Source organism: Dermacentor silvarum, chromosome 4 (assembly GCF_013339745.2).
Source record: "Dermacentor silvarum isolate Dsil-2018 chromosome 4, BIME_Dsil_1.4, whole genome shotgun sequence".
In the NCBI taxonomy this organism is placed as follows: Eukaryota; Metazoa; Arthropoda; class Arachnida; order Ixodida; family Ixodidae; genus Dermacentor; species Dermacentor silvarum.
In genome coordinates, this window is record NC_051157.2 from 158,330,619 (window position 1) to 158,402,707 (window position 72,089).

Below are 72,089 nucleotides of genomic sequence, written 5' to 3' on the forward strand. Positions count from 1 at the left end.
CGTTGAATACAGGAAGTCCGAACACATGTTTCCCGTCCCAGCTTTCAGAAGGCAAGCGTGCACCGCGTCACCGCAGGCCAGTGCGACGCGGACCAGCCAACGCGCACAAAGCATGTACACTGCAGTTGCCAATACTCTACAAGCTTCATTTCAACAGCACAGTCACTTACCCTTCCATTATCGGCTTGGTAAGCTCTTTCTAGGGATGACTATAAGTATTATAAGCTGGGATAGCGCACGAAAACTAAAGGTAAGTTGTATTGACGGGTGATATTGGCGAGCTATGATTTGTGGGAAATGCTTCATCTTCGAGTCATTTCGCGTCTCTACGTCGGACTCGTCGAAGAAGACGTACGAAAACATTTATGGCACAGACCTAGAAACGCTGTCAGCAGGAACCGTATGCTACATTTGTCACGAAAGAGAACGCCACGCAGAGGGTATGCTGCGGATTCGGCAGTAAGCCATGCAGGAATGCGAAGCCGCCAGTGCGAAATGGGCGAAACTTTATCCCTTCCGGACCACGGCCTGCCTGGCCGTGAGTTTACGCGCACGTAGCACCGAGCCCACGCCTAGAGAGCAGACCCCTGTTTACCTGCCGCGCCGAGCCTCAGCTACTTATCATCACTCACTACAGATGGCGGTAGTCGTCCTGATTGAGTGTGCTAGGAAGCGGCCGGTGAAGTCGGATACGTCTTGCCGGAGACGCTAAGACCGCTAAATGTTTACCCTGCGCTTTAAACGTTACCAGCAGAAGCACGGTGATCAGTTGTTGCCGCAGCGCAAGCGCAGGAGTGGGCAGCTAGCGGGAGCTTTGTTGTTTGTCGAAGGCGCAAACTCAATACACTCGCATCCAAGGAGGTTATATGCTAGCATCAGTGAACCCGAACTGCATATAGGCCAGCATGCTGCTGGTCAGCCAAGCTAGCGCGCGATGTACCATGTTTCAGCGGCTCCGGCGTCCGATAGGACATGTTCTATTCCCGTGCCAGCCACACTGGACCATAGAGCGGCCAATTTCCGCCCACGTAGCGTAAAGCTCTACCACGTGTGGATCGCTTCCGCGTTAAGCCGCACTATATCCCTGCCGTTAGCTTGGTCACCACAGTTCGCTCTTCTACGAGTGGAGACGGAACGCATCAAGGCTCTGCTTGTTAAGCGGAGACATCCAGATGGAGAAAACCGACTTGACTCTGAATACTTCGCATTAAAAGAACGTCGCGGGCGCGCAACAGCGTCGATACAGCGCACGAAGCAGCTAGCAAAGTATACTAACTCTGTGTCTAGCAGACGTGCGGGTCCTGTTCGCTGATGCACACCGGAACGGTATACACGCAAGTATTGTACACTACCAGGGTGCTGGTTCTCTACAGTCTCCAAAGTACGCCACTTCGGGCAACTGGTAATCGCGGAGTTTTTTTTTCTCAGTTTTCCAAAGAGAAACATCAATTTTTGCGAGCTTTTTGTGAAGCACCCACCCGCATTTTAAGCGTAAGATATTCCAGAGAGGCTGCTGTACGTCTAAATTATCTGAAACGGGGCTTATTACGTGGTCCAGAATTAATTGCAGTTGGCCTTGAAAGCGCTGCGTTACAAAAGTATAGTTACGGACAACAGCCCGTTAATTACGTTAACAAAAAGAAGTCTGAACCTTCCTTTGGCTGGTACATACGAAACACGTGAAGTAACAGCGCAAGAATGGCACGGATACAAGCGCAAGACAAAAGGGACCGGCGCTGAACTATTCTGGAGCATTTTTTTTTCATTCTTGTCCACGTCATTTTTGCTCTGTTAGTTATGATAAAGCTACAACAGTGTGCCCAAATGTGTGCTCTGAAAACCACGTCTGGCACTTATTCCTACAAATCGCTCAACACGTGTCTCACCACTTGGAGGCACGTGTATATCTCCGCAAATGAAAGGTAACTTTTTGGTGCATGCTTCGGAAGGTGCAACTTTACCGAACACATCAGTATAAGTATATACCCGCGTGGGATCCCAAATATGATCGTATGAAGGAATGAACTGTTTTATGCATGGAGCGATGCACGCCCACATGCATACGCCAGCATTAAACAAATGACCAGATGGTCACGCTTGTTTGCAGTAGAAGATATAAGTGCTGAACGAGCTTTACTAGAGCTTTTGTCTATGACACTACTCAGACAACCTAGTGCGTCCTTTGACCGATCTTTGAATATAATGCGGGCTGGAGGCTATAGTATAGGCATACAGGAAAACAATTACCACACGGCACTTAAAGTGATACTTTAGATCTGGGACTCCTATTTAAATACACAGCAATGGAGAAATCGTTTTTGATGGAGAAACCGAATTTGACGACGTTATTGCATTTAAATGAAAGAACCAAAATCTTGCGGCTCTATGAAGCAGACTTTTAAATTTGGCCAACAAGTGCTTTAAAACACGAGTGAAAGTGCCAAAAAGCTGATTTATGTTAATAACTCCGTAACTCAGTAATAAATAAGGATATTATAATCCTGTAAACTGCACCAGTCAATAGATTCTAAATATATTGCGAGCGCGCAAGATTCATATATTGTGCACCGCTTTCAAATGTACAACTAATTTATGAGTGGAGCTTCAGTGAAATCATCGGTGACATCATAAGGATATAACGGTATCTGTAGATTCACACGTCAAAATTCTCCATTTTAGAACCTGTAACACAGAAAGTTTACAAAATTACAATTTCAGTTTTGGTGTACACGTTATAAATATCTATGAATTGAGCTTTTATGCATTGAAACTTTCCGATTATAGCCATTTTGTTATAGAAAGTATGAGGTCCTAAATCTAAATTATATTTTCTACAAGCGTCAAATGCACTAAACCATATTGAAATCGGTCCGGTGATTGTCTCATGCAATCAATTTTGCGTTTTTCATTTATTTGGGCCGGGAAATCAGGTTTGGGCCCTGGACTAAAGCTTCCTCTTAAGGCGTCACCGCAGCCGTCTACACTAATAGCGTAAAAGGTAAATATATTGCGCCTACTCTTTCTGAAGCTGTAGAGTTCACTAGGAGCTAAGTGCCTTCTTTAGAATGGAGATTCCGTAGTCTGCACCAGGAGGCACACGGCATCAGCGTTGTTTGCTCAGCAAACATTGACTCGCGTGCAGTTCTCAAGCTTTGAAAAGACGAGAGCACGAATGCCCAGGGGCTTTTCGCGCCCACAAGCAAACTGTTCTACGCAGTAACTCTGCTACCATGCCTCGCGCCGCAGTCGAGGACGTGATGGAAGGATCTGTCCGTGCGTCCTGTGCTTCTATACCGGCGGGTGCACCTGGTAAGGTGCTGAGGTCGAGCCATGCTCTCGAGTGTTCACGAGAAGCTTTTTTTCCGCACTGTGCATTATTTAGGCCCCCAACGAACTCCACAACGCCGGCGGCGGGCGGATGCCATTCGTCAGACTGCAATTATTCTCCGGGGCTATTGTTAAACCAGTTGGGTGGCGCTTAACGGAGGCGTCAGAAGATTCACGAAACCCCGACTGCGCTGGGAGGTAGTTTCGTCTTGGCGCGGGAAGGCGTGCATCAATGCTATAGTGAACTAGAATGTCGTCTAGTGGCGCGACCGCCTCAGCCGGAGAGGCCTCGAGGGGAAGAAAGATACGGCGGCGCTGTAGTCGACCGCACTTGATAGCGTGTCTGTTTCCGGGCCGTCGCGCTGTTAGGACAACCACTTCGTCCGGCTTTTTGGCCGGGTGATGTTTACCGCCACGAAGTAATGCACGACTAGCAAGGTACAAATGTTTTTGCTTCTGGTTTTTATTCTTTGCAGCTTCGTTATGCATATGGAAAAATTCAAATACTGTGGCTTGCGCGTGTTGTAGTTGTGGAATCGTCTGGTATATAGAGACATAGCTGCAATACTTCACACTTTGCAGGGGTATTCGTTGCAGTTTGCCTGGCTTATTATCGACACTGATTTTTATACGAACGTGCAAAGCGCAAGATGAGTATTTGCGAACGCTTACCGCGAATTTCGAGAGTGGCAGAGCTGGATAGCCGACTGCAATATGCAGGGTGTCCGAACTGTCATGCACCAATATTTAAAAATATGGACATGCCACGTAGCGGAACAGAACCAATGTATTGTTGTATTGTTGTTTGCCGTAGCCTGGAGATACCCATATTATTTTTTTTTTGAATTCCGCCTTATTCCATAATTAGTCGTAATTAACTTTTCAAATATGAGATGAAAATTGTCAATGATGAAATTGAAGAGCATCATGAAAAACTCCGGAGACAGGTTACTGTCTATACGAGCTACATAAAAGTGTTTTTTCGAGCGTGATAGAAGCCCGCGAACACACGTAAAATTGCCGCGCGACTGGCCGCTCGAGGCACTTTGCGTGTATTTGCTGGTAGAGTTATGAACAATTAATAAACAACAAAGTTCTGATATAGCACACCAATGCGCTTTTATTTACACATTATGCTCGCGTTTAAGTCGACCACTGTCCGACGGTTTGGTATAATTACCCTCATAAGCGACTAACCTTCAAGTGTTGGTGCGACTTTCTCCGCGCTGCATCACGAGACTTGTTTAATAATAATAATAATAATAATAATAATAATAATAATAATAATAATAATAATATATGTGGTTATACGTGCAAAAACGACCATCTGATTATGACACACGCCGCAGTGGGGGACTCCGGATTAATTTGGACCACCTGGGGTTCTTTAACGTGCATGTAAATCCAAGTACCCGGGTGTATTCTGCATTTGACCCCATCAAATTGCGGCCGCCATGGCCGGGATTCGATCGCGCGACCTCGTGCTGGATCGCCTAACACCGTAACCACTGAGGAACCACGGCGGGTGAGAGTTGTTTACCCTTTAATATAAAAGTGGAACAAGCGTGCAAGCGTTGGGGTCCCCCTCCGAATTGCAACTTCAGTTTCATTGATAATGTGGACATAATGCCACAAGATGAAATGCGGCTTGAAGTGCAGCTCACAAACAGCTCATTCAGGGTCCAGCGGCTTGTCAAGCCTGTGGAGATTTCCCTGCCAAACAAGCCTTTGGTTCAACAAGGCTCATTCTTGGGCTAGTGGGACGGTTTCCTCATATTGGCAAAACCTTTAGCGCAATTAAAAAAAGACAGGGACGTGACAGAGACACGGGATAGCGCTGTCATGTGTCTCTGTCACGTCCCTGTCTTTTTTTAATTGCGCTAAAGGCTTTGCCAATATGAGGAAGCCTTTGGTGTTCATCTTTCGGAGTCTTAGAAAGCGATAAGTTGCGCTCCTGGGCTGTTCCTGCATAGCCATTTGCGCAGCCTGGCGCGTAACAGTGGTTTAACCGCCGCTTGGGCGACATTTTTAACACTGACGCAGAAAAAGGCGCGAAAGAAGCGACGTTCCGCGACGACGACATCGAAAAACAACGTGCAGACGCAGAAGCGGCGCACACTCGCTTCAAGTGCGGGCGACGACAGCGCCACCGCTACTTTCTTCCAAAGCGGGTACGCGACGCGCAATGGGATGCGCCTCCGCTCGACCCACTGTAAAACGTTCTATTATACTGTATTAGTGCAGGCAGGTCGGTTTGGCAGTTAACCGCCGGCAACTGCAGACATGAGGCTGCGTCCATGAGCTCAGTTTTCATGGATTAGCGTAGAGAACCACGACCATTCACAGGCTGAATAGAAACAAAGAAATCCTCAATGAGCAATTCTATAAACTGTGAAATTTCTCCAAATCACCATCTTTCACGACGTCTGCGCTTTGAATTAGTTACAGAGGCTGTGGCCACTCTGTCTACAGTTACTGTATAAGCTCCCTTTAGGGAGTCGAGTTGCGCTAAGGAACGCCGTGTCGGGTCCAAAGTTATGTAGAAAAGCCACTCCCCGTACGCGCAGGAGCCACGCTCGCGTGGCAGTGCCCACTGCACGTTTTGTTTTCGCATAATTTTTAATTTCTATTATTCTGCGAGTACACGTCGAACGCTCATCTCATCATTACGAGCCTGAATTTTACTCTTATGCGCCTGATTATCTAATGATTACTGAAAACGCCGCGTGTGACGATCGCAAGCACCAGCGTATGGTGGCAACGCCTGTGAGCCTTCTGATTTCGATGCAAAGCGTCAAATATAATGCTGAGCTTTCATAGATTGACTATAATTCTTACAAGGCACGGATGTGATGACTCGCGACAGCTAAAACACGTCAATGCGCATATTCACGAAACAGCACTGCCACGTCCAACCTTTGTTTGTGAAGTAAGGAGGCTAAATACGATTCAGGTGAATGCCGCCATGAATTATTTACACTCATATATTGTTTTCATGGATCCCTCGACCCCCCCCCCCCCCTTGTACTGCTTTGTTGTTTATTACAATCCTAATACATCCTTGTCGCGTTTTACGTCATGGACAAATTTAACAGTGTTATCGGTCTCATATATGAAGCAGAAACAAGCGCTGACTAAGGCTGCATGCTTTACGTGTTTATTGTACGACTAAAGTTCTGGCGGGTACAATAAATTGTCGAAGTTCTGCAGCGCCCTGCTGAGACAAGAGAAAAAGCGCATTTTTTTACACTCCTTCATACTGCAGAAGTTGTTCCTGCGGAGTGTTGGCGTCACCTGCAGAGTATTGGCTTCATTACAACGCAGTGCAGCCCATTTTGACCATGTGATGGCACTCGTCGAATAGGGTCGCTAGAATCGCTAGAAGGGGCACGAGCGGCGCCCGGAAAACTTGGCGCAGCTGTGGCTCCCTAAAGATTGTCTACACAGTAACTGTAACTGTGTCAACAAATAAGAATTGACTAGATGGCAAGTGGGACAATATGGTGGAATTTCAAAGATTACAAAACCACTATTGTTACAAACGCGGTCGAGTGTCCAATTTTGGCAAGTGATTAGACCTTAGTGAGTTAGCTTTATTTATTTGAAGAAATTTCTTGTGCAGGAACTATGTTCAACACTATAAGCAATGATAAGTTAAAGCTTCACCTGTACCTTCACTTGTGTCGTTTTCACGTGTGGTAAAAGCAGTCACTTCGTAAAATACATAAACTAATGGCATCAAAGTGTATAGGAAATGCATGATGTAGAAATTGAATACGAGGAAACGGTAGGCTAAATTTTCGACGCTGTGAGATGCAGATCATGCTGGTGCAAATGTAGGACAGGTTGTACGCGATGGACAGTTGCTAAACATGCTCACTGCGCATTTATTCTGAACAGGCCAAGATAGGCAGGCGTGACCTGGCATTCAGCAATAACTTATTGCATCATAATAAATTTGAGTAAGTGCCAGTCTGCACAGCTGATTTAGAAACTATCACCGACGTGCAAAATGTGTGCTTGGTTATTGGGAACATTCAAAGATAGAACAGTTAAGAGAGGTAATCCCGAGTAAGTCCGGAGTGTTTGAAAATAGACAGGTGAATGCACCCTATTATTACAAAATTAGAAGATGTAGGGAAGGCAGACGCGGCCTCAGTACCCTTGCAAGGTGCCAATGGCCTTGTAACGTGAAATGGAATATAGGTGAAATAACCGGAGATGTGCCATCTGTTCCATCTGTTATATTGAGGAGAAAGCCGATATGTGCATCCCATTTGTTTGAGAAGCTGAACGATATGACGAAGACTGCTGCATTTCGCCCGAACCTACCAAGTATTCTATTTAATTATCCTGTAGCAAAGGAAGCATCGCTAAAGATATTTATTTACTTGGTTATTTACAACCTCACAGGCTCCAGATGGAGTATTAGCTGAGGGAGTACACATAATCCCTATTTATAATCCCTATTGGGATTGACAGTATGTATAAATAAATATAGTTACAAGGACTAGACAGAAACTAAGAATGCTTGTTAAGACATAAGCAAGATTTTATGGCTTATATAATAAAACAATGCATACCTTATATTCAGCGTGGGCGAAAGCGCATCACACAACAAATGCTGACAAGCGCAAAAAGTGCATCTTGAAACACCGCGAAGTTGTAGAGTATAGTTAGCGAGAAGCGAGTACATGATTGCCAAGATAACAGGAAGTAACAATGACACCACATGCTCATGAGAAAATGGCCGTTAGCTCATGTTGGAACTTTACAGGGTCAAGAATGTTAACGACGTCATCAGGAAGACCATTTCAGATTCTATCTGCTAGTGGTTAGGCTGATTATTTAAAAGCGTTGGTGCCATAGCCGAACAACTGTGAAATTTCTGCAAAGAATTGTAGACTTGTAAGCCCTGAAACTCCTGGTGTGCACAGGTATTAGCTTGATAGATGGTAGATTGCGCTTTCTACTATGGAGGAGTGAGCTTACTTAAACGTGACCACTCCTGCTCGGATAGAAAAACGTACTGCCGCGGTACGCCTGACTGAACGCCGAGCAGGAGGCTAAATTTAGCTGCGATTGCACAATGCGTCGCCTGCGAAATGCAAAATGCATTTTGCAGGCACAGGTGCATTTGTGCTTATTTGGGAGCACGGCACATGCATGATGGAGTAATAACTACCTTTCTCTGCCCAACCATACCAAAGTATGGTATGTCGGTAATACAGTTGAAAATATATAACAAATAATATTATCACATGATTTCGTTACATTTCGTTAAATACACCATAAATGCGGTTTTGTACCCGACTCCCTATGCTGACCTAAATGAAATAAGCTGCACGCTAAGAGCACAAACTCACCAGCGGTAAAAATAAAGTAAACATGCTAGAACCATGAACCAATTCATACCAAACCCTCCCTTAAAATGTCCATGTGCAGTGTAACAATGCAGCTATGAATTTTTCTGAGATCGAAAAACTACAGTCAGGTACACGGCTTATTCTGTAGAGATAGGTCGATATGGAAGCCACACGTGATACACAGAAAAGGGAATGGCACACATGTAGTCTCAGCAGATTGTAGCCGATCGTCGCATCGGATCCAGTGTGCTAAGGGCTAAGAATAAATTGCAGCAACGCTTTAGCCATCCCGTGCTCTGAGCATCTAAGTTAACAAAAAATTAAGAAAAGCTTTTCCAACCATCAGGATGACTCCTTCCCACTATCCCGCAAGCACATGGAGGCAGAATAACAACAGCGCATTCACGCTATTCGTTCCTCTGACCGCCTTGGAAAGCAAGAAATGGCCTAGCGAAGGAGTAGTCAGTTTACTTTCCTATCACCTCTCAACAAGTCCGTATACGTTCTCCCTCATTTTAGTGATAATTAGAAGCATATAGCCTGCTTGTACATCTATGACGCTTTGCTTTCTTCCATGGTCAGCAGTTCTTGAACTTACGCGACCGCCACAGCAAATGAGATCTAGGAGAGACATGCTCAGCTTGTATAGTGACCATCTCTAGCTCTTAGTGCATGTGACGCAGAGCTGCTTGTTTAGTGACGTTGTTTGTGTGTAGCTTTTGCCGATTTCGCGGCCGCCCTGTAATTGGGTAATCATCGTCTCTGATTCATACAAGCTCGGCCTGCGACGTGCGGACTCCCCGAGGAGATTCGTCCGATACTCCGGTCCTCGTTTTCGCTCTCTAGATCTGATTATCGTCACGGAGTACGGCTTACACGATTTTCCTGATCGGGTGCTTCGCTACGTCTACTCGTAGGAAATGCGTCCAAGTGCGGCCCTGAAGGCGAGGAACCGGACTTCATGCACCGGTGTTAGTGAAGGTTTTTTGCAGAGCTTTGTTGCATTGAATCCGCACTAATTATTTAGCAAGCGCTCATACCTGACGGGTTGTCTTGAAACCTTCATGCTTAGTCCTTACTCTGATATTACAACACACGCAACACATGTAATATGAAACCATCGGCATAGGCGCTTACGTCTTGAGATTTAAGTCAATTTTCTGAGAGGAAGGGGTGGGGTACTGTTTATGACCTGTAATGTTAAATTGCGGCGTGTATGTTTACGGGCATCACCGCGTTAATTATGTTAACACAAACAAACAGCAGCGAAACAATACTGATTAAATATTTCTGTAAAACGTATGGTAGTATCCTTGGATTTTGACTGTTAGAAAATAAATGAAGGCCTGAAGTGGAAAGCCATAATGTCCTGCATATAAAGAAAAACGAGATAATGAATGAGTGACATTTTTTCCAACCCAATTCATCCAGTCATAGTAATGCCAAAAAGCCTAGCAGTATGCCACGTTTCCAATCCACTCTCGCTTTCTATTTCGCATTTTTGGAAAGCAAGTCATACATCAGCCATTCTTTCTTGGTAATCTTGTTGGTAGCCACGCCTTAAAGTTGTTGAGACGCTACTCTTGCAGCTTTGTTTAAGACAACTAGGGACGTTGTGCTGAAAATTGATGTTTTGTGCCTGATAGCTGTCCGTTTTGCACTAGTAAGTGTAGGCACTGCACCTAATCATATTGAAATAAATATTCTTGCTGTATATATATATATGTATATATATATATATGCGTCTTCGTTTGGCTATGTGATATTCAATCGATAGTGAAAACCTGCTATTCGTATTCAAATAAGATCAAGGCGAAGTATTATTTGTTTTTCATTTACACAGAAATCAATGAGGAGGGTTGCGAGAAAAAGCGCGATGAACGGCTTGACGAGTTGTTATCTTCCTAAAACAACTTTGGCAACAAGGCAGAGAACGAAAATACGAAATTTGTAGACAGACGCAAAATCATAGAAGATCGATATAACTGACAGAAACAACCATTACAGAACAATATTACGGAGGTTAACTACAACCAGGTATAGACGAGAATCTGTGTTCTCAAATGTCCACAAAAAATACTAAAGATTAAAAAAATGCTTCGTATTCGCAAAGTGTTATTTTTGATAAAGCTGATATACTTTACTTTTCATAATTTATTATTATGTCACCGCTGAAACAAAAGGTGTCTGATTCGCATTCGAAAAAAAAAAACATAATCGCCCACCTCTAGAAACTGGCAATGAATAGGCTAGAGTGGCCAGATATAGGCGTCCATCACTTACAGTAGTTCTCTCATACAATTACAGGTAGCACCGCAGCACTGGAGAAGCACCGGCCATCTTTCTGTTTACGGGTATTTTGACCCTGCGGACCCAAATGTGAGTTTGGGCAATCTTGTAATCACTTAGTAGAAGCAACAACGCTGCTAACTACATAAGTTTTCATAAGAGTGTATTGAATCTGGGACTGGTCAACAGCCTCGACGGCTATATGTAGAGCTGTAGAGGCAGTTCGCGCTTCAAGACAATACCTCCCCGCCGACGACATATTGGCTCAGCTCATTCAATACAGTGTGCGCTGTTCGTGCTTGAACAGTTCACGCTGTGGCCTCCAGAGAAGCACAAGATTGGGAAGTGTGGTCGGACAATGGCACTCAGGAGGAATTGTGAATGAGTATGCTAGAACCTCGCTTCTCGCGAAGATCCCAGACCCATGTGTACAGACCCGGTTCGTAAGGGCGGAAGAGAAATATTGCACCAAGCACAGCGCCCTAGGAGCTTTGCACTCCTTTGCGAGCCTTGCGTGGTCTGCCTTTCCAGCAATTACGCTTAGTGCATCTCAAGCCGACAGCAGCGAACCAAGTCATAGCCGAAGCCATGGGAGCGAATTTGGCGAAGCAGCGCCGCTGTTGGGCGCGACATGGAGCCGTGTAGACGGTGTGGCATGCCGACACTGTATAGCGGCAGCTTGCTTCGCCGTCTGGCGTGTTCATGCAGTGCTGTTTTACGGAAAGCTGGAAGGTGAGGCAATCTGGGCGCGGTAGCCTGAAATAGTGGTGCCGCCACGTTAGCGCATGCCAGCAGCTTCAGTAAGCACTACCAGGGCTTCATAAAGCCGATGCTGGATGACGTATGTACAATCGCTATCCAGAATACCTCGCACTTACGTAACAGCAAACCATAGTACTTGTGTACTCCACATTTAAGCGCTCGTGTTGACTTCCTTCTTCCGTCATTCAAGGGATCATGACTCTGGACTGCAGACCGGAATGTTTGTTGCAGTTGCAGCAATAAACAATTAAAAGACTGTCAATACAGACTTATGCAATCTCCGTTAAGATTTCATATGGAATGACTGTTGTGACCATTTTCTTCTTATAACCATGCCTGTGGCGACCTTATCATATATACAGTTCACTGTGTCGATAAAGTTTCCAGTGTATATTGCGTATCTAACAAAGGGTGTCTGTGTTTTTTTTATAATTTGTACTGAATCAAAACTTTTTCTTTTAGAAAGTTCCGTGGCCTGCTATATTTAACCGTCTATTGACATTTATTCTACTTAACTGACTCTACAGGTCTGCGTATTGAATCCACACAACTCGTGGTTTCTTCCATCTAGGAGGTGAGTAAATTCAAGAATACCTTGCAGTAAGTACTGGCAAATCTCCGGGCTTCATTATCGTTTAGGTTCTGTAGTTCCTGCTGTTCGCGCGAGAGAACATCCAGGTAGATGAAATTTTACAAAAAGAGCGGTAATAAATTGTTTACTTTGTTTACCGCAGACTGAAGTTCACGCTCAGAAGCCTGCTAAATAGGGTGACCCACATAACTTCAGCCAAACTTTAAAAATATGCGAATGCGACGTAGCTGAACAAAACCAAGGTAATGTTGTTTGGCGTCGCTTGAAGATACTCAGACATTTTTTTTTTTGAATTCCGCCTAATTAGATAATTCATCCTAAATATTTAAACAACTTCACAATTATTATAGTTAGATGAAAAGTGTCAATGATAAGATTGTAGAGCAACATGAGAAACTCTCGATACAGATTTCTGTTGCTCAATACGTGCTATACATTAAAGTGTTTTTCTGAGCGTGAAAGGTGCACGTAAATGTACGCAAACTGCCTAGAGCGCCCAGTCGCGCGGCAGTTTTGCGTGTATTCGCGGGCATCTTTCACGCTCGGAAAAACACTTTTATGTAGCACGTATTGAGCAACAGCAAGCTGTATCGGGAGTTTCTCATGTTGCTCTACAGCCTTATCATTGACATTTTTCATCTAACTATAATAATTGAGAAGTTGATTAATTATTTAGGACTAATTATCTAATTAGGCGGAATGCAAAAAATAATAGAGTATCTCCAAGCGACGCCAAACAACATTACCTTGGTTCTGTCCAGCTACGTGGCATTTGAATATTTTTAAAGTTTTGCTCAAATTACTTGGGACACCCGGCAGACAGCGTTGGCTGTTCTGTGAGGGTGTCAATGAACTTAAGGTGATTTGTATGTGTCTCCTTCCCCTACGAGGACAAGGTAAGAGCAGGAGCGAACGTTTCGACAAGTGTACTTGTGTTTTTCAAGGCGACATATGCTCTCCTCGGAGCATTATATATAGGTAGGCTTCTTCTAAAGGGGATAGAAGATAAGGCGGGTGGGCGAGGTAACGAGCGAGAGGGTGTTAGCGGCGAGGGTGTAGAATTGAAAAGAAAGATAATGCGCTACTGATAGTGGGTATCTCCCCCATCACTGAATAAACCGACCGTTATTCTACATGTCTTGCACAGCCCTTTTTAATTCACCGCTAATTGTAGAAGGAGCTTTTGTATACTCTTCATCACCGTTTCCAATGAAATTATTTTGGAGGCTGCTCTGGGTATCGTACAAGTCAGAATAAAATAGAATATTCTGCTGCTTTTACTGTATTATCGAAATTACTGATGACATTACCCTGCATATCTTAGACATGCATAGATGTGGCCCTGTCCTATGCCAACTCTTTTTCTCACTGATTTCATTCTTCGACCATTTTTAATACTTCCTCAAGCTTTCTCAAGATATATCTTTAACTATGGGTTACATTTTACGTGATTATCAGATTTTACAGTTCAGCGCAATATTAATCAGATGTTTTCCTTCGGTCGAAACTTTGGGTAACAGCGCAAACAGACGACCACAAGAAGGGAGACACGGACACACTTGTGTGTCCTTGTGGTCGTCCTTCTTGTGGTCGTCTGTTTGCGCTGTTACCCAAAGTTTCAAGATGTACCAACTCGCCCAAAAAGAAGTATTGATGAATTTCCTTCGGTCGTTTAGAAATTTCCAATTATGATTGTGCGCTTTGTCCGCCTTTGCAGCACTGTATTCCCTGAACGCACTGTGTTTCATAACAAGCTACATATGAGAAAACAAATAGTTCTTTTTTCAAGTGCACCAATTATCAGTAAACCTTCCATACTGCCAGAAAGTACGAGCTGACCCATGTTGAAGAATAGAAATTCTTGAATTGCTCATTGAAACCTAAACAACCCTTGCAATAACTTCGAAATAGTTTAAGCAGCACTCGAATGTAATGCAATATTGACCCCTTGTGGAAGATTATTCAATCTTGAATTTCTAGTTGATATCAAAATGATCTTTACAACAAACTTCAGATAAATAGGGCGTCAGTTGAATAGATCATTAAAGTAGGGTAGCAGTCTGGGTCAGTTGGTACATACTGAATAGTAAAAACTAGTCAAAAGACGAAGGACAGAGAAAAAAGTTGTCGCAGTTTCACCTGAAAGGCGAAGCATCAATTGCGATAGCAAACTTGTAGAGAGCTATACGGAGTAATGATATTAGCTTTATCAGCTGTATAAACTTGGACATGCAGCAGCATCGGCAACACGCAGAACTGTTGTCGACACCATCGGCGTTTTGCCCGCGTTCGCTCAAAATGCGTGCGGCGTTGGTGACTGTTGCCTGAGCCTCTGTTATAAATAGGCACTGCGTGCCGCAGCTAAACGTCGCCTCCCTTCCCTCCCCCTCCCCCACGGCCTCTCGCTCGTCGGAAGAAGGCGCGTTTGCTCTGCATACATGGTGATTGTGAAGGAGAACAGAGACGCCTACTTCTGCAGCCCTTAAGCGAGCACGGCGCAGAACGCGCGTTTGTTCTCCACCGTGCGTTCACTCCCCGTGAAAGACGCGCCCCTCGCGCCCTTTCACTCGCACATACAGCGTTCGGCGCGCGGCGACGATTTCTTCTCCAAATGACGTCATACGGAACCTCACGGCGACGGCGACGGCGACGGCGACGCCGACGGCAGAAATCTGCTTTTGAGTGTCCATATAATTGCTATCGCAATAAAAACGTGGCACACACGACGACTGGACTAACAACAGTTGTTAGTCCAGTCGTCGTGTGTGCCACGTCTATTCTCTGTCCTTCGTCTTTTGACTGGGTTTTACTATCCAGATCATTAAAATTGAGAATAATTGATGCTTCCATCATGGCCCGTTCTATGCCCCAGTTTAAAGACTGTCTTTGTTGAGGTTATGAACTGTGGTCATACAGGCAATGTCTTAGGACAGACGGAGAGATGAAGCACGATGTCTTGGGAGAGAGCCAGCGTTTTGGGAAGGGGACTTGTCTGCCTCAGCGTCATGTCCTCACGAAGAAAAGTGAGAGATATAAGAAACTAAAGGCGGGCAGATTATCCATAGGCGCGCCCAGTTGGCTACAGTACACTTGTGAAAGCGGAAAGAGCTAAGAAATATAAGAAGGCAAAAATTAGAGTCAGTGATGCGCATACCAGAAGGCGAAGAAAAATGGGTTTCTTTTTTTGCATAGATGATGGCGGAAGCCTCAGACGACACCTGAGGCGTGTTTCGCCTTTGTTGATCAGTTCAACTCTTCATCTTCCTGTGAACCGGTCTCTCACTCAGACCTCAGTGTCGGGAACTTATTGCATACATGCTTGTGCGCTGCTACATTTGGAATGAAATATCTTGTTTTTTGATACGTCTTTAATGCTAATTGTATATTTAATTGGTGTGAGGTGTTCGGACAAAGGAAAAAAAGCAGCCGACTTCATTGATTTCCTAGGCTTCTTACTCGTTTACTGCAACAGCAGAAGGCTCCCATAGCACGTAGTGTCATATATTACTTTTTTGTGATCCACAAAACGCCACCTTTGTGCTGTACAGTAGTGCCTACTCTGGATTTCGAAACAGTTTCATAGACGCCATCACTTTCAGAAGTTGTGTAGCACACAAAACACCTCACAACATGGCTTGCAAAGCGCAAATCCTAAACACCAGAGGCCGTATATTTATTATAGCCATGCCCAGCTGTGGTTGTCTGTTTCGTTACCTATGGTGATTGAGGGCGAGACTAAGGATAGGGTATGGCTTGACTGCGACGACTTGACATCAAAAGAATGAGGGCAGCGACTGCATGACGACGTTGGCGTAATGTGAAAGACTGCCGTTAAGAGCGAACACAGATTTCAGCTCTGCGCTGTTGTCGCAATAAATTTTCAGCACTTGTTCTTACATAGGCCCGATATCATTATTATTCACAGTGACGACATGGGGATGATCATTTATGGAATAACTCCAGCTTTTGCTGCTGTAAGGCTGAACAGAAAACATTGGCGAGGTAACCGAGGAAATGTTGCGTGGTATTTTACGCAATACTTAATCAAGGCATATCAGCTCACGCAACCAGCATCATTAAATAGCACATTGACAAGTGCGTTTCGATGAATTTCCATCCACTGTATAGACGCCCTTCCTTCCCATGGCGAAAAAGCGGGCCCTGGCAACGAGTGTGAAAATGCACAAGAAAAAATGTGACCAACAAAGCTAGCATCCAGAGTGTTCATGGAAATAAAACGATGATGACAGCGCCGATTGGACCACAGACTTCTGGAACGGGATCGGCGCCAAAAACTCGACAGCTTGGTATCGCGACGCACGACACGGAAGATCAGTAGGGGCAAATGACGCGAGAAACCGCCACAGCCCGCCTGTGAGCTGAAACTCGACTTTTTTTTGGCAATCACTATACATTGTCTCTTTTTCTTTTTTTTTGGCAACTTTTTTTTTTCATTAGGGCGATACTCGGCCATACGTGCAGGAAGTCTAGGAGGGAGACGAACTGGTACGCCCCGGTGCAGGCGAAGTGTACAACGTAAAAGTGTTGACCTCAATCAGGGCTGCAATCGGAGCGAAACCTGCCCGCATGAGCTCTTATTTACCGGCGGCCATTAGTGGAATTCTCTCTGTGGCCGTAGTACTTTTCTATTTGTTCCCCTGCTCGCTTCCGCACAATTTAGCGGGGCTGCTGGTAAACCTTTAGAGGATCCAGATTGGACCCGGGAGCCTAGTGCCGAGTGGTGGTCTGAGATAAAGGGATTCGTTTCAGCTGCGGCCGACGTTAACTTTTGTTTCTTTCGCATTTGGGTCTATTGGAGAGATAAAGTTGAATAAGAACGTAGATCAGTTTCTTCTATTTGTCTTTTCTTAAGCAGTCTGTAGGACCGTTGGGCAGAGGTGGGGGATTTATTTCAAGTTGGATTAGGAAACTTTTATGCGAACTCTCCATTTCTGCAGAAACTGCCGCATTTAAGTGAGATGATCTTAAAGAATCTTTACAATGCTATTAAAGGCACACTGGAGAGAAACATTAGATCACTTTAAATAGGTAAATCATTAGTAAAATATTCTAGTGTCATTAATGTGTCTAGGAGAGGTTGATTATTATTGAAGAAAACGAAGACTAGGGCTCCGCACTGAAATCTCGGCACAGTTGCGCCCTGTGTGACATCACGAATTTCAAAGTACGTTATGATATTAGGCGTTTGACGTAGAAAAACAACAAAAATTTGCCAAGTCGACCTTTTGATTCCGTTAGAACTTGCGGGCCACAATATCCGATGAGCAGTTACTAAACCTGTAAACAGCCTGTGAAAATTTGTGACGCCACAACGAGCATGAGCAGAAGCTTTAAGGTACATTAGGGTAGTGTTTCTGCCAATACATTATTTCGGCATCTTTTATGGCTTACAAAGACTCCTTTCCGGATTACAGTGATAGTTTTGCTGTTACGTGACAGGGATTCACTCATACAGCTTAACACGATATGTCGCATTAGGCATGCCTTTAATGACGCTTACTTTTGGGAAAGCTCGTGAATTGATGAGCATATTTCTTACTTCGAGTTTACGGAATCTTGAATAGAAGCACGGGAAGCGTCCCTAAGTAATTTGCTAACTCAGTCGGAAGAAACGCGTGGAATGTTTCTGCAGATTGGTGGCACGGCAATCACAAGTATGCTCTTTATTCCACCAAATCACCTCGTTTTTTGTAGGCTAAATCCTTACATATAAAGACATTGTCGCTGTAGGCCACCCAGCCGAAAATTGTATCTAGACAACCTGAAGTCCTTTGAGTTTCCTCTTTTTCGTGTTGTCGTAAAGTCTAGCACTGCTGAGAAAGCGTCATCACAGGAACTGTTCTAAAGTTTCATTTTATTCAACTCATTTCTGGCACTCATGTGTGTTCAACAAATGCCCTGAGGTTCCGAAGCAAATTTTAGCTATTACGGATCCATACTTCAGAATGGCCGCCACTTCCGATCTTGTGGTCGTTGGAAATGTCTGCTTCGGTTGAACACAATTTCCAGAAGCATAAATAGGAGGATTTGTAGTTTACGACGTGGGTGAAACGTTTCGCCAAAGTTAAACTTTGTGGGCGAAAAGTATGTAACGGAAAAAACCATGCAAAGATGTCGAGGTATATATAACCAAAAGGAAAAAAAATACCGTTCGCTTAATAGAAAGCGCGCACGTTCATTTCCACATCTTCTTGCAGTGTAGGGTTCAAAAATAATAAATGGGATCCTTTCCGTGAGATTTCAGTGGAAGAGTTCCCGCAGTATTCAGCCGACCAAGGCCTCAGTTGTGGCCTCCAAATTTCTTTTCCAATATAGCCATTTGGGCAGAACCTTTACCGAAAAAAATCCCAAGAACGAAACAGAATGCATTTTACAGCTTTTTTATTGCATCTCTGCTGCGCCAATTTTTTTTCTTCTTTTTCATTGAAATCGCCAATATATAGACAATTCCATGGAAACTACAGCTTTCCGGAACACAGCAATATTGAAATGAGCCCCGCAGGGCTGCATCTTGCGCGTCTCAATGTAAGCGGTTCCACTGGTAGAGAAAAATAAACACACATGATCATAATAAAAGGGCCTGTTTTCAAAATGTGGATTTGGATATTATCTGCTGTTTCTTCTGCCTAAGCACAGCCCCAGCCAAGGTTATTTCAGCACGGCAAGATAAGGGTCATACAGAGAAACATGGAAAAAGTATTATTCAATTATTCAATCGAGCATATATATACTACTAATAATAAAGACAATAAGAGTAGCAGCAAGTGTACGCAAACCAAGATACAGAAATAATTTCAACCGTCCGGAAAATCTAGTTGCACCAGTCACTTTGACATGCGGTTCCCTCCCATTGAATGTCTTTGGCGCCCATTGTTTCTCATGATAAACGCATAAAGAAATGCACCCATCATATTTTATGATTAGGTTAGAGTCCCAGTAGCCTTTGAGCCATGCAAAACCAAAGTCGGCGTTTTTTGGATGCAGTTTGATGCAACCGATAGAAGGCCTTGATGATAGTTGAGGGTTGACTATTGCTCTTCCTTCTTGTTCTTCGAGATGTGTATATTTAAGCTGCGCTTGAGCAGACATTAGTGTTCAGCAGTGACAAGCTATATTTTCTCTCCCAGAAGATCTGCGCTCAAATTGAGCATCAGCAGTATTCTTATCGGCGCACATCATTTGCTGAAAACGCACAGTTATGGTGGTTTCCGTTCTTCGTTGTGCGGATGCAAACTGACTGCAATATTGAAAGCTCTTCGTAATATCGAATTATTTGCCAACATATATAATGGCAAAAGCGAGCTACTCAGCGACCACATCCGCCACAATATCGTGCCCGCTCGGGCTTTCGCATTTGGGGTCTCATTATAAAAGCACACTGTTTGTAATAACTGTGCTCATCGTCAGCCTTGGGCAATGTGAACTATCACCACTGCCTGAAGTATCTTCTTACAAATCGCTACATCTTACAAGCTTCTTTGAGAATTTGGTGCGTGTGTAATAAAGCGCGTCTCCATGGCATTTCAATTGTTCTAGCCTTCGCTAAACTGCACGAAAGCTTAAAAGCTGCACACACCAACTATGATGGAGCTAAAGCTAGTATGCCCTGAAGGCTCAGCAACAAGGAGAACGTAACGCTCCTTCTTCAACCCAGAGGACTAGGTAGCCTTGGAAAAACGTTCTTTTACTTTCTCTCCGTACAAGTGTTTCCTCACCCACTTGTGTATCATGCAGAATTCACGAAGCGTATATACAACTGTGCATATGCCACAGTGCATGCGCACAAGGCTTATGCTGATAGAAGAAGGTAGGTTTGATGCTTTCAACCAAATGACTAGGCTGGCTTTAGAAGAATAACTGGACCAAGAGGACATAGCTGACCACTTAGATTTTGTGTAGCTTTCCAGTCAAGCTGATTAGGCCGCTCGTGTATTTGCGACAAACACAATGGAAGAAAAATATCTACATTTTTGATTGGCTGATTCACAGTGCAATGTTTCAACCAGTTGTTGAGGATATTCTAAGATGCAGGTTATGAGGAAGTGGGGGAGATGGTTCAAAGTATTTAAAAATTGTAGTAATTTTCAAAACTAGGTGTTAGCGAATGCATAATATAAATAAATGTTGGTAACTATATAAATATTACCGCACAAATGAGCACTTGATAAAGCAGGTGCACCAGGCTGCAAATATTCCAGTATCGTTCAGTAGATATGGAGAAATGGCCTAACAAACGTTCGTCTTGTTAAAAGACAGAAAGCAGAATGGAACGAAACGTACAATGCAAGATTAAAGTTTAGGCAAAGCTTTCCAAAGGGATCGGCTAAGCAGCATTCTTGGTGAACAGTGTATCAACCACATATTAGAAAATGTTCTATGTATGGAATAGTTCTCATCACAAAAATATGTAAAAGTGGATGGAGAAATACCAGTCTTCATTAAGCAGGATTTGAGCCTGGAGACTTGTTCGTGTAGTCTATTTTTTGGGTTAAGCCCCCTAGCTTCCCGATTTAATTTATCTCTTTATATTCTTGTAAGCGAAACATCAAATTGTCGGTTACTAGCATGGTTTGAACATGTCAAATGTGAGTAAAGACCAGAGTAAGAGTACCCTTAGTGGATACATTATTTATTGTTTCCAAATACAAGAAATGCTTTCCTCGAAGGACAATTATGTTTATCATTAACAATAGATACGAAATAGCTCCGAGAATGTCGTTATGGTAAATAGGAATGTGCTTTTTTTAAAGTGCGTTCAAACGTCGGGCACCCAGTATGGCATTTCGCTCCCCCCTGCTCACACAATGCATGAAGGTAGTGCCCCACACGCCCACGAAAAGCATACATTACGGCAGTAAAGCGAATTGCGCCTATGTTAATGATAATGCAATCGTGGCGAGACGCTGGCCGTTCTGCATTTATGAGTTCGGGAAAACTGCCCAATGAAAGTGCGGGAATGTGTTCAGCAAAATCCTATGTGCCTGAAACTAGTGGTTGCCAGAAAATTCATCGTCACTGTAAGACATACCAAAGAGCAATTGGGATTCGACCTAAACATTCAAATTTAGAAGGCAGACATCCCTATTTGAGCAATGCATCAATATAAGCTCATCAGTGAAAAGATGTACAACCCGCGAAACATTGCATGCCCATGTATTAAGAGCCTCTCGTCTTCCGTAACGGAATAAAATAATAACACGCCATGCACGGGGCTGTCTTTTGGGGAACCAATAACGACGATAATCCAGGCAGTGAAAAAAAAGAACACAGAAAGAAAGATGTCTAATTGGAATCAACCAAGGCAGAAGAGCCACCTACAACGAGGCGTCTGCGATTTGCATCCATCGTAGAACCTAATAATAGCATTGAAGGCGAATAGTGCTCATAATGGAAAGAACACAGTGCCGGACACAGTACACTACACACGAAGCCCAACCACGTGAATCTGTCGAATGACAATAATGTTGATGTTTTGTCACAGTGTGTTGTATCCTTCCTATGCACTTATTAACAGCCCGTGAATCTGGAAAATAGAGGCAACGGAAGCACCGGGCTTATCAGATCAGAGAACTGAAACAGTCCGCTAAACCAAATACATTGGATGTCTACTAAAAACGATGGAAAGATAAACAGGGTAATATCATCAGCAATTTTAATGACATAGTAAAAGCAGCGGAAGAATTCTATACTGGCCTGTACAGTGCCCAGAGCAGCGTAGCTACTTTCAATCGAAGTAGTGAACAGGATACAGAGGCTCCTTCTATGACTAGCGATGAAGTTAGGAGGGCCTTGAAAGACATGAACAGAGGAAAAGTTGCAGGAGAAGATGGAATAACAGTCGATTTATTCAAAGACGGAGGAGAGATCATGCTTGAAGAGCTGGCGGCCTTTTAAAGGCAATGCCTCGCGACTTCAAGTGTCCCAGAGGCTGGAAGAATGGCAACATTATAATAATCTATAAGAAGGGAGAATCTATAAGACCCTAAATAACTGAAGAATTATAGGCCCATTATATAGCTTGCTGTTAGTATTTTATAAAAATATTCACCAAGGTAACTTCCAATAGGATCAGGGCCACATTTGACTTCGATCAACCAAGAGCATAGGCTGGTTCGAGGAAGGGATATTCTACGATGGATCATATCCATGTCATCAATCAGGTAATAGAGAAATATGCGGAATACAATCAACCTCTCTTTATGGCTTTCATAGATTATGAAAAAACATTTGATTCAGTAGAGATACCAGCAGTAATGGAGGCATTGCGTAATCAAGGAGTACAGGAGGCATACGTGAATATCTTGGCAAATATCTCCAAGGATTACACAGCAACCTTGGTTCTCCACAAGAAAAGTAGAAAGATACCTACCAAGAAAGGGGTCTGGAAAGGAGACACTACCTCTCCAATGCAATTCACTGCATGCTTCGAAAAAGAATTCAAGCTGGAAATCTTAGGAGTGAGGATCGACGGCGAATATCTCAGCAACCTTCGGTTTGCAGACGACATGGTCATATTCAACAACAATGTGGACGAATTACTGCAAGTGATTGAGGAGCTTAACCGAGAAAGTGTAAGAGTGGGGTTGAATATTAATATGCAGGAGACCAACATAACTTTCAATAGCCTGGCAAGGGAGCAAGAATTCAAGATAGCCAGTCAGTCAGCCTCTAGAGTCTGTAAAGGAGTACGCTTATCTAAATCAATTACTCACAGGGGACCCTGATCATCAGAAAGAAATTTACAGAAGGATAAAATTGGGTTGGAGCGCATACGGCAGGCATTGCCACATCCTGACTGGGAGCTTACCACTGTCGTTGAAAAGAGAAGTGTATAATCATTGCATTCTATCGGTGGAAACATATAGGGCAGAAACTTGGAGGCTAACAAGGAAGCTTGAGAACAATTTAAGGACCGTACAAAGAGCGATAGAACGAAAAATGTTCGGCTTAACGTTAAGAGATAGGAAGAGAGCGGTGTTGATCAGAGAACAAACGGGAATAGCCGATATTCTAGTGAACATTAAGCGGGAAAAATGGAGCTAGGCAGGCCATGTAATGCGTAGTATAGAAAACTGATGGACATTAGTGTTACAGAATGGATACCAAGAGAAGGGAAGCGCAGTCGAGGATGGCAGAAAATTATGTGGGGTCATGAAGTTAGAAAATTTGCAGGCGCAAGTTGGAATCAGCTAGTGCAAGACAGGGGTAATTGGAGATCACAGGGAGAGGCCATCATCCTGCAGCGGACATAAATATAGGCTGATGATGATAAAAAACGATGCAGTGTACCAAAATGGAAGACACTACTCTGGAAAATATAAGAAAATAACACTACTGGAGTCCCAGTGCTTATTCTTACTTAACTGGAAATTTATGGTAATCAGAGTGCCCCCGAAGGACTGTCGTGTCCATTGGGCTTGCGAGTGTGTGGACGTTGACACGAGCTACTGTTAGCATAGTGTGGGAGCTCGGTGTGCCCGTATTATTTTAAAGGCTAATATTTACAGCCCAGTGTTGAGGGTGTTAGGCTACAGGACACACTTACTTCGTCATCTTCTCTAAAGCTGTATTGTGTTGAAATCAGTTTATGCAGCTTTACTAAATTACGCCTGAAGTAAATCATTCAAGCTGTAATTCTACTAAATTAGTTCCCAATTAATGGAAATTGGGAAGGTTAACAATTGTTGCAGAAAACCTAAAATATTACTTTCCATGTAAGTGGATAGCTTACACCGATCGCAGGCGTCCAATCGACACGCTAGCTATTCCTCTGCAGTATACTACTGATGTCGATAGAAGGGTTCGATGATGACGGCATAAACTAACGTCGACATTTTATGAAGAACGCTATGACAGCCTTACAACAACGGCGGTGGCGCGACAACGATGGTATGCTGACATCAGAATGATGACGTTGAAGATAATAACGGCGCGACAACGACGACACCGTGATCTAGAGGCATGATAAGAACGACATCTCGCAGCGTGGGGATAGCGATATGACGACAACGAAATGACCATGCCGTCACGAATATGGAATGAGAACTGCTGCACACCTACGCTTTCCTCTCAACTCGTTCACTCCACGTGGGACCGATAGTGCTCCCACCATTCGCTCTAAAATCTTGAGAATGCCACATACTGTGAGAGACGGCACAGCGAAGCTGCGGTAAGCCCGCAATGCAAACCGTCGCGTCTTGACAAGCGACGCGCACCTGATTTCAGCAGCCAACGCTCCCCGTAACCGTCAGCCTGGGCAGCGGAGAAACGCTACACAGTCGTACCACAGATCACAGCCGTGTATACCTTAAATCGACACAAAGATTTCGCCCAACAGCACGTGCGTCTTAAAGGGCTAGTTGGTGTTTGCGACAAAAACGCTCCGCAACTAGATTGCGTGAAAGCATGTCCCCTCAACAGACAAAGTCCGGTCATCAACAGGGTAAACGGGCGGAAAAGCGAAAGACCTTCGCTTCATAAGGAATCCTTGTTAAAATCCTTCTCCAAGCTTTATTAGGTTCAGCCTCCACCTTCAATTTGTCTTAACACAAGAAATGTGTTAGAAGCACGTCTTACCACGATTGCCATGAAGCCCACAAAGTGATCACGATAAACATTTTATGTTGGGTGGTCTAACACAGCGTTAGTACTGATAGTAGTCAGTGACAACACGTCGAGGTGAGACCATTAGTATGAGCGAATATTGCTTCTATTCACGCGCGCGTGAATGAACCATGGAATCGGGTATGCGGCGTATCCCTTCGATTGAGTCGTGAGCCGGAGTTCTGAAAAATGCGCGTGTTGAACTGTTCATGGACTATTCAATGTTTTTCATTGCCTCCATCATTCCACGTTAATATCATCAAGTGTAGATTATTTACCTATTGGTCGGTGATTCTCACTCACAGAATTATCACCGTTACCCTTATATCACTTGAGGTCAGGTGTGGCGACATGCATATCCTAAATTTATTTAGTTTTGTCGTTATTCTATAACCAGGGTCTTGTTGAATCAGATTGGACTGACGACGTAAATAGCCTTGCGCATGCTCAAGTATAAGAGAGTAACAGTAAGCATTCTGGAATGTATAGGACCTCATGTATAACCAGAGGGCGAATTCATCCTTGTGTTTGAATAATTTGAACGACAAGTGTGCTGGCCCTCTCGTTCTGATTTGATTTCTACCCTGCTGTTGTTACCAAAAGTACGCCCAATCTAGCGCTAATTTCAGACATGCGGGTGTTTAATTCTTTAATGCCATGACAACGAGACATTGCGTGTGATTTTTCACATTGGATCCTCGTCTGTTTGGATTTCTAACTCATTTAAGGGTTGTTAACGAATAACAAGCCAGAACTGAAACTGAAACCAGCTCAGAAATATATAGAGTAGTGCAGCTGATTGATGTTTAGCAATCAATTGGTTTTCACGGTAAGAGGCATGGAGGCTTACATATTGACCTAGTATGTAGTATTAGTTCTAAAAATGAAATTAGCTGCTAAGGCACTAAGAAAACGTGTTAAACGTATCACGATGTATTGACAAGTTTTTTTTTTTGAAGCATGGCAAAACACACGTATTGCAAGTTCAGCGAAACACCGCATGCTTGTCCTTCGATTTCATGTCATTAGAGATGCCTATTTTATTACAATTATTGTAGCGAAGAAGACTGGCACGCCCTATGGACGCACTATCATAATCGGCCCGCCGACGAAGATGGCCTCGCGCGCTGGATGTCTGACGCTCGACTGAGACGGTCGCGTTTCTGGGTTGTCAATAAACCGCATTACATATTTGGTGGAGGTGCGGGGTACTACTTCCCCAACCCTAGAACTACGTAATCGGACACTGCCAGCCATCATGCCTGACGACGCCAGCCAAACAAAACCTCCGGCATCGCCAACATTGATTTGTCCTGGCTCAATGCGTCAACGCGATCCTGCCATCTTCAGCGGTTCCGACGAATACGACGTAGAAGATTGGTTCTCGTTATACGAGCGGGTGAATGCCCACAATAAATGAGACGATGCTGCGAAGCTCAGCTACGCGAACTTCTATCTCACGGGTGTCGCTAGCGTGTGGTACCACAAACCAGGAATCCGACCTCAGCACTGGGTCAGATTTCAAGGCTCGCATTACGCAAGTCTTCGGTCGCCCTGCGGTGCGGAAGCTCCGTGCGGAAGAGCGCTTGCGCAGCCGTTCCCAGCAACCCGGTGAGAACTTCACCAGGTACATAGAAGATGTTGTGAACTTTTGAAAGCACGTCTATCCACCGATGACTGAATCTGACGAGATCCGTCACGTCATGAAGGGAATCGAAGACGACGCATTCCAAATGCTCCTCTCGAAAAGCCGGCGGACCATAGGTCAAAGTCGCTGAACTTTGTCAGAGCTACGACGAACTCAGGAGGCAACGTCTGCTCACTCGTCGTTCTTCTATCCCCGATACTTTCTTTGCAAGTTTAGCCACTGTGACTAACAACGACTATGTGCTCGGCGAAATCAAGGAATTCATACGCTCCGAAGTCGCCCGCCCGCTATCCTATACTCACTGCCGTCCCAGGGCCCACGCCAGTTCTTGGCTCCTCCGTTGCGTCAAATGATCCAGGAACAAGTGTCCGAAGCTATACAGTCCCCTCGTGCAGCGCCACCATTGCCTGTACCTCTAAGCTACGCCGAGGTTGCAGCACCGGCCACCTCCATCGACTTTTCCAGCACCACCGTTTGCTGCACCGCCACGTACAATCCCTCCAGTGTACACCACCAGATCACCAGCTAGCACGAGACCCTGGCGTACACCCGACAATTACCCCGTGTGCTTCTTCTGTGGTATCCCTGGTCACGTGACACAGGCACTGTCACCATCGCTGATGGCTTCAAGGTCATGACCAACCTGTCTCCTCCTACGTTTCGCCAGCTTCGGCCTTCTTGCCATCGAATGATTCGCACTTGCCGCCTACGCGCACCGTCATTCCTTCTGCCCGTGATCGTCGCTCGCCATCCCCTCGTCGCCGCTCACTTTCCCCCATGCGGCGGCGTCCGGTCCCATTGGAGCAGGAAAACTAGCTACCGCAGTTCAACAGGTGATAGCTGCGTTCCAGTCGAACCACACAAGGCTTCGCTCTTCCGACGAACGTAATCGAAGTATCTGTAGAAGGAGTCGTCACACTGGCATTAGTTGACACAGGACGCCGCCAGTTTCAGTAGTTACGGAAGAACTTTGCCGCAAGCTTCGAGAAGTAATGACGCCTTATCTGCGCTGTCACTCCGGACAGCAAGTTCCCAGTGCATTCCCCTTGTTGCCGCATGTACCGCCTGCATCGTCATTGAAGAATACACGTATACAGTCGAGTTCGTCGTCCTCTCATCCTGTTCATACGACGTCATCTCGGGGTGGGACTTCCTTTCCGATCATCAGGCCGTCATTGATTGTTCTTGCGCCGAAGTTGAACTTTTCTCCGCTTCCCGATCCCCGTTCACATGACCTTGACGATCTCGGTGACAAACTGGTCGTTACAGAAGACACCACGATCCCTCCACACTCTTCGGTGATTGCGCATGCCTGCTCTACTTTCGCCACTGACACTACTGCCCTGTTTGTCCCATGGGACACTTTTGTTCGCAGACGATGTTCCTTCCCTTCGCTGTCCTAACTGTCAGCGGTGGCTGCACGCGACTGCTTGTTTCCAACGCTGTGGCCACGCCCCTCGTCTTACGTCGGGGCGAGTGCCTTGGACGTCTTCAGTCTGCCGACTGAGTAACCGTCTTTGACGCACCTCTTGAGAACACCTGTTCAGACGTGAACTCCTTGGCTTATGGCATGCCCTGTTCCCAGCCTACGCAAGACGTCTTCCACAGCTCAGTAGATGCCCTCTTGAGCCCTCCGCAGCTTTCGCAGCTTCTCAGCCTTCTACGGAAATACCAATATACGTTTTATTGTCAACACGCCGCACTAGGCCACACATCGACTGTACGTCACGAGATCGACACCGGCACCCACGCACCACTGCACCAGATGCCTTATCGTGTATCACCCGCGGAGCGCCGTGTTATTGAAAACGAAGTAAGCGAAATGCTTGATTGTGGTGCAGTTCAACCTTCTAATAGTCGCTGGGCGTCACCTGTAGTCCTGGTTATTGAAAAAGGTGGCTCAATTCGATTTTGCATCGACTACCACCGTCTTAATAACTCGCAAAGATGTCTACGCTTTACCGCGCATCGACGATGCTCTAGATTGTTTGCAAGGCGCGGAGTACTTTTTTTTGCTCGATTTACGCTCAAGCTATTGGCAAGTGCCTACGGATCCTGCCGGTCGCCCGAAGACAGCCTTCGTGACCCCAGATGACCTGTATGAATTTCACGTTATGCCGTTTGGGCTTTGCAATGCCTCTGCTAAATTCCAACGAATGATGGACAATCTGCTTCGTGGGCTAAAATGGCAGACATGCCTATGTTACCTTGATGATATCGTCGTCTTTCCTCCAGATTTTCCCACACATCTGTACCGTCTCGAACAAGTCCTGCAGTGCATCACCGAAGCAGGCCCCCAACTCAACTTGAAGAAATGTCGCTTTGGAGCCAACCAGCTTGCAATATTCGGACACGTCGTATCGAAAGATGGCATACTACCTGATCCTTCCAAACTTCGCGCCATCGCCTAATTCCCGAAGCCCACGTCCCTGAAAGAACTCCGGAGCTTTATCGGGCTCTGCGCCTACTTTCATCGTTTGATCCAGAATTTCGCTTCTATCATTGCTCCGTTGACTCAGTTGCTTCGCGGCGACACATGACTTTCTACTTGGGCCATGCACAGCTTGCGACGATGCTTTTGAATCTATGCGGCGTTTGCTCACTTCGCCTCCTGTACGGCGCCATTTCGACCCCATGGCCCCCAGAGAAGTCCACACCGACGCCAGCGGCGTAGGACTTGGTGCCGTGCTTGCACAACGAATAAAAAACACCGCATATCCACGGGGTGAATGATGATGAGTGGGCGAAGCTCCGGAGGGAATCATCGGTAAACCGTGAATCTTCCATGTAATTCGCCCAGTCTCGCCGCACTAAATCGAACGATTGACTTCCACCAATGACACGCGCCATATGTGACGTCATTCCTATTTTATAACAGCGCCCTTCATTATAATTGCACCATCTCCCGCTTAAGGGGACGCTAGCACAAATGCGTTAGAAACGTGCAGTACTCTAAGGGGAAGAGGCCACAGCGTCTTACGCAGCCGTTTACACATGCCGGAACGTGCACCGCGTTTGCCGACGCCATCAGCGTTTATGAATACGGGGGTAAGGCGGAGAGGCCACAGCGTCTTACACCAGCTTCTTGCACGGGCCGTAACGCGCTAGCACAAACGCGTTAGAAACGCGCAGTCTTTCGTTAATGTTGGGTATTTATTGCCATCGTGGTGCATCTGTCCATGTTCGCTTCGTGGCGTAGTGGTTAGCGCCACGCGTTCAGAAGCGAGGGGTCGCTGGTTCGATTCCGCTACGGCCACAACTCTCGGAATGTTCTTTTTTCTCATAAAAAAAGTAACGTGGCTACCTACTACGACGACTACTACTACTACAGAGGAGGGACAGACCCACACCCTAAGGAGTTTCGCCCCTAAAAGTGGGCATGGTGAATATGTAGCAGCCTATAGACGCCAGCGGAACACTGAAGAAAGCGGTATCGAACTACTCCGTCACCGAAAAAGAGTGCCTGGCTATCATCTGGACCCTTGGGAAAATCCGACCCTACCTGTACGGACGCCCCTTCGACGTCGTTACAGCTCACCGTGCTCTAGGTTGGTTATCGACTTTAAAAGATTCATCTGGCCGCCTTGCGCGATGGGCTCTACGGCTACAAGACTTCCACTAACGCGTCATTTACCGGTTTGGCCGTAAACACACCGACCTGGATGCCCTCTCTCGGTCGCCTACACCAAGTGACATGACTTGCATTTCAGTCATCAAATTGGCGTTTTCGTCCCCTGTGCACGTCAACATGGCTGTGGAGCGACGCAATTATCCCTGGATGATTACCGCACTTATGGATTGCATTTCTGACACCTCACATCCGCCGCCAAGCTTCTCATTTCGAGTTGCGGGATGGTGTTCTGTATCGTCGAAATTACGCTTCCGACGGTCGCAAATGGTTGTTCGTCGTTCCCCGCCACCTGCGCACAGATGTATGCTCCGCTCTCCATTCAGACCCGCAATGCGCCCATGCCGGCCTCTTCAAGACTTAGGCCAGGCTTCGCTCCCGCTTTTATTGGCGTGGCATGTATAATTTTGTGCGAAAGTACATTCGCTCTTGCACAGCGTGCCAACGACGCAAGCTTCCTGCTCCTCGCCCTTCTGGTCCTTTGCAGCCCATTCCTTGTCCGTCCCGACCATTCGACCGCATCGGCATCGATCTCTACGGCCCTCTTCCCTGCACATCAGCTGGCAATCACTGGATTATTGTCGCTGTCGACCACCTCACCCGCTATGTAGAAACTGCGGCACTGCAAACAGCGACAGCCCGCGACATTGCGTCCTTCCTCCTGCATCACTTCATACTATGTCATGGGGCACCGCGGGAACTTATGAGTGACAGAGGGCGTGCGTTTCTTTCCGAAGTTCTTAAAGCCCTTCTGATCGCATGCCATACTGTCCATCGCACCACTACAACTTATCATCCGCAAACAAACGGCACAACATAACGGTTCAATCGTACCTTGGGCGACATGTTATCCATATGTACATGAAATCGGATCATACCAAGTGGGACCTCGTTTTGCTATATGTTACGTACGCCTATAACACCGCTTCACAGGCCACAACGGGACTTTGGCCATTCTTTCTCGTATATGGCCGTGAACCTACCTGTACGCTCGACACCATTCTCCCCTACCGGCCTGACGTATCAGAGGGCACGCCTCTGTCTGAAGCCTCCAAGTATGCTGAGGAATGCCGTCAGCTGGTCCGTTCGTTCACGGCGGAAGACCACAGTCTCGAAAAATTCTGTCGCGATGATGACCCACCTTCCTGCACCTACCAGCCGGACTCACTAGTCTGGCTGTGGATACCTTCAAGCACCCCTGGTCTATCCTCTAAACTCCTCGCTCAATACCACAGTCCCTACCGCGTCGTACAGCAGACGACGCCAGTTAACTACGTCGTCGAGCCGCTAACGCCATCTACTGACTTGAGGCGTCGTGGACGCGATGCAGTGCACGTCCAGAGGCTTAAACCCTATTACAACCCCCTTGTCCTCTCCTCTCCTTGAGTTGCCAGGATGGCTCCTTCTTCTCCAAGGGGCCGTTGTAGCGAAGAAGAATGGCACGCACTAATGGACGCACTATCTTCACCGGCCCGCCGACGAAGATGGGCTCGCGCGCTCGGTGTCTGACGCTCGACTGAGACGGTCGCGTTTCTGAGTGGTCAATAAACCTACATTACATTATATTAATATTTTGAAACCACATCTTGGTTCAGCTAAAGCTACTTTTTACTAAAAAGCTACACCCTTGCCAGAAGGAGTGCAAATATTTTAATATGCGAACTGCCGCGCAGATGTGGTGTTAAATAAAAATTAGAAATTTTAGTACCCCAGGTACCCACTGTCAGTGTAGCGCGCAGGATATATTTTTTTACTCTTTTATTCCTCGCACATTATATTCATGAGCACTCTCCAAAACATTGATCCTCCGAATAAGGCATTGCAAGAATGCGTAAGACGTCAACGAAGCCATGATTACTGAATTATTTTTTGTCATCTCAAACAAATGATCGCAAATTCAGCTTTAGTCGGCTGCTTGTACCCCTTTCATATTTGTCATTCGCTCGCAGGAAGGTACTCTTCCGCCTTTGCTAGGGATCGGCAACGTGGACGCAGATGAAAAGAGAAGATTGGAATAGAAGGAAAAGAATTCTCAGAAACTATAGCCCCGTTGCTCGCTTCGCTTCTCTAATACGACTCCATGGGTCCTGCAATTTACAGGATGGTAGTTCCTTGGCTTATAATGTAATAGATCGGCCATGAATACAGGCAGCCTTAGGTGTAGAACCTTAGGCAGCCTTAGGTGTAGCCTTGGGTGTAGGTGCAGCCTTAGGTGTAGAACCAAATTCTACTGAAAATTATTGAGATACAGTCCTAAACTAAAGTATCATACCAACAAAATTCATAATGAAAAACTGGAACAGATAGGGGAAAGGCACCTGGGGCCGTGCTGCATAGGCAAACAGATCAATTAAATCAGTCTGTGCCTAAAGCTGGAGCCCTCATGTACTTCGCGCAGCTTAAGGCTTCCGAAATTAGCATCCGCCGGCCACCTTTGTACGATGGCGCCTCAGTGGCACCAGTGTTCAGGGAGATGCGGTGTCAGCTATTCCGTGACTCTCTTCAGTCACTTCGAGCTTTCCTCAGAGCATAGGAATCTAGAATGGAATTGTAAAGGCAGGAGTTTTATATTGCGGTGGCGATGGCGGCTTGGTGCACTGCACATAGTTAGTTTTCTAGATCACACTGACAGCCCCCTTGTTTTCTCATGACTATAATACCCCTGCCACTCGGGCACTCGAAAGTGTTTTGAGCAAAAAGACTTCTCCTCAAAACGAGTTTCGCCCGCAGACACACGACAGGGAGCGATCTCTTTTTCAGAAGCGGTCTTTTCTGGAAGGGGAGTTCGCCGATCTCCTTTACGGCCGAAAAGGAGTAGCCTCGGAACCAGTGGGTGCCAGCAATTATCATATATTAAAAAATAAGCCAATGCGTAATTTTCTGTCGCCTAGACTCGTCATAAAAAATAATTTTATGTTTCACAGAAGGTGTAGTAAACCCAGTAATGCTCATTTTCTTCTGTACTCTCGTAAGCAGGTCGAACGGGCTGGGGATGTCACGTGATGACGCTCTTTAAACTACTACAATAAATCTTTATATTAACGTTTCTTATGTTAAATTTATTTGAAAACGTGTAAAGAATAAGTTCTCACTTTATATTTCGAGACACCTAAGATTTTTTTTTTGCCGATATTGTTTCGAACGCTAGCGCAACGCTTTCGGTAGTGTGTACAGAAGGAAACACTAAAAAGAGATCGTCGGCACCGTGTGTCTGCTGCGCAACACCTCTTCATTCAAAAGTCTTTCAGCTTCGTAAAAGACCGCTTGCGTAAAAGAGTTTTTGCGTGCTCGTGTGACAGAGGTATAAGTCGAACCCGCACCCTCTTTTAATTTCGCACCGCTTCTGTTGCTCAACAAATTTAAGACTTTCCAATATCAGAATAAATACGGTTAGTTCAATTTCCTTGCTAAGATATATATATATATATATATATATATATATACATATCATATGCAGTGAGGGAGATAGAGGATGAACTTTATTTGCTCCAGAGGTAGGATTCTGCAGAGCGCCTGTGAAGGGCTCCTCAGTCCAGGACTCTGGCGGCCTTAGCATCCCATCTGGCGCGTTCAAACAGTCAAACCTGGTCGCCCGGTTCCCAGCTGCACAGCGCAGCCTCCCACTTCTCCGGCGTGGCGTTGTGTATGATGGGTACAGCCTCTATATTCTGACATCCCCATGTTATGTGGTATACTGTGGATTTCTCACCACACTAGGGACAAATGTCTCTGTGTACGGTTGGATGTATCTTACTGTAAATAAGTAGACATGATTATGAATATGTAGCTGCCGTCAGGATACCGACTGCTCCCTGTCAAATTTTTTGTGGAGTGGGGGATATCGCCTTCTGATTTACCCTAAGTGTTCCAAAATGCCCCCGTAGGTACGGGGCATCGCTTCTGTACCGCTGGCCTCGGATCTCTCTCGGCTGGCGTATCCTCGAGCTATAAGATCGCATAAGTTCGTCCACTACCATTGACTGCTTTCAATTAGACTCGGAATCATCAGCACAAATATCCGAGCTAATTCGGGGCGAGCTCCATTGGTGGCGCTGAGGAAAACCGTTGTCGCAGGTGGAAAATCTTCTGCAACAAAACATGTTGAAATGCACATTTGCTGCGTTTATACCTGGTTATAAGAGTGACTATGTTTGGACTGTACGCATATGCTAGAAATTTGGTAAGTCGCAGGACACCATCCTGAAGAAACCTAGCATGAAATTCACGGTGCCTTCAAACAAAACATTCATGGGCACCCCGCATGTGGTATGCAATTTCCCAAGGCAAATAATACTTAATTTTAGTTTTAGTCACTTCAAATGACACGCCGCCAAATGTCTCCAGTTATGCGCACTAATAAATTGAAGGTTTTTCCAGTGGCAGCTTAAAGTGCACTATGGTGCTAAAATAGGCTACATGACACATGGGCCACTGTTAGCGCAAATAGAGTGATTGTGTCCAGAGCAGTGAAACCGAAATAACTCCCAAATTGATGGTCGTCGTTTGGCTTAACGACCTGCCCAGGGAAGGGAGCCCCATCTCCAATTTTTCGTTACCTTCTCCTGTCAAATGGTACGGCTAGGGCTTCGAATGGGCTGCGACAATTGCCGCCTGTTCCGAATAATTGAAGCTGAAATAGCCTGCTGCTCGTGATTCCATTACGGACTTCTCACACCTGATTATTTTAACTGTGCTCGCGATGACACAAGCTGTTGGCGTTTGGCGCTGTCCGTCTGGACGGCGCATCTCATTTGTTTCGCGATTGTTTATTCCTGATGTTATTGTTAGTTGTTCAAACTAGCAGTTGCGGCATGAAGAGTTTCGTTTTCTTACACATACATTATGAATATTCGTACAATTGCTGTGTACTTGGTGAGCTTCTAGTGCAACTGGAACAAATTGCGACTCGCTAACCCCCGACCTCCACAAAATGTCAAAGTCGAGGCCTTTCTCGAGCGTTGCTGCGAGAACACCACAACTTCCGTGTCCAACGCTTACATTCCCGTCACGCGCACGCGCACAACATGAAGTTAACAGCACAAGCCATTCTTAATACAGTGCAAGAATATGCGCGAAAGCGTAAAATGAGCAAAAATAAGACAATGAACGAAATAAAATAATGAAATGATGCTATAGAAACCACTCCGGGCGATATGATTCGAGAGCAGGTAATGGTGTGGCGTGGCCGAACAAAGCTCATTTGCAATAGCTCTGAACGAGCTAGCCGGCGCTTTCTGTCTGTATACTCAAGGTGTGCGCTGTCACCAAGCCTCAATGCGGAATAACCAGTGAACTTCAAACGTTTCTTTCACATTGACGAAATATTCCAGAGATGAAGCTGTTGCATATATACTGTATATACAGCGCAGTGAAAAGCAAACTGAGCAATGAACAATGTACAAACGCGTGTGCACAATAATGAGCCATGCCGTCAAGCATACATATGAAACATCACTTCAAGCTGAATGTTAATTTCACGCAATGAGCCAATCAGTTATGTGGAAATACAGAATATGGAAGCTAGTTTATGACATGTGAACAATTTTTATCACCGTACTGTTGCTGATACTACAAGTGACGCTCAGGTTTGAAACTCCTAAATGTACTGAGAAGTAAAACTTCTGAGTTATTTCAAAATGTGCGACGTCGTGCTCACGAATTTCGTTTGTATTTATCGCAATATCGCCACTTTATTTTCTCTCTGTTCCTCTATTCACAACTGCGTTACTTATTTTCTGTCTTTCTCTCTTCCTGGATTCCCACGAACCACTCATGCTGATTGGTGCATCTGAAAAAGTTTGATGTCATTAAAGCACACCCCAAAACTGCAAGATTCTTGCGCAAAAAGAAGTACTTCGAAAGATATTTGCTCGCTTCTGCTTTCTGGCGTTCCTGGCCCGCTAAGGGAGCCGTGAAACAGCCATCGCGGTAATAGCTCGCATCGTAATGAAAGAAGCAAAAAACGAGCGCAAGGCAACGCAGCCACCGATGGGCACGATTACCGCAGTTTGTCGTTTGAGCTGAAGTCTTGCCCATAAAATTTTGTTTTTCCTATTTTTCCACCAGCGAGGACAAAGAGACGAACCTACCACAAAATATCGCTGCCATAAACTTATTCGAATGGAGTTATTACGTGCCTGTTTTTGTGGCGTACAAATGTTGTAAAGTTACATGTAGATTGCTCTATCAGCATGCATGACATGTGCTGATCATGACGGTTCCTTTGCAAAGGCGAGGCGCCCTACACAATCAATGTTGTGCGCATTTCGTACAGCCAATATTGGCTCGTGGATACTGCTGCATCAGTATCGGAAATTAGGAACGCCAGTAGCCAATACAATTTATGTTTTATTAGTAACTTTAGTAAACTTTGCATTCCGCTATCACAGTGTGTGCTACTAAGAATTCGTTAAAGTGACCACTCTAGCTGCGTCAACATGGTCGACCCAGCGAATATCACCAAGACGGAAGCTTTCTTTGATACTTCTCGAGCAAATAATGTTCGTGAGATGAGTATCCACGGTGAAGGAAGACACACACATGTTTTATGCCACTTGTCTAAGTGTCGCACATACCTTCTCTGGGCAATTCGTCTGTAGGAACGCTGGTGTGGTCTAGTATGCCGGCGCGCGAAGATCCTTACAGCAGCGGAAGGGAGAACGCTGGGTGCTTCCACTTAGTTGTTTTTGCAGCCAAACACTTCGCGTCTCTGAAAACGTTCTAACTTGCCGCAAGCGAGCGGTACCTGCGCCGTCTATAGTGGAGCAGGAAGATTACAACGCGAACGCACTTTGGCCGTTTGTAAAACTGAGGACATGGAGAGATAGGCAAAGACGCATGAAGAAGAAAAAAAACAGCACTAGCATATGTATAACACAATTCAGGTGATGCGTGCTTTCAAATGTTCGTGCGTCTTTTCTATTTCTTTCCAGTAAAAAGTATATATGTTTTCAAATCAAATAATTTTCAAACAATTATCATATCACCCGCGCTACAAGGACAATCTCCACATCTATACTCATGCTGGCTCTGATATGTTTAGCTAATGCACGAAGCAGAATATTATTTCTGCTGAAGGAATGTTCCTTTGTATATTGAGCCTATATTTCATAAAATGTAGCATGACTTGCTGAAGAAATTCGCCAGCATATTGAGAACCTTTCTTTTTGTATCTGTACTGCAGCTACCTATCGCGCATACTAGCCGTTGTATTCGATCAATATATGTTTGAGAATATTTAGTACAGCTGCATGCAATGGCATTAGAGTATGAATATGTCAAGCTTGTTTTGTATGACCGTATGCTGTCGTACCAAATAAGAGGGTGCTTTCAAGGTCGTTGATGTTCTCAGATTTTCACCGAGCTAGTGCAGATATTTATTTCGAAACATTCCATACGTCTATTACTGGCTACCATTATGACGTTTTGAATTTTCGGCTGATTCGAAGTTCACTACGGTAAAATGTGGAAACCGGACGGCACCCGTATTTACAGGTCTTGTAGAAGATTCTACCTTTTGCATCAGAGTAATCCTGAAGACAACTTTAGACGACGCAAGAACGTCGAGTTTTCCAAGTTCCTTTCTTTCATTTTTTTTTCGCTCGCTCACTGAAGCGAAGAAACGTGGCGGCGTTTCGGCAACGACTGCACTCCCATTTCTGCTAGCGTCCGAAGAGGAGAAACTCGGATGGGCCAAAATTCTGCTTGCGTTCCTCGTGGCCCCATTCATCAAACTGGAACGTTTCAGCGGCTTTTCGCCAGGCGAGTCAGCATAAGATGCACAAACATCAAACTGCAAACGAAAACGTTTACCCAGAGTACGCCTTTGTGAGAACGTATTCCTACGTCGCAAGCTTCATCCTGCGCAGCGATCAGGGACAGCCGCAGAGACACTAAAAGTGAGGGCATCTACGCCCCGACTCTTGCACTTGAGAGCCTACGAATTTCTCGCGGAAAGTTAAATGTAAAAACTTCTTGTCGAGTTCTATTGGATTTTTTTTTCATTGTATCAAACAGAATGCATGTAAGGATGCTGTACATACGCATATCAATCATTAGGGTAGCAGGCAATGGTAGCCCAAGCAAAGTCGCCTCATATTCGATAGAATTTTTAGCCTCAAAGTATTGCCAGTGAGTTGATCCCCTTTCTTCGTGCTGAAATCACTGGATCGGTAGTGAAGTGTAAATGCAGCCTTATTACGAGGGGGTACCCAAAAGCAGTGTTATAGACGTTCTTCTAAAACAGGAACGAAAGCTCGTTCCTGGTTCCTTCTAAATCTTGAAACGAGTTCCAGTTACAAGTTCCTTTAATGCGAAAGGAACGCGTTCCAGTTACACTTCGAACATTGGAACGTGTCGTTGCATTAGCGTTACATTTTTTTTAAATTAAAATATAGTGTCGCATAATCCTGAGGTGAAATAAAGTGAGCAATTTAAAACTCACATCGAACTACGTATATTATTCGAATTCGAACATCGCGGGCGGCAGATTATCTGGAAATGAAAAGAATGCAAAGAAACGCTCCTACACGAGTTTTCTTAGGGAGCACCGGACATACTCCAGATATGTCTAACTGCAACTTTGGTGCTCGTCACTTACAAGTGCAACACATATGGCACTTCCCACTTCGGTCTTCAAATGCGCAGTCAGGATACTGCGCTTCAGATCTGCAAATACAAAGTTACTCACATGCACCAGTATCCACGTGAGACCCGAAGCACCAGTATCCACCTGAGACCCGAAAACAACAACGGAACGTAATCGCTCTTGAAGGAGGTTTATATTGTCGACTGTTATGTCAACTTGAAAAATAATTTTTAAATTTTTAATACCACAGACAAATGTCAAAAACTCCGTCTTTATGTACGTGAAAAAAATGACTCTCTCCATCATCTCCTCATGTTAGCTGTGGGAAAAACTGCCTTTCATTGTTTAAGCGCTGACATGAAGATGCAACTACGTATATAACATTGCCATGTTGCAAACACGTCCGGTATTTTCACGCAATCTCGGTGACTTCGAAACACGCCTCGAGGTTGTTTTCGGCCATCTGGGACGACACAGAGGTCTAGACCAATTTATTGTCAAATTTCTCGATAGCGAATGACAAGAATTTAAGTAAACCACTTGTTTAGAGTTACACATGTACTGTACTTCACACCCAGAATGAATATTTTGCGTAATCACTTACGAGTGAATATATAAAAAACTGAACGCAATGTGCAATGTATTGTACAAGGGGTTTCAGGAGGATATAATTAAATTTCTTGCAGAAGAAACCGCATCAAAACGAACCATACAAAGGCATTTATTGAATTCTAATTCAATATTGCAGTATGAGTGGAAATAAAATGTCCAGAATCGATATTCGCTATTTAGTAAAGACCATTGTTTGAACTCAGCAAGAGTTGCATTTCGATGTTGGTGTCTGACAGGCCGGCATGGAGCAAAGAAACTATACGAAGGAGCTTCACGTGACCATCCTCAAGACTAGTCATAAAAAAGTATAACGGATAACTCACGAAAAAAACTGAACCATACCCATGTAACAGGCAAGCGGTAGTTCTTTGCGTCACACGTGGTCGCCCATCCGCCCTGCATGATGTGCTGCATACGTGCTTGCGTCTGTTCCTTGCCGTGGAACTTTTACACAAGAATCAACGTTCCCTCTGCCGTTCCTTCGTAAACCAAACGAGTTACCGTTACAGTTCCACCGACCCATAACGGAACGGTGGCGTTCCTCCGTTCCTCAAAAAAAAAGAGAACTAGTTCCAGGAAAGACGTTTCTTGGAACACCGTTCCGTGAAACACTCCCCAAAAATAACCGGAATTATATTGAAAAGGATATCTATTTATTTTTTTTACAAAACAACCTCATCTCCTTCAAAGTACTATCCACTAAACTTAATACATTTGTACAATATGCGATTCTATTCCTCGAAACATTTTATAAATTCGTATGTTTTGATGGCTGATAAGTCCTTTCTCGTTTTTTCCTTCACCTCTCCTCTCTTATATCGTGAAGTCATACGCAGCAAGGTCAGGTGAGTAAGGGTGTCATGATTTTCTTTACATATATTGAAGCGATTGCGTAGCTGTGTGCGACAAAAAAGACCTGGTTTGTGGAAGTCGGGGGACTGGTGCTTCCTCCACGACAATGCAACAGCTCAAGCAGCCATCTCAGTGCACCAGCTTTCGGCACAAAAAAAAAAAAATAGGATGACTCCCTTGCCCCACGCCCCTTATTCGCCTGACCTCGCTCCGTGCGGCTTTTTTTTTTTTTGTTTCCTCGAATGAAGAACCTGAAAGGACTGCGAGTTCACGACGTAGCGTAGGTGAAGGAAAGACGAGAAAGGAGCTATCAGCTGGAATCGCAGATTGGGCAAATGTATTAAGCGTAGTGGTTAGTACATTGAAGGTGATACGGTTGTTTAGTAAAAAATAAATAAATACATAGCTTTTTAAAAATAATTCCGGTTACTTTTGCGAACCCCCTCATATATTTACAAAAAGCACGCGTCGAGGAGCACCGAATGCTTTGCTTTGCGGTTTTTTTTCTGGTTTTTTTTTTCTTTTTCGCCGTGAAAGCGCACATCAACATTATAGGAGCCGATTCATGGTTGTTACGGAAATTATGAGCACGCCGGCCGACCGAGATGGGGGCGAAACAGGCCCCCTGCACTACAACACAAACCGAATAAGCACTGACGTCAGGGAAACGTGTATATAGCTGTTCAGCGTGCTTATGACCAACGTAGCATACAATGGAACAAGAAGAATCAACAACAAGCGTCCAGTGATTCCCCAAATACACTGCCAGATTCATCTAACGCCCCTCTATGGAATGTTATAATACGACGTCGGGCGTACCTTTAACCACATGCTAAACACAAACAAGAACAGTTAAAAATATTGCGTAGCTTGCACTGGAGGCGCGTTGCTAAAGAGACAGCAGAGCTGATGGGCAGCTAGCTAGTTCTGGCTTTTGGGCTAGGCTAAGCCCGACCAAGTCATCCTCACCATTTTCGAGAATTTATTAATTATTGATCGATTATCGATTAGCTATTTATTGGCTATCGCAAGGTATTTGCCACTTATTTGGGTTAGGATAAGCACTAACAAGTCATCCCCAGCATTTTCCAGAATTAAGTGATCATTGATTAGCTATTGATTGGCTATCGATTGGCTATCGATGACTGACTAATCTTAAGTAGTCCCAGCCATGCTTAGCTAGACTTATCCAGGCTGAGCTTCGCTAGTTCACAGGGGTGTGGGCTATTGCGCTTGGACCCCTTCTGCACTACCGCCAGGATCGGCCCACATTTTCTGTTCGCACGTTATGGATTATCGTTAGGCTTAAACCGCTCCGCTGTTAAAAAGCTCGGTCTAGCAACAGCTTGTGTTGTGACGCTATTCTTCAGAAGCATTACTCGTGGCATGTACTTTTCAAAGATCTCGCAACACAACAGCTGTCACCATGCGGCACAATTACAGTCCAGTGCACAAAAAAGTTGCCTGTTTTTAATGGCGGTTTATTAGTTTTGAACTGTGAACAAAAGAGACTTGTAAACAAATTACAGCGCAAATGGTAATCGCTGGTGTTAGGGGTGGGCTGACGTGAATTACTTTGCTTTCACACGTGCCAGACAAAAAGGTTAAGCATGCCGAGAACGATGAAGTTCTGCAGGCCTGTAACATCGTTTCGAAATGCCAGATGGTATTTTCGGAAGAAAGAGGATAATCTTGTCCGGAGTGGCAGAGGTCCCTTTTTGTCATAACGGGTATTCGAGTTCTCCTCAAAGTACGATAGAAAAGTGAGTTCCATAAATGAAACATAAACTTTGTTGACAACATTCCAGGTGGAAAGGCTTCAGCAGACAATTTAGGTTAGCGACTGTTTATGGCTTGGCCAGAACACACAAGCAACATGAAAAGAAGGTTAAGTAATGCTGAGTCAAGTCTCACCTGGAAATGAGGCTGAACAGATGGCGAAGCAAGCAATAAGTTAGTTTCCAGTGCATGTCACGCCTTAGTAAGTGGTAAACAACAGCGCGCATACACTCCTGCCTAATTAGGAGGAGACCGCTGCTTTACTTATGCAAAGTGGCTGCCGGTAAAAAGCGCACTTCCTTGGCGTAGTTCATTTTGTGGCTTAGCAAGATTAAGTTGTATTGATTTTGGTAATTTGTTTACGTAAGTTGCGCACCTCATTTCAATAGTTAAGTGATAGGCTTATGTTAATAAGCTCGAAGCTATAATGATGTCTTGCGTAAGGAAACGAATGGAGTGAATAGTATGTGGTTATCATGTGTAACTAGGAGGATAGCCAAAGTTTTGTCGAAAACTAGCCTCACTTCACTTCCTCGTACGCAGAGCCTAGTTTCAATATAAGGAATGCTTTAGGAAAAGTTGTCTAAAAATGGTTGTGCATTAATGTCCCAATTCAGTTGCCTAAAATCTGGGAAACATTGTAAAGCCATCGCAAATATATCAACAACGCGGAAAAACAAAACTATTATCTTGCGAACAGAAGCATATTGTGGCTCCGGATGTGTAGCATAAATCACAGCTAGACGGGGAAAATTGGCATACCGCGCACAACATTGCCTGAAAGGAGCTTAAGCGTGTGTTGCGTAGAAAACGTCAAACAGCAATTATTTCATCTGGGCATGCAGCCATAACAAATTATGTCTTGGCATGAAATAGGCGCAGCTCGGTGTTCACAGGACTACTGCTGAAGCAGAAGAGAGCTACGGGTAATTTACTTATTTCACATGCGCGATATCTAAGGAGTTTCGGCATTTTGACAAAAATAACGTGGAAAAAAATTTCCGGATCCCACATGCACTGAGGGAATCGATGTAAGCGAAGATTTCTCTTCTATTTGATTTGATTGACCATTATTAGCGGTGATGTTGACGGCGACTGTACAATTTCTTCAACGTTAAGTCCAAAACGAGAGTTGCGAGTTGATGCTAGACGTTACCTTGCGTGCAGTACTGCTGTTTGTGTGAGTCGTACACACAACACACCATTAGACGTGTTTGCTTGAGGTGTTGTCATGCGCCATTGTTCATGACCTCTGAGACGCTGGATCATTGTCATTGCCTGACACGGCTCATCGCACCATGGCAGAAGTGTTAAACTTTAATTGAGTTATTGGACTGTCCGTGCGGAAACCATAATTGGATTGTGAGGCGCGCCGTAGTGGCGGATTTGGGATTAATGTTACACCCCGGTGTACATTCACGTGCACCTAAATACGTATGCACGAGCGTTTTTGTGTTTCGCTTCTGTCGAAATCGAAACCGCGACCTCCCGCAATTCCATAGCCGCAAAACTATGGCGGCGGGCACAGAAGTGTTCATTTGACGGGCGACCGCTTCCATAGAGTCGCCTAAAGCCTAAAGCATAGAGCCGTCTTGCGTCAGTTTTCTACTTAACCAATTTACATGGGGTTTATTTTTCAGAAAAAAGTGAAACGTGCCGCACTGTACCTTCAGTTTGCCTGCGACCACTGTTGTGTCTATAGTAACAGAATTTCCTTCCCTTCTCGCGCCACCTTTTCCCTCTCTTGCCCCTTGTATGCACTCCTTGTATGTGGACTGTGGGCGAAGATGGCAACGCTGTTATTCACTCGTCTCGCGACTGCGTCGGTTCTACCCATTTGCAGCCTCCTCTTTGCCATTGCATGTGCCTTCCCTCTGGACATGCATGTTAGAAGAAAGTAAAGCGCTGCAGCATTTGTAATGCTTTTTCGGGGTTCACTGATAATTAAAGCTGTCAAGAGGCTAATGTGGCGACAACCAGGGAGCTCCAGAGGGCTTTGTGCACATTCCACGCGATGGAAAGGTCCAAACAAATTTCTCGCGCCGACTTTCCTCTCTGCCACGCTCTTAACTACTGTCCGACGCAGCGTGCAAGACAGAAGCAGCAGCAGCAATGCAAAAGTTGAAGGAAAGGGCAAAGAAAGCTTCATTTTAAAAACTTTTAACGCGCCCTGATTGCGCGTAACGGTGTCATTTGAGCGAATAACGATATGTGAAATCACGGAGAGGGTAGATGACCAGAAATTCACTTTGGCCACCGTTTTTTTTCTTCAGATCCTGTCCAAAATTTGTAGAAGACAAAAATAAGGACAGAAAGGGAAAAAACTCTAACTTTAGCCTTCATTAGGAGGAATTCAGGCTGCGCTTTCGTGGCGCACATTGCTGTTTCCGACATGTTTTCAGCCAGTGCAGCAACATATGCTAACACCAATATCAAATTTTTCGTACTGATACGTTCATAAGTTATCGTGCCTACACTAGCCCTCCACAAGCGAGAAATAGAGCATAAGTATGATTGTGTTGCTAGCCGGAGTTTTTTCTTGTTAAAGCGTTAGAAACACTCGTGTTGATGTATAGCGTTTTGCGACGATGCTGTGAAAAGTCGCTGAGAATTACATTTTGCTGGGCTAGTCAGCTCATATTGAACATTTTCAGGCCATAAATCCTATCTGCACTTAGCGCAAAGATAGAAGCAAAAATATGTAATTCAATAGGAGCGCTAACTTTCGAGTGTTTATTCGGCTTAAAATTAAGGCAAACATACAAGAGCTTGTCATGCGCAGTCATACTAAAAAAAACTCAATCGCCCATTATTGCACTCGCAACAAGTTCTCGATAAACTGTGTCTCTGAAGGAAAGAGGGCCACTGACGTGGTCGCTGACACAACACGTACCTTGCTCCCCATTGTCTCACTACCTTTTTAGAGATTACAGAGCATCCCGACCATGCAAATAGGAATGGCTACAATATCACCTTTCAGTGGATACCTTCACAATGCGGCGTGATAGGGAATGAACACGCATAAACTGAAGCGAAAGATTCTTTAAATAATGCTTCTAAAGAACGCATTCCGTCTCACGAACAGAGAAAAACGCCCTACCTTGTTGCGTAATACGAAATTAAATCACCAGAAATGAAATTCCCCGTGTTCCTCACAAGCTCGAAAGAAGTCAAACAAGCATGGTGTACCGGATTCGCCTTGGTGTCGCTTTCACCAAGCGTTATAGACATATGACATGTTGCAGTGATACTAGCCCAAATTGTGAATGCTGTCAGGTACCAGAAAGATTTGATCATATATTTCGCGTTTGTCCGGCGTACGTACTAGAACGAAAGAAACTGCTCCATTTCATTCCAAGCATCGATAAGGGCAATCTATCAGATGACTTTCTTTTAGGACCTTGGCCTAATGCAAACAGCGCAGCCTGTGGTGTGTGGTAGTGCGCGAAGACAAGTTCAGTGAATTGTGTGCGTGTGAACGTGAGCATGATGAGCGCAAGACGACGACGATGACAAACAGCGTCTAGCACGAGGTGCCGCGGCACAAAGAAAAAAAGCAAAACAAACGAAGCATCCAATTGGAAAGAACCACGGCGCTCACGGGGGCCAATGACCGATGCACATGGAGCCCGAAGATAACCAATCCGAAAGCAACACACGGACCAGAGGGAAGAAAAACGAGGCAGTGGCCGAAGAAAGGGGAGTTCTAAGAAGCGACGCCGGGCGAAAGGACGACCACCGCACCGGGAGCTGAATGAAGACAGGCCGTCGGGTTCCGGACCCAAGCCTCCACGACTTCACCCGACCGGGGCCTCCTGCCAGCCAGTTCCCGGACGTCGCCACTCCACCCGACCACGAATGTCTGCCCGAGGCCGGCGAACTCGTGAGCCTGCAGGCAGAACGCAAACAGTCGGGCCACGAGCCTGAGTTTGCACCGAGCTGCCTGGCCACGACGCCGCCTCCTACTGCCCGTGCCGCCACGCCGCCAGCGTTCCTTCTACAAGCCAGAGCTGCTACGCTCGGGTTCCCTGCCCGTCGCTCAGCGACACCGAAACGTTGGTGAGACGAATGCCGCCTCTCTCGTCGCCTTGCCGCCACCCATCCGCGTCGAACTCTCTCACGCGGTAGCCATAACTCCATAGCCCTGTCTCTGGTTGTGTTTTTGTTATACCATCTCCAAAGAGATAGCTCTGATTCTCAGTCTGTCATCATGCTGGTTTGAGTTATAGCTTTAGCATGCTGTGAATATTTCCGTGTGTGGTTGTACGTATAAGGTTGCTGTCCATACTTGCTTGAAATTAATGTATTTGTGTGCTGTGTACCCAAACGGCTTCGTCCTTTGATTCGGTCTTCTGAGGTCTGCGCCCCCGAGACGCGTTTTCAAAACATTTAAAAGAACCTACCCATCACAAGCCCTGATAACAAGAACCGCTATATCCTTTCTACAAGCCAATAGGCTGGACGCACCGCTTTCGAGATGCCACAGCGTTGTGAACACGTATATACGAATCCTCCACCTCACATCATCATCATTCATCAACCCCTCCCTTATTCCCAATGTATAGTAGCAGGCCAGATCAAGTTATAGCTCAGGCCGACATCTCCGCCTTTTCGTAAATGCATTTCTCTCTCACTCTCTCACTCTCTCTCTACGTCTACCTTTGCGCTAAGTGGCGATTGGTACATGGTCTGAAATTGCTTAAAAGTAGCAGATTTGTTGGTGGTGACCGATAAACCTTATCTTAATTCACGGATATGGAATGACTATTAGGCACTTGACAGCATGAACAACGATACGAGTTTGGAACAATAATGTCTTCTGCGCGTGATTTTGCTATAGTAGCGGCAAAAACCAGACAGAAAAGATCTGAAAAATCAGGAAAGGTTGCGATATTCCTCTTCGTGTCTGCAATGCCAAATAAGACCTCGCGGACTGTATTTCAATCCCAGCTTCGAAGTAGCTTCACATATTGAAATTTTAGAAGAGTGCACTGACAGAGAGTTTCACCCGTAAATTATTACACCACTCACGAAACTGATTGGAGTACAAAAAACGAAGGTCAGCGTCCTGGGATTCTGTTATTGGATAAATGTTGCTGCATCTTTCCTCTGTTGTCACTGCTATTTCAATTCATGTCCACTTGTCATTCCAGCATAACAAAAATAGGTACTGCAATAATAACGAAAGTAAAACGGCTGTACACGCATCTAGGTTGTAGGCAATTGTAGAGGCTGCCAGTAAACAACGCTGGTAAAGAATACGCAAGAGAATGTGCGGTATGCCAGTGCATCATAACTATTCTGAACGAACATCATGAAAGCCTGGCAAAGACAATGTACAGATGGCAGATGACAAAGTAATGTAGCAAAGAAAGGCCACTGCATTTACCTTTCACAGCCATTTTACATACACATTCTGATGCCGGCGTCGGCTGTCGAGGAGCCTGGATTATAGCAAACTATGGTTTCATAGGAACTGCGATTTTTCTTAGGAGGCGGCTCTACAACGGCAAGATGTTTTCTCTTGAACCTCCAAACAATTTCTATAATGGATGTCCGACCATTACCTTAAAGATTATTTCGGCTATAGGGCCTCCTTAGGAAACTTTATTTTAAAAAATCAGAGATAAGTGTAGATGTTCTATAGAGGTGAAGGTTATTCTTTTTCGCATACTAGTAACGCTATAAATGCTGCTCATCAAAGCCAGTGGCGACTTATTTGATTACCGATCAATCACCTGATGCGTCTACAAAAAAATTGTCTGTCCAACTCAGCAAATTACCAGCGATTTCTTACTAACGTTGTTCCTTTGTTAATCAATGTATATTGATTAACACAGGGTTAAACTGGTTGTTCAGCAGCTGATGCCTCTCCTGTTGGCGTCTCTATGTACGGAGAGCATGATATGTTTTACGAATATTTTCTGCATGGACTGTCGATGCGAGTATTGTTTGCGCACATTTAGAGTAAATGAATATATAAAAGTACAAATAAGAAAGTCCGGAATAACAGTGAATCCAACATACTTAAGAAATGAGTGCGTTTGCACGTTTACATGGGCGTGAGGACAAATTTAATCACAGGACTTTAAATGAAAATTTAATTTCGCCTAATCAGCTGAGCATAACGTTATTCATCTTAATGGTCACCTAAAAATGACATAGAACTCCACCTTTCTAGCCATGCATCCAACTTCATCCTTCACAATCCCCTTCTCCTTTCAATCCCTATACCTGTACTCCACGTCAGCAAAAATTATATCGCGAAGAATACAGCCACTCGGTGCCCCACCGTGCATGTTATCCCTCCACCATCAAGAGACAAAGACATAAAAGTGCTTAGGGGGACCTTTACGCTGGCTGTGATATGTGCGTAAAGGTTGCGGCCCTTTCAACAGAGTGCAAAATGTCCAAACTGTTTCGTTCCAGTGATATAAGCGGCAAGGTTACCTACGAGTGTTTGTCATCGCAAGAGTTGTAATATGCTGCTGAAACTGTATATAACATGCGCAATTAATAAGCCAACAATTTGAAAACACGTGCACTTCTAATTTTGTAGGGCAAATGGGACCATAAAGAACCAGCAATTGCGAACATTTTACTCTGCTTTAGGTAAACCCGATGCCCCTTACGCTAACTTCATGAACACATTGTACGTTCTAAGTCCCGTATTTGCACTTGTAGCTAGGCCCGCTACACCATTTATTTCTTCACATCTACCCCCATCACGCTATTTTAAAATATTCCTCTTACCTGAACCCTTTAACTGGGAAGATAAGAAAGACCTGACAAAGAATGGCTTTATTGCTTCAGATCTTCGTTACTCTGCGCAAATACATACCAATTGAAATATCAAACGGTTTCTCTAAAAACTAAGCGAGATACACTTTCTTTTGCCAGGTCAATATGTGTTCTTGAGATGTACCTTTCTGGAGTTAAGAAATAAGAGCTTGCTTAAAAAGGGGGAAAGCATTTCTCATTGGTGAGAATATGACCCCACGTGCGCTAATAAGATAACGCCGAAGCCTTCAGAGTTTGTGACCGATACATCTGCTACTGCTGACGCTCACTATTTTATAGAATACTACTGTTGAGTAGGTGCATAAATAAAGGTAAATTGAAAGGCACATACTAATATTTTGATTTGTCTAGTTTTGTAGCGAGAGCTACATTGGCCGTATTCTCGCCGTTTCGCTGGGGTCGGTGGCCGCACCGCGAGCTGAGCCGCTGCCTAGCAACCGCCGCAGCTGGCAGCGCTGCTCGCGAGCCATATGGCATGACATCAGAGGAGGAGCCGGTGAAACCGCGAGCAGAGCCGTTGCCTAGCAACCACCGGCATTGCATCGGCGTTGCCGGTGTTGCATCGCCGGAGGAGCCGGCATTGCTTCGTATATATCGAAAGGACGGCTCGGTGGGATTCGTCGGCAGATATAGAAAATTACTCGGTGAGACTGAAAAAAGCCAGGCTTTGTCGTCGGAACGAATCCAAGAGGAGGCAGCAAGCCGAGGAGACAGAGGAAGAACGAGCCGCAGGCCTCGAGAAGGGTCGTAAGTACGAAGTGGCCAGGCGAGTGCATTAAGATGAGGATGGTTTGTCGTCTAGTTCGGCATCTCGTGCCAGGGCCGCGGATCAACGACGGAATGACCCCAGGAGGAGGCAACGATCTGCTGGGACATCAGAAGAACGTGCTCGGCGTATCGAACAGAGACGGCAGAGTGGTGCAGCTCGGAGAGCGCCGCGCGTAGCCGCCGATACAACGCAGTTGGAGAGTTGGAGGACGTGAAGGCTCGCCGTGTGACGGACCATGTGATTCGGTTGGCTGAAAGTTCTAGTGCGACGCGCATGTTCCAAGCAGACTTTACAGAAAATCCGTTTGGATTTGCGCGTGAGGTTTGCGATAGACTTTGGCGTAACCGTACCTCTCGCTAGCGCACACCAAGGCATAACTGAGTTAAGCCACAGCCAATTTTTTGCAGATGGTTTTCTTAGGTCAACAATATTGTTGACTTACCAGTAAAACGGTTGATATTAGGTAAAGATCGAGACAGTTTCAACGCGCTTTGGTCTCTGATACCAATGCACAATAAAACCTCACAAATCGTGCACTGACAAAAGCTGATCCCCGCAGTTTACTGTGAACTTGCCCAGCCTTACATTCGAATTGAATAGTGCCAGAAGCCAATCAAATCGAATATCGAATACTTTTAAGCGAAGGTTCATGGGCTCACAAGTTTCGGCGATGGTGGTGGTGTCACGCCGAAGAGTGGGCCGATCCTGGAGATAGTGCCGAAAGGGTTCAAGCTGATTGGCACACACCAGGGCCGAAAACGAAAGACAGAAAGAGAGGAAGAAAGAGAAAAAAAGCGAGAGAGAAATAAAAAGAGAGAGGAAGAAAGACCGAGAGAAAGAAAGCGAGTGAGATAGAAAATCACCACGAAGATCAGAGAAAGAGAGAAAGATAGAGAGAAAGAGAGAAAAAGAGGGAGAGAGAAAGAGAGAGTGAAAGAAAGAAAATCACCACGACGGTCAGAGAAAGAGAGAAAGAGAGAAAAGAGGGAGAGAGAAAGAGAGAGTGAGAGAAAGAAAATCACCACGAAGGTCAGAGAAACAAAGAAAGAGAGAAATAGAGAGCAAGAAACAGATATAGAAAGAGAGAAAGAAATACAGACAAAGGAAGAGAGCGAAATTGAGAGAGAAAGAAAATCACCACGAAGGTCACATAGACACACAAGTTTCGCTTACCCCCATTTTCTCGACAGTGGAAGGGCTGGGGACATTTTTGAATATTTTTCGCACAATGAATAGCCATTATCGCAATTATTTTAATACGAGGTTAACTCCGCAGTATAGCGGAGGATTCCTCAAATTTTACGTCTTGTTGGGCGCAGTTGACATTTTGAAATATTCGAATGGTAATCGAATAATATTCGCATTTACGAGCAGTGATTATTCGATTCGAAGACCGAATAGATTAGGACACTATTCGATTCGTTATTCGAAAGTTTTGAATGTTCGCAAACACCCTTATTCACACATAAGAAAGATCTTATAGCAACAATATAACACATAAGCCTTATCGCAAAAGCTCGAATCGATAATTAAAAAAATTCAGCAGTACTTTACAAAATTAGAGCGTACCGCGCAGCTTACGCATTCACATACACAAAACATCCCTTGACATGTTTTCAGGAGACGTGTACTGCTAGTGAGATAAATAAAATTGTGCTATAGAGAGGGAGAACAATAAAAAACAACGCTAACCTCCACAACACACGAAACAGGCATTTGACATTTTGACATTTGGCCAGTAGAAACACAGTTAACAGGTAACGATTTCAGGTGCTACGCACAAAAGCCTATACAAGGTGTCTTTTTCTTAGCTGCACCAAGCTATTTAAAATTCCCTGCGGCATATAGCAGGATTTTAAGCCTCGAGATAAATGATTCGAGGAGGCGGCCACTACGTCTATGACTAATTAAAATGCCTATTTGAATTAATTAAAATAATTACGCCAGTTAGCTTTTCAATTAGTTACCTAACGGCACATATTTGAATCTATGAATTGTAGCCACTAAGTTGGCCAGGTACACCCATATGAAACAAGTTCCCAGGACTACATCAGTTTCAAGGTCCTAATTTTCAATGCACGACGAACTGTATTGGGGTTCCATTTACGTTTGTGTTTCAATGCGCAAAACGGCGTTTTCTTTGCAAAGTAAGTCGAACGTGCATTTCTACCTCAAGTTTGACGGCGCATATCTGAAACCCGATGCCATCTTCAGAATTCGTTCCAAATCTATATGCTTTGCAAACTAACTAGGTACGATTCGTAGATTAAAATTGTGGCGCATGATAATTACTTAACAACATTATCAAATATTTGTGTTAATTATTCAACTAAGAAGTTGATTTCGCGTAGAAGTCACCGAGTAATTTAGCTCAGGGGTTAGATTTTTGCTATTTGTCTGAGGACAACATTTTAAAAATTTGGTGCAGCAAAAAAACATCCTATATAATGACTACCATCGAGATATGGTGGCTTCCGTTTCATGGAAATTGAGCCGGCAGATATCTGCGGCGCCTGTACGTGTAGACATCTGTTCCAGCACAAATGTTTTAGTGGGCAGACCAAGAAGGTACGCATAGCCTGTCAAGAATAGTCAGGCTGCTTCTGCACACCGTATGACAACACTTGTTTCAGATGGCCGATCAGAGCCATTTATTGATTTCAATTTCCGGAGAAAACGAAAGGTTTCTTTCGGCACGGATGAAGCATAGCATACCCACCCTGTATGCGAGAGTTAGGTAAATTGGGACATGGATCAAAAAGTCACAAGGCGACTGAACATCTAGTTGAAGTAGATAGAAGGCAATGTCTTCTTGAGTTCGCTCGGGGTGAGAATTGGGTGTATGAGTCACATAATTTATTCTGAGAGCCATGCTGGAGTGACAACGCATAATCGACGTAAACTAGAGGTTAAATCGCTTTGCAAATTTTATATCAATTATTATTATAGTCATCACCACCATCATAGTCATAATAATCATCGACATCATAATAACAGTCTTAATTATTTGTATCAACATCGAAGTTGTCATCATCATCATCAACTGACTACACATTCTTCGGGATCGGCTTCGGGAGGGACACAATATCTCCAATGCTATTCACTGCATGCTTAGAAGAAGTATTCAAGCTCTTAGACTGGGAAGGCTTAGGAGTGAGGATCCACGGCGAATATCTCAGCAACCTTCCGTTTGCCGAGGACATTATCTTATTCAGCAACAATGGAGACGAATTATTGCAAATGATTGAGGACCTTAACCGAGAAAGCGTAAGAGTGGGGTTGAAGATTATTATGCACAAGACAAACATAATTTTCAATAGCCTGGAAAGAGAACAAGAATTCAGGATCGCCAGTCAGCCTCTAGAGTCTGTAAACAAGTACGTTTATCTAGGTCAATTACTCACAGGGGACCCTGATCATGACAAAGAAATTCACAGAAGAATAAAATGGGGTTGGAGTGCGTACGGCAGACATTGCCAAATCCTGACTGGGAGCTTACCACTGTCGTTGAAAAGAAAAGTGTACAATCATTGCATTCTACCGGTGCTAACATATGGGGCAGAAACTTGGAGGTTAACAAATAAGCTCGAGAACAAGTTAAGGACCAGCACAAAGAGCGATGGAACGGAAAATCGTAGGACTATCGTTAAGAGACAGGAAGAGAGCGGTCTGGATCAGGGAACAAACGGGGATAGCCGATGTTCTAGTTGACATTAAGCAGAAGAAACGGAGCTGGGCAGGCCATGTAATGCGTAGGATGGATAACCGATGGACCATTATGGTTACAGAATGGATTCCAAGAGAAGGGATGCGCCGTCGATGTCGGCAGAAAACCAGATGGGGTGATGAAATTAAGAAATTTGCAGGCGCAAGTTGGAATACGCTAGCGCAAGACAGGGCTAATTGGAGATCGCAGGGAGAGGCCTTCGTCCGGCAGAGGAGATAAAATATAGGCTGATGATGATGATGATGATGATGATGATGATGATGATGTGGAAAAGCTACAGGAACTCGTCAAGGTCTTCGTTGGCGAGTCAGCCGTCACTTTTACATATTCAAAACTGTATTATTTTCTTCAAAAAGAAGGGCAGAGAGAGAGGAAACATGCATAGAAGCGCAGGGAAGTTAACCAGATATAGTATGACGTCTCTGTTGGCACGATGTTTATTCGGACCGAGTACTCGGCAGCGAACCAGCAAAGGCACACACACGATGATGATGATCATACAGAACTGAAGATGACCATCGAGCAACGTAGGATGATAACGATGATATACAGCTGAAGAAGACGTGCGTAATAAACACCCACACTAATCCCCCCCCCCCCCCCCCAGGTGGAAGCGGTCACCCTGACCACAGATCAAGGCGATGAACGCCGCGGGAAGGGTTTCCTGCGGGAGACATGAAGGACCTCGATGCTGCGACTGCGGTGCTCTCTTGCGGCTACTACAGGCGTCATGCCATAATTGACGGGCGATGTCAGCTCCAGGACAATGTATCGGCCCGATGGATCGCGGCTGGAACTTGTCACGCAAACCAGCAATGCAAAGGTGCGTCAATAGGAGCATTTCGTCACCAGGTTTGGCAGGACACAACGAGATGGAATGTCTCGTAAATGATCTTCCGGTCTTGTTGTCCGGCCGCTGTGCTTACGCGAGCACGCTGGCGACACTGGGCGGGTCGTGAAACGACTTCTTCGCTAGACGATGTAGAAGGGTTGACTGGAGAATCGAATAATGAAACGTAGGCGACATTCCGTAAACTAGATGAAATAGAGAGTAGCCGGTGGTACTCTGAACAGCCGTGTTGTAAGCGAAAATGACGAATGGTAAAAGCTTGTACCAACTCTTGTGATCAGGCTGAATATATATGGCGATCATGCCGGCAAGCGGGCAATGAAATAACTCTGTCAAGCCGTTAGTCTGTGGATGGTACCTCCAAGCTGTTTTGTGGGTGGTACCGGAGGCGCGCAGGACTTCGTATAATTATAGCTTGAAGGACGAAGTAGGCAACTTCAGAAGCTGAGCCAGTGATCACTGATGTTGTCTCAGCGTAACGCGTCAGGTGATCGATGGCCGTCAATATCCATCGATTGCCAGCTGCAGTAACAGGAAGGGGCCCGAATCGAACCACACTTGGTGCAAAAGCGATGATGATGCCTTTATAAAGGCTACGGGAAGAGGGCAAGACAAAAACGTCCCCATAGTTGATATCGTTGGACATAATAGTAACAATTCGCTCTCGGCCGGGAGGCAGTTCGGTATTTTCCGCAGCGACTGTCTTCCCCAAGTAGGTAGTCGGTGTCCGTAAAATGCACTATGCGTTACCCACAACAGATAGCCGCGGAAGCAGAAGAGAGAAAATCCCACCCTAAAATAAGTTGATGAACGCACGGGGACAGCACAGCTAATTGCATATGGTGCAGGATATCATCGATCAGGACACGGGCAGTACAAAGAACGGAAGGGTGAACAGTGTCCCATTGGGCTGCAACTAGCGTCGTTCCATCGTATGGCGTCGTCACTTTTATAAGGCTGGGAATCAGCATGGATAACGAAAATTGTCGCCCCTGTGTCCCCCAAAGCGTCGATGGGTACCCCTTGGACAAACATCGAAAGCATATTGAACGGGCGCGCTGGACGAATTTCAGTCCTGTTGACGTAGGCAGTTTATCCTCCAAGAACTGACATGGCTTAGTTTTCCGGACGAACGTTCGAGTTGGGTGAGACGGGACCATAGAGGTGACGTGAAGCGGCGGAACGGCGAAGGGGAGCGGCGTCTAGCTGAACGGTACGTGCTTCGGTCTTTAGACGATGCGGGCGAAGATGTAGAGCGGAGCGGAAGTGAAGAGCAACACCGGCTTTCGGAAGAGTCTCCACTGGAAAAGTTGCGTTCAGACATGTCGTACCCCCGACGATCGTCCTGCAGGCGCTTGCGGCAGAAACGTGAAATATGGCCGCGATAGCCGCAGTAATAGCACGTGGGACGTGACGGACGCCATGGTGGGTAGCACAGGGTGCTAGGTGCGCCAGGAGTCAGTGTAGCCAAATGGGCCGATGAAAGCTCGGGCGGCATTGACGGGGTGTTCACTGGAGGTGCGGCAGCAACCGACGCATACTTTGTTAGCGGCACCCTTTAGTTGACGTTGCCTGGAGGCGTGGCAGCAACTTCCGCGTACGTTGGTAGGGGATGAGAGACGGAGGGTTGCACGCGCGCAGAGCAGGTCAAGGACGCCAGTTCCTCGCTGATGACGTCACGCAAGGCCGCGCCAGAAGGCGGACTGGGGCACACCAACGGTGACGACAAGCCCATTGATTGTTATTCTTGGCGTATGATAGCTCTTATCATGATACACAGATGTGGGTTCGCTGTAGAAGAATATTCGCCAACGTCCGGCTGAACACGAACACACTTAAGTTCGTCCAGGCGTTGACACGTGGCGACAATGACAGCGATTGTAGCGGGGTTTTTGATAGCAAGGGCATTGAAAGCAACTGATGCTAGTGCCTTTAAGAATGTGTCGTACTTTGTCTGACTCTGGCATAGATGAACTCACAATGCGGCAAAGCGCAAGAACATCCTCGATATACGATGTGTAAGACTCGCCTGGCTGCTGTTGGCGAGTATAGAGTTTTCTTTGCGATGGTAGAACGAAACGCCGGTGTACCAAATACTTGGTGGAGCTGCTGCATGAAGGCAACCCAGTTAGTAAAGTCTATCTCTTGGTTGAAGAACCATGTCTTCGCCACAGCCGTCAGGTAGAAGGAGACGTGGCGGAGCTTGAGGGGTTCATCCCAACGATAACCGAAACTTACTCGCTCATGGTCATCCAGCCAGTCCCTCCACATCTACCCCACGAAGACCAGCGAAGAGATGGGGGTCACGCTGGTGGCTGCTTAGGATATAAGGGGTGCCTGGAGGTGTCAGAACGGAAGCGGTAGAAGTGGAGGGTGGTTCATCTTGAGACATCCTAGCAGTGAGTGAGTGCAAGCAGTGGCCTGAACGAAGCTCCAGGGGGTAGACTGAGCGGTCAGAGGACTGAGGATCGAAGAGCTACCTTCACCGTGCATGAAATCTCTGTAGGCACGATGTTTATTCGGCCCGAGTACTCGGCAGCGAACCAGCAAATGCACACACCCGAAGATGATGATCACAAAGAGCTGAAGATGAGGATCGAGCAACGTAGGATGAGGATGATAATATACAGATGAAGAAGACGTGCGTAATAAACGTCCACAGTAGTTCTGGTTTGGCTATTCTGTACGTGGGTAAGACTTAGGGAAAAAATGAAGAGTAGAGGCACCTGTCATAGAAATGTGACTCTCATGTGCTAGTCTCTCTCTATGGGAGAGTGCGTAATCGCTTCGGTAAACTTTCGCATAAGCATTCGAAATGTTCCAGGGCGTGACCAGCATATTGTTGAAGTTTATGTGAGAAGCATTCCTGTTGCGAGGATATGAACAGATATTTATACTGAATGGCCGCTGCCTTTCCAGGGAGTGCCAGATTCAAAGAGCCTTCAACTCGAGAAAATCCGGTCCATTCGCGACTTTTCTGTTTGCACAATGGGAAGTTGCCGCAGCTTAGAATAGCGCGTAAAAGCTATAAGCTCAGTGATCGGTGGGCCGTGTTTGCTCAACGCTAAGCCCTCGTCCACGCGTGCCTCAGCGCCAGACCTACGGGGTATGTTTCTGCAGGGCTCCGCCGCTTATCAGTCATTCCCAATGGCATGCGGCTCTCTTGCAAATATGAAATATTGTTTAATTTTGTCGACGAGGGGAAAATGCAACTCATTTATTCTGCTGTGAGGCTTATTCTCGGCGCTCATACGTGGCATACAAGTGAGCTGCGTGAGGAGAAACACAGCCGTGGGATGAAATGCTGTCGCATGCCATCAGAAAAGAATGCGGAACTCATATCCCCAAATGTGTGGAGTCAGTTGGTATTATCGGAGTCGGTGTATTTATGTGGAAGCGCATTCTAGGGCGCATTGCGAAGATGATGAAATGGTGCTGAAGATAAGCCATGTGCTTTATGTCAGCTGGCGGGCTAGGAATGTTTAAAGTTACCATTGTTTCCTTGCAGCCATTATAAGTGGCCGATAATTATCTGTTCCCCTTATTTATTTGTTTATATATATATATATATATATATATATATATATTGTCACGTGCCTTGTGAGAGAACGGTCGACGCGACGTTTATTGAGGGTAGCGGCTCCTGAAAAGCACGGCGCTGGGGGCTGGCTATCGAGCGGGCGGAGGAAGCACGCGCACTTCTTTCTTCTTGTCCGTGCCTGCCTCTTAGCACTGTACCCACTACTGCTGGTGGCAATATATACTGACTTTCACTTTGCTCCTTTTATTTAGATGGGAACTGAAACGACTTATCAGCAATGTACTCGTACTACCTTTCCTTTTCATTCTCGAGCGTATAGTCCTATTTAAAGCAGAGTTAATGCGTTGAATGAAGGACGGTATATAGATAAAGAAGATACTGTCACTCATAATTTGCAAATATATAGTTGTCGGCGTGCTAAATTTAACTAGTCGCAGGACAGTTGTACACGTCTCTATTCTAAATAGCGTTTCGCATGAAGCGTACTATCGACCAAAATCATTTACGGATCACGGAATCTTAAAAAACGACAAATATCCGAGCACTTTTAAATGTAGCCAGTAAAACTGTACATCACAATGTTGCTCTCATATACCAGTAGAGGCTGGAAATGGGAATACTAGGCTGCGTTTTAATGCTGCGGAGATATTCAGCGTTTTGTCAGATCCCTTGGTCCGTAAACTTGGTTGGTGGATAGTACATTTGGTCTATAATGGTCAGGAAGAAGTTTCTGACAAATAGTTTTATACTAACAGTTCCTTTAACGTGGTTTGCTTTATGTATGTTACAACTTCCGAAAGCACAGTGACTGCTCGGACCAGTTGCAGAACTTCTGGTGACCGCTAAAGTATTCTTGTCGCGGCTTCTTATTTGGTGAGATCATTGAGCAGTCTAAAGGCAGTGCAGTCACAAGAACACCGCTTCCATCACACAGTCTTTAACATATTTACCCCTATTTAATAGCTTGAACGTTGGAGGTAGTCAAAAAGCCTGTACCATGGCAAACGCGGACCAGCCTCATTATTTTAGGCTAATTACAGCAGTCTTGCATTTAGCAGTCATTACGTTTAACTAAATGTTGCATATGCTGGGATGAACACGACTGCAGTGAAGTAGTCTCTATAGGAACGTACTCCCAAACCACCTGACTGAGAGTATGTGTTGTTGGGTGAGTTAGTTCATGATATGAAAAAAAATAATTAAAAGTGCCAGAAAACATGAACAAGAGAGAGAACTGCACAACGGCTCGCTAAACTAAGATGTTTATTGGTTGTGCTATAAATTATGAGGCTGGTGTTCAGAAAGATTTATCAAAATAATTATACGGTACTTTTAACCTTTTCTATATGCTCAAAAAAAGTAAAATGCACGCGTTCCACCGTTCTATCACGACTAGATGACAAAAATTGGGACATCTTTCGACATGTAGTCAAAGATAGCCCCCGACGCATTTCTACTTCTGGTTCCATGTGTTGATCCATGCCAAAGCAAAGTCATATTTCACTGCTTCCCGCAGCAGTGAAGCCAACCAATGCCATTTTTACAGTCCAGATTCGGCACTCTCGGACTTTCTTATATACTTCAGGGCAAAAAGGGACATTGATTTGGCATGAAACAAGAACTAGTTCAGACATTGGAAACAATTGTGAAGGAGGCGCTAAATTATTGCATTTGAGTTTGCAAGACATAAATAAAAAATGAGGCATCCATCTGATCGTAGCAATTGCTACAAAGAAAACTCATACGAGTTCCTCGAAAAAATAGCCTCGCAGTTGTAGAAAAAAATGCAATTGCTGCGATCAGGTGGATGCCTCATTTTCCATTTAATTACTTCTTTCCATCTAGCGTGTTTCCGCTGAACTAGTACGTCGAGTTTGGAAAACGTATAAACTTGAAATGAATCTCCAGGATGACACCAGTTTCGAGCGTATATGTACCAAAATGAGGGAATGAATACATGGACGATCCGTTTACTTTTGTGCTTCAATGCATAAAAGAGCGCTTTGTTGAAAAAGTAAGTGGAACAGCAGTGCATTCTTATGACGAGTTCGATGGCGCATATCTCCAAACTCATGTCATTACGGAAAATCATTCCAAGTGGAGACGCCTTGCAAGCTAACCCCTCTAATCCGTTAATTCAAATATGTACCATAAAGCAGTTCATCAAGAAGTTATTTAGTAGTTAGGTAGGTACTAAACTTTACTGAGGTCCTCAAGTAGTCACCCCTTCCCCCCCCCTCCCCGCCCCCGTTTTCATGGCGGGAGGATGGTGGCGGTATTTGTAGTCCATCTGAAGCGGCTGCGCAGAGCGTAGCACTTGGTTGCCAGATGTGGAACCGGTCCGGAGTTGGAGGCAGCGGGTAAGGCCTGGCGTTTCTTGCTTTGACTGTGCTGTCGGTTTGTCGCCAAACGTCCCAGTGATGGTCCAGGTCGCAACAGCTGCCTTTACAGCACAACGGCGTTGACGTGACGATCAAAAATAGTGCGGCCTGCATGAAAAAGGGCATTCTCGTGACCAGCATAGTTGCGGTGGCGTGCCCCGAGTGATTGCAGCATGGTGGCGGTATTTGTAGTCCATCCGAAGCGGCTGCGCAGGGCGTAGCACTTGGTTTCCAGATGTGGAAACGGTCCGGAGTTGGAGGCAGCGGGTAAGGCCCGGCGTTTCTTGCGTTGACTGTGCTGTCGGTTTGTCGCCAAACGTCCCAGTGATGGTCCAGGTCGCAACAGCTGCCTTGACAGCACAACTGCGTTGACGTGACGATCAAAAATAGTGCGGCCTGCATGAAAAAGGGCACTCTCGTGACCAGCATAGTTGCGGTGGCGTGCCCCGAGTGATTGCAGCATGGTGGCGGATGTTTGTAGTCCATCCTTAGCGGCTGCGCAGGGCGTAGCACTTGGTTTCCAGATGTGGAAACGATCCGGAGTTGCAGGCAGCGGGTAAGGCACGGCGTTTCTTGCGTTGACTGTTCTGTCGGTTTGTCGCCAAACGTCCCAGTGATGGTCTAGGTCGCAACAGCTGCCTTGACAGCACAACTGCGTTGACGTGACGATCTAAAATAGTGCGGCCTGCATGAAAAAGGGCACTATCGTGACCAGCCTAGTTGCGGTGGCGTGCCCCGAGTGATTGCAGCATGGTGGCGGTTATTTGTAGTCCATCCGAAGCGGCTGCGCAGGGCGTAGCACTTGGTTGACAGATGTGGAAACGGTCCGGAGTTGGAGGCAGCGGGTAAGGCACGGCGTTTCTTGCGTTGACTGTGCTGTCGGTTTGTCGCCAAACGTCCCAGTGATAGTCCAGGTCGCAACAGCCGCCTTGACAGCACAACTGCGTTGACGTGACGATCAAAAATAGGGCGGCCTGCACAAGAAGCGGAACTTCAGGTGACATAGTCACTGCGGTGATGCCGTGTACACTCATGGGCCAATTCGTTGGCGTTGACAAGCCCCACTACTTTCGACCCTACACGGGCCGAGAACCATGCGATGGTGTGATGAAGAAGTACTTTTCCTTCCAGTATCTTGGCGACTTCCTTACAAACGGCCCCAGATACGAATGCTCTGGCTGCCAACCTCGAGTCTGTGTAGACTTCCGTTTTGCTTGGATTTAACAGCGCTAATGCTAGGGCTAGCTGTTCTGCCTTACCGGGCGACGACGTAATGATTGATGCGGCCGAAAGTACCCGGCCTTTTGGGTCAACGGAGGCAATCGCAAAGCGGGAGGAACACTCGTATTGAGCGGCATCGTCGAAACATGCATCCGACGGGTGTGCGTGTGTCAGTAGTGCAGACGCTCTACCCAACCTCCTGTCTGTAGTGTGTTTTGGGTGTACATTCTTTGGCAGTGGAGAAACCTTAATATAAGATCCCGTGTGATTTGGCAGCTTCGTGTTGCGTTCCATCGCAAAAATGGGATTCATGTTAACGCCTTGAAGGATTTTTCGCCCCGCGATGGTGGACGCAAGTATAGCGATGGTGGACGCAAGTCTAGTCATCGTCTTCTGCGCTTCGATGACTTCCTCAAGGGTGTTGTGAATACCTCGGCTCACGAGGCTATCGGTGTTATCACGCATCGGGAAGGCAAGGACCCTCTTTATACTCTTGCGAATGTGCGTGTTTAGTTTGGCTCTCTCATGAACTTGCTATTTGTGCATAAGTGCAACGTAGTTTACATGACTCATTAGGTACGCGTGGTAAATCCTGAGAAGGTTGTCTTCTTTGAGCCATTCTCTAATGTTGGATAACCTGGAGAATAGTCTAATTACTCCCTCCGCGTACGAGGTGAGTCTGTTTTTTGTTCGGCCGTTGTGCCCATTAGCTTCGATTATCATGCCTAAAACCCGGATGGAGTCTACCCTTGGGATCGTTTGCCCAGTTGCCGTGTGTAGTCTGATATTCATCTCGTCTAAGGGCTTCCAGTATTTCCGTTTGGGACCCCTTTTAGTTGGGCGATACAGGAGGAATTCAGATTTGGACATCGAGAGTTTGAGTCCCATTTTCTGTATGTGACTAACAACGCAGTCGACTGATTCCTGTAGAGATCGTTCGACTTGTCCATCCGAACCCCCAGTGCACCAGACGGTGATATCGTCAGCGTAAATGGCGCTTCCGATACCGCCTAGATGTTCTAGCTTGGCCGCGAGCTCGTACATGGCAATATTGAAAAGAAGCGGTGAAACAACCGACCCCTGTGGCGTGCCAACGGGACCAAGCTCGTAAAGCTCTGAGTTGAGATCGCCGAGTTTTATGGTGGCCTTCCTATCTTTAAGGAAGGAGCTAACAAAGCTGTGAAACTTCTCTCCGAGGTTCAGGCGTGAGATGGAGGCCAGAATGTGATGGTGGGCTACGTTTTCAAAGGCCTTTTCGAGCTCAAGCCCCAGAACGGCCCTGATGTCTCTAGTGTCCCTGTTCTAATACGGTGTGCTTGAGTATCATCATGACGTCCCGCGTAGATAGGTGTGGTCTAAAACCGAATAGGTTACTGGGGAACAACCCCTCGTCCTCTATGTTTTTCCAGGTTCTGTCATTGATCACATGCTCAACTACCTTCCCTATACATCATGTGAGGGATATGGGCCGTAAGTTTTCTATTCCTGGGCGGCGGCCTGGTTTCGGTATGAGAATTACTGAGGCTATCTTCCCTTTATCAAGGAAGACCCCAGACTGCCAGCTAGATGCGGTTCACGTTCTCAAGTGATAATCTTTATCGAATTATCATCGAGATTGCGAAGCATTTTGTTCGTTATTCCGTCGAGTCCTGAGTTGACCTTCCGTTCAGGTTGAACAACGCATTTCATACTTCTGCTTCTTGAAAGGGTTTGTCTAGCTCGGCAGCCGGTATTCCCTCATAGTTTGGATAATCTCTCGCAGGAGTAGCGGGCTCTCATGCCAAAGGCAAATACCTCCTGGCCAACGAGTCCGCAATCTCCGTCGTGGAACCTTTATTTCTTTCTTCGTGGGGAATCTTATTCCCCGCCGACTCTCATTCGACCCCATGAAGTTAATGCCTGAGGAGGTTCCATTTCCCTCCAATTCTCATCCGCCCGTCCACCATGTTGCAGACCTCGTCCCAGTGCTATTTCTCTAGCGTTTGGCAGTATTCGGCAATCTCTCGGTTCAATTCCGCGATGCGTTTGCGAAGCCTCCGATTAAGTGTTTAGGTTTTCCACCTGGAAAGTAGAGCCCCTTTGGCCTCTATGAGATGAGCTAGCTTGCTATCCATTTTGTCTACCTCAAGGTTCGTTTGGATAGACTAGGTGGCCGTTTCGACGTCGCGGATGGCCCGGGATAGCCATTCGTCGAAGTCGGGCAGGCCTTCGTCGCCAACTCTCGCCTATCTGATTTTACGAAAGATCCCAATCCGTGAAAGCGAACGTTTGGGGGGGTTTGCCTTGTAATTGCATAGTCGTACTAGATAGTGCAGTGATCTCTGCCCAAATAAATGCCGTGATTAACCCACGAAACTTCCCCCTCAGAGCCCACAAAAGTGAGATCCGGAGTGGAATCACACGAGCATGAATTGCCTGTTCTGGTAGGAAAAGCCGGATCCGTGACCAACGTAACATTGAGATCTGAAGCCGTTTGCCAGAGGTGAAATTTTAAAATTAGTATAATATGTGCTTCCGTTACTCGTGCAAGTATAGTCCATCTCTGTGAATAATGCAGCTCAAGGACTAGAATTATGTTATCTGAAACGATATATTTTTTTCCGGCAAACTTAACATTGACCACCTCCGTCATGCACTACTCTATTTCGGACTTACCTACAGCGTGAGTTAGGTGGAGACTCCGCTAATTTGTTTTACTTGGCACGTCAGCATGCCGAAACTCCACCTCACGTGCCCGAAGCGTAAAGCCAAATGTGAACAGTGAATTCAGTGGAGAACGGTGGCATGTGAACTTTTATATTATCACACAGCTTGAAAAGAGTACGCAAGTAAACATAAAGTTGCCAGAGAGAGGCAAAAAATGGTTCCCTCTACACAGACCTATATAAACGTTATCGCGTTTGTGCCACTTCAGTCAAGAAATTTTCGTGGATTTGATCTTTGCTCTAACAGTTGAGCAGAATACTAGTTTGAGCTAGTTAGTGAGCCCTACTTCAATAGGTGAACGACGCACAAGAACGCGAACATAGACGACAGGATGGGGCCCGGCTTGTATATGTTATTTCACTGCGGCTTTCTGGCGCCTTTCATTCCCTAAAGTACTCAATCCGCCGATGGTATATTCCACCTTTAGTTTATGTGACGCAACTGTTTCAATCTCCGCCTGCTAAGTAGGGGTGTTCGGCCTAATGCGATTTCATATTTCCCTGATTTCGCCCACGGCTTCACATTTTGGCAGTGCCTTTAGCTTCTTTAAAATGGTGGCTACTGCAGTACTCGAAATTTTAATTACAGGAGCCAGTTCTAGCTTTCTTTTTTTCTTAGAACAATCGTTAAAATTTTGTTTAGTGCAACATTATGATTCTGGATATTTCGATTACTTTTCGTCATTACCACAACTGCCCAATAACATTTTATTTGCGCTTGCTTTCGTGTGTCTGCAAGATTTCATTCCGATCAGACTGCTATACTTCTCGAGAAAGCCCCCGACACTGTTTTGCAATACTTTCCTTTTTGCCAACGCTTTAATGAGCATGTTTTTCTCTACACCATTTGGAATTATTGTCCGCATAGTTTCGCTGTAAAACCGTAACGCCTTAGTACGAAGCCGTTTTTGTTTATAAATAGTGTGAAGAAGAAAAAAAAAGCGCCCGCCAAGGTAGCTCAATGCTTATGGGGTTGTGCTTCTGAGAACGAGGGCGCGCGTTGGTTTGCCAGTAGCTTTCCCGTAGAAGCGTAATGAAAAAATGCTCATGTAACGTGCATTGAGTGGAAGTGAGAAAAGCCCAGGGGCTGAAGTTAAATAGGAGCTCCCCGGTACGACCTTCCTCATAGCTCGTTGTGAAATTTCGGGACTTTTATGAAGCTCCACATTTAGAAAATATCAAGGCCCTTCTTAGAAATCTTCAAGACAATGTTTCGCATCATGTCGACTGACTTCAACGAGGCAGGCACGAAGTGAAAGTCTGTTGCACACTTAACATAATTTCTTTCCTAGTTAACACGTGAAATGACTTTGCATGTGTCTTTGTATTGCGAGAACTGCAACAAACTGATGACGTCCGAATGGCATCAACTGAATAAAAAGGGCAACTTGTGCGCTTCGCTTTGATTCAAAAGCGAAGACTTCGCTTGACTGCTCCCAAATACAATTTGGGATAGCTTTGCTGAAATGAGACGAGAAAAAAAGGCGCTTTCGATTCTCGAAGAAAACACGGAGAGTGCGGAAATTCTTCAAGTGCGTGTGCAAACAGGTTCTGCGCTGAACGCCTCAAAAGTCTAGGGAGAAAGTTAAGCACCGGTAATGTTAAGTAATGTTAAGCACCGGTTCCAATGTGAGCTTTCATGCTCAGCGAAATTTCCTCTTCCTCTCTGAAGCAGAAAGTCGTCGACTAATGACATCTCTTCTAAGGCGAAAGATTGAATCGTACAAAATACAGATGGCCGACACAGAACGGAAGATTATGGGTTCTATAGAGGGGGCAGAAAAAGTGGTCGAACTTCGAAAATGCGTGCGCGTGTTTCGTCGGAATGCAATTAATGCGTATTTTTCAGTATTTTACGTGCATAAAACACACCAAGAAAAGGAAAAGAAACATAGGGAAGCCACACATGCGACCGTTGATGTTGGGTACCTACACAGTGCGTTTGGAAAAATGTGATTATTAGAGGAAATGGAAGGAGTAAGGGAAGTACTGTATGCGCAAAATAGAGAACACAAACAACGAATAAAATTCAAGGATGTTATCCAGGACTAAGTCAGGTTGCCTACCGTGTACTGGGGGAGAAAGTGGAAAACATAAAAAGAAGGAGAGCCTGTCCAGTGTTGCTGTTGCCAACGTAGTGAAAGTTCTCTGTTCTGTTGCTGCGCGACTGGCCGCTCGAGGGCAGTTTGCGTGTATTCGCGGGCTGCTTCCACGCTCGCAGAAACACTTTTATGTAGCACGTATTGAGCAACAGGAAGCTGTATCGCGAGTTTTTCATGGTGCTCTACAATTTTGGCATTCACATTTTTCATTTAAATATAATATTTGAGAAGTTGATTGAATAATTAAAACTAATAATGTAATTAGGCGGAATGCAAAACATTATCTGAGCATCTCCAAGCAACGGCAAACAACGTTACCTTGGTTCTGTCCAGCTACGCGGCATTTCCATATTTTTATGTCTTGGTGCATGATAGTTGGGACACCCTTTAGATTTGAACAGGTGCATTGGATCTGCCAAATTGTTTCTCTTCTTTTTCCGCACTGAAGGTGGGTGGCTACTGCTCAAATGCGGTAGCGCTGATCTAGTTGAGAATGTCATTTTATGCATTGTAGTTCTTCAAGATTAAAGTATAATTGAAAGTAGTGTTCACTTTTTATCCCAAATAGAGCATTTCTTATAAGAAACTTGCTGCCAGGCAAGTGCAATTGTAACAACAGACGCACCTTCACGATCAATATATCTTCTACATGTGGGCTGCTTAAAGAGATTCCTTTGGGTTGGGCCCCTTGACATGTGTACGACGAGAGAGCGCAAAATTACCTGAAAATCAAATTCTTCGATCAAAAAAAAAGATCATCAGCGCAAATATGCGACTGGTTAACTTGCAGCGGCAATGAAGACAGCTTACCAGACGGTCGGTTGCGTTCGTAGCTTATGGCGAAAAAATGATGTGAACGTGGATTGGCGCGGCTCGCTACGGGCTTGCGCTAGCATTTTCGAGCACAGATTGGTGTGGGCCTGGTTTTCACACTGGGCATTCAACAGACCCCTCGTTGCTCGAGCTAAAGTAAGGCTGCGAGACGAAGTGAGCGTCGGCTAACGCAGAAGCACCTTCAAACTGGCTAGCGCCGAGCGATGGCTTCTAACAACCGCAGGAAAGAGTCTTTATACTGGGTAACCCGAGCGATCTGTGGCTTATAACAAACGCAAGAAAGGGTCTTTGCAGCGCACGTGGCCGTTGACTGCCACCACATCCATCCCAGGTGGGACTCCAGCATCTGTGCAGTTACCCTGTACCCACCGCTGACGAGGTGGTGCTTCACTTTTTGGCAATAACTGTCTATTTTTTGCGTCTGAACGCCCGTGATGGGGCCCACAACGTTCACGCTGTGGTTGACTAGTCTCCCAATGCAGATTGAGGCATAGCCCCGTTAGCATCCACTAAATTTGGGATATAGTTGTATGCTGCCAATTCGTCACTATGAATAATGGTCCCAGGTTGAACATTGGCTGCAATAATGGGCCTAGCGTCGCCGCCATTTCGTCGGTCGACCTTGAAAAGTCGCAGCACCCCTGTAGTCGCGCAGACCATGGGCCACCATTTTTAACACCGCCGTAATTTTGGCGGCTCGGCGGAACGTTGTCGTCCGTCATTACGCGGCCTCGATTGCACGTTTGCTCGCCGCGAAGAAGGCACTCATCCATTTGCGCTATCTTCCTGTGGCCACTGAATGGAGGTCGCTCCAGCAGCTCGTCCCTCGCGACCTCACGGGTGTATTTCCCCCAGTCGGCGATGGTATGCTCCGCTGCAGGAAACAAGTCGCCAGTAATCTCCTTCAACAGCCATATGTCTACGCTTTTGCTCACGCAGTACGTGAGCGAAACCATTAGCCGCCTGGAAAGGTGGTCGGCCAAGGCGGCCGAGGCCGAAACGGCCGAGGCGGTTCGTGTTGGCGAAGTAACTTCCTTTGCCTCTCTGCCCGTGCAGTGCAGCGGTACCGTGTAACTGCGAAAACTGCTCTCGGCACCTGCTGCACCGGAAGGCATCCCGGCGTGAATTCTGAGTCTTCCTATATCATTTGACCGTTTCACCTTCGCAGGTTGCTTGGTCCGGCTTAAACCCCAGTTGCTCGCAGGTGCCCCAGTATTCCGATGACGATGCCGGACCTAGCCTGGGGCTGGGGCGCGGTGGACGAACAGCGCTTGAAGCCGGAGAGAGCCGAAGCGATCGCTCGAACTTTTCCTCCGCAGCCTAGTCACACCAGTCTGTGCTCGTAAAGCGTACTTGGCCACCACGCTGACTCCGCAGACCAGGTCCTTCGCATAACTCGTCATACAGACAGCGCATTGACGTTTTGGAAAAGCCAAAATGATGCTGAAACTCTACGTTAGTCATGTAGGTTAACGGGTCCAGACGGTCATATTGACGCTTGCTGCCGCTGGATGCGATGACACAGACTGCTGCTGCCGCCACCATGTTCGCGAGTTCAACTCAAGGGGGATTTCGCGATGTACGAGTTTGGCACGAGTTCGCCTGTCAATCAAAACCATAGGTCATGCCCTACGTGAGGCATGTAACTCTTGTAGCTCTTGTAACCCAACCATGTGGGCGTGGTTGGGTTACCACGCCCACATGGTTGGGCGTGGTAACCCCAAACATGTTACCCCAACCATGCGTGGACCAACATTGTTAGGCCATGCCCAACTTATTCTTCGGCAACAGCGACTGGGTGCAGAACTGAGAGGAACGCGCTGTCATTGGTGATGTTCTGAGCACCACTATCAAAAACAAAGCGTCGACTTTCGCTGGCTTATGCTTATATCTTCTTAGGCTGTGATAGCCCCACAACACGGTTAATTGTCTGCATTTACGTGACGTAACACACAGCAAATAATTATCGGCACGCCACTGTAGCTGCTTGCAAGGCGTCGATGCGCCGTGGTGGACGACGATCCTGAGCAGTGCGTAGTGTTTTCCAACGACAACGTATCGCAGCTGTTTGAGATGGCTGCTCTGTCACTGGTGATGTGTCGAAGCCGCAGTGTCGGAAAGCACGGTGAGCGTCGAGAAACGCTCGCTTTTCTAGAGCCAGTGCGATGGCATTTCTTCATCACGAGCACGGCACACTAAATAGTTGCAACACCTTCCTGCGTTCGATATCTAATTTCCTATCTGCACACAAGAGCCCTCACCAGCCAAAAAGCGATTGCGGCGCTGCCGTTACGATATCCATCTGCGATGGCTGTTAGCTCAGCAGCAGAGGCAATCGGTAAGCACATTGGTGTGAACAACACCCTCAAATTCTGCGTACATGCGCACGGAGGCTCTTCTTCGCAATGCATCGCGGTGGCTTCGCGCACGCCGTTAAACTGGTGCATTTTCACTGTGCTGCGTCAATACGGACCCTAACATACCGCACAGCCATTTTGCAGCGGCAGCCGTTGCTCCCGTGTCTATGGCTATATATAGTGTCGTTATTAGTTTGTAAAGCGGCGGCCTTAATAGCAGCCTCAGTGAAGCACCTGCGGTGAACAGCCATGTCGCAGTGCTGTGTTGCCATTCCCCTAATAGACAGGAAATGGGCTGATCATTGTAATCACTGACTTTACCGAACATAGTACTGAAGCGCCCCGGGCGACTGCTCACCGAATGAACTCCCTTGTACGTGCGACCCTCTAGAATGTATCCGCTTGTAAGCTTTCGCCTCACTGTCGCCACTCGCAGCAAAAAAGTACCACATTTAATAATTCACTCGATGTCCGTTTGTCATCGCAAATTTATAGCATTCAAAACGAAAAACCGATACTTTAAGAAATAAAATGTTTGTTATTTTATTTGCTGTATTTGAATGTATTCGATTGAGGGAAAGTGTAGGTGCAAGAATGCACCGCATGTGCCCTGTTCGCATTCGACGGAGGATAGAAAGATAATGCTCGAAAGAGGAGGCACGCCCTTAACGCGCCCGAGAAAGGCGTAGCAAGCGGTTCACGGTAAGTGTACAGATAGACAGCGGTACAGTGACGGTATTGCTAAATTGCGATAATACGTTGATAACAATACGCGGCGCTGGCGCGTTTTGTTGCGCAGTTCTTTGTGCTTGAAGCGCGGAAGCACTGTGCAGAGCAGGGTGCGCTCATGTTGTCATACGCGGCTTTATCTCGACATTTATTTTTGCCTGCTGTTATTGCACGTTCCTTGCTATCATCGTTCACTGACTGCCATCGAGCAAACTCGGGTAAAACTCGGGCGAACGAGAAACTCGGCGCATCCTGCATAGCACCCCAGGGCATACCCGAAACCCGGCGCAGATGAACGCAACTCGTTTGGGCACCGGCGCACTCCGGTCTTCCGGGAAACGAAGCTTCTCACAGTGCGGCCCGAGAACTGGCCATCCGAGGTCGCACGACAACCTCTTGCGATGAGCAGTTCAAATCCCTCCGCCGTTCAGGCAGGGACTGGATGGTATCCTACAAGAAAATTCTACCGCCAGGGCAGGGGGCATTATTCTGCCGCTCACAAAAATTTTGATAGAAATCAATCAGTTACCTGGCGCATTTTACAGACGCACAGTTTCCCAAAGCCAGAGGCGTACAGTCACATTTATCCCGGGCAATATACAGCAGATTGTAAGTTATGCGCAGATAGAGCCCATATTCACCACATCATGTGGTCATTACCTCCCCCTCCCATCTCTACCCTAGAGCAATGGGAGACGGCACTGCTCAGCTCAGGACCCGAATCTCCAACTTCGGGTCGTCCAGATGGCGGAAGAGGTCGCCAAAGCGCAACGCCTGGCCGCCGCCTGAGAAAGAAGAGGACGGACCCTCCCACTCCCCTGCCTCCCTAAACTCCATCTCTGACAAAATAAAGTTGATACTACTACTTGTCTTCTTTTGAAGCGTAATGAAGTCACCACCAAAAGCTTTTATTGCAAAAAGCTCGCGAGAACAACAACGCTCCTTGCGCAGAAAAGCGCAACCCCATAACGGTCGCAGAAAATTAAATGGATGTCCCGGTCGTTCTTCGTTCAACTATTGGCGGAAAACACATATACGCCGTTATATTGAGAATTCCAGGATGTCAGTTAATACGATTTAAAGAAACTGGTATTCGCTCGAGTCTTTTCGTAAATAAAGAGAGACGTGGTGGGGCGCACAAAATTCAATCTTGCTGCTTCTGGATAACGCAAATGCATTGATTTTGCTGTCTTTTCAATATTGCATACTTCCTCCTCACGGCATACAATTTTACTGGTCGCCCTTAAAAGCCCAACTATGCCGTTAAAAGGCAAGAAGGGAAACAGTGCCTAAAATGTAAGTTTATCACATGAAACTTTTCTTTTCTCGTCCTTAAGCTATTTTCATCTAAGCTGCTTACCGAAAGTAAACATACTTAGGCACTCAGGGTGTATCTTATAAGCTTGCCAGAGAATATTTAAAAATTGGCTTCAGGAAATGTTAGAATAAATGAGTGGTTCTGATGGTGTACACAAGGTTTCTGCGACCTGCTCTTACGCAGAATCGACAGCACCTTTAATATTATTCTATGACCTTGGTACGTATTCCTTCAGAGTATGTTACCGAGGCGACGCAATAGTAGATCACGTTCTCTGGTGACACCTAATATGTGTTGGGGTCTCAGACATGGTATGCCACGGATCGCTACTGTAGGTAACATATAAAATAATTACTTGCCATTCTTTTTTTATAAGAATCGTGCAACCAATTGTTCTTCGTTATTCTAAGGTTTTACGTGCCAAAACCTGTTATGATAATGCAGCATGCCATAGTGGAGCGCTCCTGATTAATTTTGGCTGCCTGGTGTTCTTTAAACGTGTTCAACAACGCAAGGAGACGGGCGTTCTTGCATTTCGCCTCTATCTAAATGCGGCTGCGCGGCCGAGGTTCGATCCCGCGACCTCGTGCTCAGCAGCGCAACGCCTTAGCTAACTGAGCCACCGCGACGGGTCATGCAACCAATTCTATTACCATACATTAGTGGGATTCGCTGGTGTTTTCCACGT